This window comes from Nuphar pumila, chromosome 2 (assembly GCF_984573655.1).
Source record: "Nuphar pumila chromosome 2, dmNupPumi1.hap1.1, whole genome shotgun sequence".
Taxonomy (NCBI): domain Eukaryota; kingdom Viridiplantae; phylum Streptophyta; class Magnoliopsida; order Nymphaeales; family Nymphaeaceae; genus Nuphar; species Nuphar pumila.
In genome coordinates this window covers 44,435,580-44,507,668 of record NC_143250.1, presented here as the reverse complement: position 1 = coordinate 44,507,668, position 72,089 = coordinate 44,435,580, and the positions used below count along the sequence as shown (strand labels likewise).

Genomic DNA, 72,089 nt, shown 5'->3' with positions numbered 1-72,089 from the left:
CTCACGAATGGTGAAACACGAATGGCACGTGCACCATTTTCGTAAGATGTAATTGATCCTAAGTTGATGATCCACATCAATGGCCATAGTCAGGGTGTGGACAAAACTTAAGATTTTTATCTTTTACGAAATAACATTGGATCCACACCGGGTCTCTTTTCAAAATTCATCATATTTTCCTTAAATATTTTCTTCTTTTATCAGAATTTAACTTAAAATTAATTCAAAATATATACCAATGACCATAGTCAGGGTATATTGAGAGTTAATTTCATTTTAAATTCTATAAAAGCACCAAATGTGTTTCATTTTTCACCTGAATTTAAATATAGATTATTATATAATACATTCAATGACCATAGTCAAGGATGTATTATATCTTCAATCTTATTTTAATTCATTTAAAGAATGAAATAGCTTTTCAAAATCCAATTTCAAAAATTTAAATTCATTCATCATTTAAAATAGAATTGCATCATATTTTTAAAATTTCTTTTTCAAAAATCCAAGTAATTCTTTCCTTCATTTCTCAGATCAAATCCTATTCATAAATTCAAATTCAATTCTACTTCTCAAAAGGATTCAAGAATTCCATTTCAAAGTCCCATTTGACTTTGAAACTTCAGAATCATCTTGTATTTTAAATTCCAAATTCTATCTTAAATTTAAAATCCAATTTAAACTTTGAAATTCGTTTGTATATTCAAGATTCAATTTCTAAAATTCATTTTCCAAGTTCAAATTAAAACTTGGAAGTTCTTGATTCATCTTCTGAATTTAAACTCCAAATCCATTTTTAGGATCCATGATTCAACATTCATATTGGATTTCAGACTTCAGATCCAATTCCTTTTTAGGATCCAGATTCCAATTTCACTTTGGGTCTTAGGCTTCAGATCCAATTCCTCTTTAGGATTCAGAATTCAATCACATGTTGGATCTTAGACTTCAGATCCAAATCCATCTTAGGATCCAGAACCCAATTTTATCTCGGATCTCAAATCTCAGATCTTAAATCTATCTTTAGGTCCAACTCCATTCCCAAATTCTAGATTTGAAATCCAATTCCATTTTCAGATCTCATCTGAATTCCCTAAATCCATTTCTATTCTTAAATACCATTTGATTATCTCAGATCCATTCCAAACTTAAAAATCCAAAATTCAATTCCATCTCAAATATTCATTTCCTTTTCTAAATTCAAATCCAAATTCAAAGTTGATTTTGACTTTGAAACTTCATTTCCTTTCATTTCAAAGCTTCAAGTCATTCTTTCTCATTTATTCTTCCAAATCCTGATTTACTTCAAAAGCTTAGAACTTCTCTGATCTATCTCAAGCTCTAAGTTAAATTCAATCATTTCTTCATTCCTTTACCAAGTTCATCTCAGAATATTTGGAAATTTTCGAAACATCTTACAAAAAGAGCATGTATTCTTGCATTGCACAAGCATGATTCTTTGTGTATTTAGAGTTAGAATAAATTCTTAGATTATATTTAGGCAAAGCAAAAGGCATAGATTCGATCCTTGGTTCGATTACCCCTGGTAAAGGCGCCGGGAACGGTCGAACCTCGTACCGACGAGCGAATCCCGTCTCTCCATTTTCCCGCACATTTTCAAAAACGGAGGCGAGTAATCTTTTAAATCTTTTCAAATCAAGGTCAAGTGAGACCCCGCAAAAAAAATTCCTCTTCTCTTTTTTTCCTTTCTTTCTTTTCTCTTCTCTTTCTCTTTTTCTTTCTTTTATTCTTCTTCCTTCAAAAAGAAGGAAAATAGAGGTTGGAAAAGGAAAAGAGAAGGAAGAGAGAGAAACCACAAGAGAATAGGAAAAATTTTGCGATGATCACAATCATCAACTTAGGATTTAATTACCTCTTACGAAATGGTGCACGTGCCATTCGTGTTCCCATTTGTGAATTTTTGAAAATAAAGGAGAAAATATGTGAACAAGTAATTCATGATATTTATAATGCTCATTCATTCTATCTAAGACATGAAATGTAAATTCTATTTGAGATCTAACTATTACAATACATGAGATGGAATTTACAACTCCAAAAAGATGACCTTTTCCACATATTCCCTGCAAAATACTTGGGTTAATATGAGAAAGAAAAACTGCACATATTATATAGATGTCAATGGAAAAAATGCTCAATGTCAAAGATATTTGATGTCTAAATTATGAATAGAATGAAATGGATATGTACTTATATACATATATATGTATACATATACTCATATACATATATGGATGCATATACATATATATATATATATATATATATATATATATATATATATATATATATATATATATGGTGATAAAGGAGTTAATGAAGGGATACTGCAAGGGAGACGGATGTTGGGAATATATCAGGTGAGGTGGAAGGCGATGGACTGTTACAAGAGGCTTGGTGACATACTATGATGATGAAGATATATTTTTAAAAATGGATAATGCTGTGGAGGGTTCTATGGCAATGAACAATGCCATTTATAGATATACATATGGTGGGTGATATGAAGGTGTTGGAGCTAATGTAGGACCTGTACAACAGACAAATGATGGTAATGTGTTTCTTGATAAGAATGCTTGCCATTGAGGATAATGAAAAAGTAATGATGGAGCACAAGACTGAAATTATGCATATGAATTTTTAATGTCTCAGGATTCCTCTGGTGATGATACTTTGTCTGGCTATACATATGGTGGGTGATATGGAAAACACCAGAAAGAACAATAATACTATCGAACTACACATAATATAAATTGCCCAAAACCAATGATATTTCCAAATCATGAATTACAGAAACGAAAAAAAAAGAAGGGCAACAGTAAGATATGCGCCGAAATATAAAACAAAAGGAGTGGTACAGTAAACTGCAAAAGGGGAAATGTAAAATCTAGACGACAATGAATTAAGGTCTATATCCACCTAAACTGGAGAAGTTCGATGAAATGAATTATAAAAACTGTAAGCAATATGTCAGGATTTCTCATCTCGTTGATCTCGCATATTTGTAGAGAGGTTTTGCTAATGAGCAAACCGATGTTACAGGGATGCTTCAATGAAGATAAAAGAGAAGGAAGAAAACAGAGAAAACGTTGAAGACAAAAGTGAAGAAATATTTGCAGAAAAGAAAGAGACGATTGTTACTTACATGAATCTTGTGGGAATTCTGAAGAAGGAAGGAGGAAAACGATTGGAAGGCGAATGACAAATGTAGCTTTTTGATTTGCAGTCGACCTTCAGCCACTTAAAGGGGTGACCCCCGAGGGAATAAAAGAAGAAGAAGAAGAAGGGCTGAGAAGAGCCAGCGATGGATGGCAATGGAGAGGTAGAAAACGGATCAGATGTATGAAGAAGGGGATGCGGGGGTGGAGAAGCGGTCTTGCAGAGGTTCTTCAGCCGATCCCCACGAGAACCAAAGAGAGGGGGAAATAAAGGAAAAGGGGAAGGAGAAGGTCAGATGCGATGGGGAAGGGTGATAACAGATGAAGGCATGGGGCATCCTGCGTGCCTTTTTAAGGAGGAAAAGGGAAGGTTCAGGAAGAAGAGTGGTTAGCGATGCCGTTGGCGATCAAGGGTCGCGATGAAGCAGAAGGAGGATGGGTGGTTAATGGAGAAGGGGCATGCGATGGCCTGTGAATGGAAGTCGAGAAGGGGAGAGAGGGTTTGGAGAGAAAAGAGGTGATGAGAGTCGGCCACCCGACCCTTTGCGAAAGAAAACCTAAAAAAATACTCGTAACGGGGGCTCTTTTAAAAAAAAGAATTTTCATAAATGGGTTTTTCAAAATGAGGTTTTTAGCAAACATTGTTTTTTTTTTTAAACTCAAACTCATTTGTTTTTCTCATAATTTTTTTGGTTTTTGTGTTATTTTTTATTTTTTTTGTATTTTTGGGATAAAAATCTAAGATTTTACAAGAAAACAAAGATTAAACATTTATTTTTTGTATTTTTCTGAGAATTTCAGACCATTTCGGAGAAATTTTTTCAGAAGAATGGGTTTGGACCCGAGTTTTGAGAAAATGTTTGAGTTTTAAACCTCGGATATCGGATGGACTGTCTAAGCCTGTTTAAAAGGTAACTTTGGTAATTTTGAGAATTTGATTCAAAAAAATTGGACAACGAAGCTCAGGTTTGGGTCTTTTATCTAGATCCAGATCCGAAATTGAGTCAGATATACAAAATGAATTTAATTTCAGAAAACTTTGAGAAATAAAATGGGATTTATATTTAAAAGTGACTCAATTACCCAGAAAATGAAGATAAAAGGGCAAAAAGGGAATATTTACAAACTTTTGAAAATTTTGGGGTGTTCACTGATGCCCCTCTTTGCTACTAAGCCGGTTGAAAGCTGAGCTTAGTGGCAAAGATAACACTTCAAATTTTGAAAATGCCCCAGTCAGCAGATCTGAACTGGGTGTGAAAGAATTGATTTGAAAGACATAGCTTCTCAGGCTTAATACCTTATCCTGAATGGCTTTGGGAAAACGAAATCCTCGAAAGTGATATGATTGAGTAGAAAATGAGGAAATCGTGATGGGACTTTGGGTGAAGATCCCGAAATGATGAAAGAATTTCGATCAAGTCTCATAAATGAGGCGAGATCAACTTTTTGGAATGACTCGGGTTTAGCCCTTAACCTGGATGGGACGAAGATATCTCAAAATAACCTGAATGGGGAAATGAATATATGAGGACCTTGATGGGACATTTTTGCGAAAAATGTCTTGCGAGATGAAGCTCAAATAAGATCCTGTCTAGAATGGATATACAAAGCATGAATTCCTCGATGGGAAGAACCATGATGGGACTGGAGGAAAACACCTTGTCGAAACGAGACTCAGGTTTAACCCAAACCTTTAAAAGGAAGATACTTCGAGGCCCGAGGTTCAGGCTTAACCCTTAACCTGAAGGGGACAACCATACGGATTTCTCAAAACCGTGATGGGACAGGAGAGATACTTCAGCTGAATGAGGCAACTCTTCTGGGAATGTGAGAGATGAAAAATAAGGAGATGTGAGGCAATTCTTTCAATGAGATAAAAGTGAAAGATGAATAAGGCGAACCTCTTATCAAGGAGACAAATCTCTTGACAAGGCAAAAGATGGAAGAGGGCAAATCCTTTGAACAGGAGAAGGTGAAAGCGAAATATGAAGATGGCAATGAAGATGACAATCCTTTTAGCAAGGAGAATGTAAAATATGAAGATATGAAGATGGCAATCATTTTAGCAAGAAGAGGGCAAATCTTTCGATCAAAGCGAAAGACAGAGAAGGCGATCTTTTTAGCAAAGAGAAGGCGAGTCTCTCGACAAAGCGAAAGACGGAGAAGGCAATCCTTTTATCAAGGAGAAGGCGAGTCTCTCGACAAAGTGAAGGACGAGGAAGGCAATCCTTTTATCAAGGAGAAGGCGGATCTTTCGATCAAAGCGAAAGATGAAGAAGGCAATCCTTTAATCAAGGAGAAAGGCAAATCTTTTGACAACACAAAAGACGGAGAAGGCAATCCTTTTATCAAGGAGAAGGCGAATCTTTCAATTAAAGCGAAAGAAGAGGAAGGCAATCCTTTTATCAAGGAGAAGGCGAATCTTTCGATCAAAGCGAAAGATGGAGAAGTCGAATCTTTCGATTAAAGCGAAAGATGAGGAAGGCAATCCTTTTATCAAGGAGAAGGCGAATCTTTCGATCAAAGCGAAAGATGGAGAAGGCAATCCTTTTATCAAGGAGAAGGCGAATCTTTCGATCAAAGCGAAAGACAAGGAAGGCAATCCTTTTATCAAGGAGAAGGCGAATCTTTCGATCAAAGCGAAAGATGGAGAAAGCAATCCTTTAATCAAGGAGAAAGGCAAATCTTTTGACAACACAAAAGACGGAGAAGGCAATCATTTTATCAAGGAGAAGGCGAGTCTCTCGACAAAGCGAAAGACGAGGAAGGCAATCCTTTTCTCAAGAAGAAGGTGAATCTTTCGATCAAAGTGAAAGACGGAGAAGGCAATCCTTTTATCAAGGAGAAGGCGAGTCTCTCGACAAAGCGAAAGACGAGAAAGACAATCCTTTTATCGAGGAGAAAACGAATCTTTCGATCAAAGCGAAAGACGGAGAAGGCAATCCTTTTATCAAGGAGAAGGTGAGTCTCTCGACAAAGCGAAAGACGAAGAAGGCAATCCTTTTATCAAGGAGAAGGCGAGTCTCTCGACAAAGCGAAAGACGAAGAAGGCAACACCAAGATGTATCAAAACAGATGTCAAGTTCTTATTTCTTTATCAGGAAAGCTGAAAAATTTTGCCAAAAATGATAAAATTTATAGTTGATTCAAGGTAATTTTAAGGTAAGCACTTTCGGAAAATGTTCCCTCTTCCACCTAAAGTATTACCCCCAACTAGGTTAACTCTATAGAATCCAGAATCAAAGTCAAATTTTGTTGTTGGTTTTCTTCAAGGATGCTATCAATTTTCTTGATATGAAAGGAGAGGAAATATTCTTAGCTTCATAAAAGTAATTAAATGAGAAGATATTGATAGAAGAATTTCACATAGATAAAGAAGATTCTTTGCAGTTTGGGCAGTTTGATATCCTGGGTATTTTCCCATAATGATCTTTTTGCACTCTTTTGAGTCATGGGGCTTTCTTGGGCTTTTACATCATCCTTTATTTTGGAGATGTCCTGATTTTTCTCTCTTTTCAGGGAAGGGTACGTCACAAACTCCTTCATCTTGGAGATGCTCTGATCCTTCATTTTCTCAGGGATTATACGTGTTATTGGCTCAAAAGGTCTTTAGGTGATAACAGAAATCAAATATCTTTTAGGGTTTGTCGGTAGGCTCATCACACTCGCCTTCATCTCGACGATGATCTGAACTTTCCCTGGAAGGATCCTTCACAAACTCCGTCATCTTGGAGATGTTTCAAATCTTCTTTGGCCTCGGGAGTCTACTCGCTTAATTCGCCTTCATCTTGACGATAGTTGAGAGACCCCTTTTGCGGATATTAGATTTGCAGCTTAGCTGACTTGAGGAGACATGAATTGGGTAGGTTCTTTTCTGAGTGCCCAGGATATTTCCACTGTCTTACTAAAAAAAGAATAATCTTTAAGAATGTGCCATAGTTATGACCAATATCAACTCATTTATGGCTCTTCAGCATTATTGAATATTTCCTTTACCGGTCATGTCGAAGATTTTTCTTCATCCTCTTGATTGATCAACAGAAAATTTGAAGTTTGAGCCTTTCTTCACAGAAGCTTCACCCTTTTGGAAGGAATACTAAGGAGATTTGAGGAAATTCTTTATGTAATAAAAGTTTGAGATCAACAACTATTTTATGGCAATTTGGCAAGATATTCCTGAAATCCTTGATGACGAAACCTTTGCTTAACATCGAACTTTGATATATTAGTGGGATTCTGGTGAGGAATCCAACATGAGGCTGAATTTCGAAGGTAAATGTAACTTTCAAGTTCTGAAGGTAAGCTTGGCATAAAACAAGATTTTGAAGGTAAGCCCAACTCAGAAGTTGGTTTTGAAAAATCAACTGAATTAGGACTCAGGTTTTTACAAAGAAAACAGGAAAATTCGAGTCGAAACTCTAGTCTTCAAAGGGAAACTGGAAGATTCGAGTCGGGGCTCGAATCTCAAAGAAAAACTTGAAAATTCATTTATTGAAGGCAAGAAAACTCGAGATAAAACTCAAATCTTCGAAGGCAAGCAGGAAAGTTCGAGTCAGGGCTCAAATCAAAACTTTGAGGGTTCATTTACTGAAGGCAAAAAAACTTGAGATAAAACCTAAATTTTTGAAGGAAAAGTAAGAAAATTCGAGTCAAGGCTCGAATCTTGAAGGAAAACTTGGAAAGTTCTTTTATTGAAGAGAACTCGAGATAAAACTCAAATTTTCGAAGGAAAGCATAAAAATTCGAGTCATGGCTCAAATCTCGAAGGAACACTTGAAAGTTTAGATTTTGAAGGAAAGAAGACTCGAGTTAAAACCCAAATCTTTGAAGGAGAGTTGGAGAGTTCGAGTCAAGGCTCGAACCTTGAGGAAAAAGTTGGAAGTTCGAATTGAAACTCGAATCTCAAAAGAGAATTGATGAGAAGGGATAGAAATTGTTGGAAGATTGACAGAATTTGAGGAAAATTGAGGAAAGATTGTGACCTGAAAGCTTGAAATTGAGATTTGAATAACCCGAAGATCAAAATTGGATTTAGAGCTTTGATTTTTTGGTGAAGGGTCAGTGCAAAGACTGATCCTAAGAGGCTAACTGATCGGTCAGCCAGACACTAGCACGAGCACTAGGCTTACCTGTATGAGTACTGGATTTTTCAAAAATGCCCCAATATGAGTACTGGGTTTTTTGACGGAGATTTGAAGGAAAAAGGGACACCGACATTCTAAGATACTTGAGAATTGAGAAAGAATAATCATCGGTGCTTTCAGAATTTCTCCTTATCCTGAAGGGAAAATAGAATAGACATTTGATGAAAATCTAGAGAAGAATGGTTCAGGTTTATCCCTTAACCTAAAAGGGAAAAAAGAATAAAATTTATAAGAATGGAGAAGAAGAAAAGAAATTTATTGAAAATTTATTTTGGAAAAGAATTCTCACAGATAGCACTAGTGTTCTTATGAGGGGTCTCAGGATTTATCCCTTATCCTGAATGGGAACACCTCGGACAACGAGGGTCGGGTTTATCCCTTAACCTGAAAGGGTACACCTCGGACAACGAGGGTTCAGGTTTATCCCTTATCCTGAGCGGGAACACCTCGGACAACGAGGGTCAGGTTTATCCCTTAACCTGAGGGGGAAATAGAATAGACATTTGATGAGAATTTAGAAAAAAAATGATTCAGGTTTATCCCTTAACTTGAAAGGGAAAAAAAATAAAATTCATAAAAATAGAGAAGAATAAAAGAAATTTATTTGAAAATTTATTTTGAAAAAGAATTCTCACAGGTAGCACTGTTGCTCCTATTAGGGGTTTCAGGATTATCCCTTATCCTGAATGGAGGAAAAGAATAGAATTTAAAGAGATTTAATGAAGGGAAATTGATATAAATCTAGAAAATCAACAAAGATTGACAAAACTTGTATTTATAAGAGAATCCTCATAGGTAGCATTGTGGCTCCTACGAGGGGTTTCAGGATTATCCCTTATCCTGAATGGGAAAAAGAATAAAATTTAAGAAAATTTAATGAAAGGGAAATCGATATAAATCTAGAAAATTAATAAAGATTGATAAAACTTGTATTTACAAAAAAATCCTCATAGGTAGCGTTATTGTTCCTACGAGGGGTCTCAGGATTATCCCTTATCCTGAATGGGAAAAAGAATTTAAGGAATTTTAATGAAGAGAAAATTTAGAAAATCAATGAAGGTTGACAAAACTTGTATTTACAAAAGGAATCCTCATAGGTAGCGTTATTGCTAGAAATATGAAAGAAAATACCATTTTGAAAAGGATATCTCTTGACGGAAAGAGATTTTATGAAAATATAAACAAGAATATAAAATCAAAAGAAAATAAGAGAGAAAAAAATGAAATTTGAGAATAAATGGTAAAGATTTAAAATTTGAAGAACTTGCAGGCAGGATCAGAAGAATTTGAAGAAATCAAAAGAAGAAGAAGAAAATACATCTGGGTTTTAAAAACAAAGAGGAAATTTTGAAGAATATATACCTAGGGTTTCAGAAAATATAAGGGAAATATAAAATATCAGACAATCACAGATATACAAACAAGGATGTACATACAACACTCACTAGAGGCTGACTCTATATGCAATATTTGAAATGGCTTATAGGACCTTAATCCTAACTCTAAGATTTAGATCGTCTGATTCCAATCAAGGTATGCCGATATACTCAAGCCGAAGCTCGAAGTACGTGGCATATAAGATATTTCTTCGGTTCTAAGGTAATGGCTTCCCAACATCCTTGAGCACCTACCGATATACCTCGGACTATGGCCCTTAGGTACGTGGTAGGGGGGCGCGAACCCAAATAAGTGGTCCAGTTGTGAGGCTCTCTCCCGAACTATGGTTCAGTTAGACAACCCAACAACGTGAAGACCGGGACAATATAGGTAGGGATGTTTTCAAAATATGCTCAACATGCAATAAAAACCAGAAAGCTCTATAATGCAAGTCCTAAAAGAGATAGAATTTAAATGAAAAGAAGCATTCACTTGCATACATTGTTTGCATTCAATCCCTAAAATTGAGAAGAGTTGTATTTCAAACCTAAGTCTAATGTGAACATGGAATAATCTCCTCAATATGGTCCTACCAAACCATACTTAAATCCTATATGTAATGATGTCAGCTTAGGACAGAGTCTAGGCTCCTAAGTTTTGCATGGAAATGAAGCTGACATTTATAGAATAAAGACTTAGAAAATATCAAAGCAAAGCAAAGGCATAGATTCGACCGGACGAAGACGAGTCCCATCTTGGTCACCAAAACTGTGATCATCGCAAGATTTTTTCTCTTGTGGTTTCTCTCTCTTCCTTCTATTTTCCTTTTCTGACCTCTATTTTCCTCCTTTTTGAAGAGAGAAAAGTAATGGAAAGAAAACAAAGAGAGAAGAGAAAAGAAAGAAAGAAAGAGAGAAGAAGAACTCTTTTGCGGGGTTTCACTTGACCTTAATTTGAAAATATTTAGCAAATAACTTGCCTCCGTTTTGAAAATATTTGCGGGAAAATGGAGAGACAGGATTCGCTCGTCGGTACGAGGTTCGACCGTTCCTGGCACCTTTATCAGGGGTAATCGAACCAAGAATCGAATTTATGTCTTTTTGCTTTGCCTAAATATCATCTAAGAATTTATCCTAAAGATCTAAATGCACAAAGAATCAAACTTGTGCAATGCAAGGATGTATGCTCTCTTTGAAAGATGTTTTTGAAAATTTTCCAAGTATTCTGAGATGAACTTGATAAGGGAGTGAAGAAGTGATTGAATCTAACTTAGAACTTGAGATAGATCAGAGAAGTTCTAAGTCTTTGAGGTAAATCAGAGTTGGAAGAATAAATCTTGTTTTTTTGAGAAAGAATGATTTGAAGCTTTGAAATAGAAGGAAATTAAGTTTCAAAGTCAGAAATGGACTTTGAATTTGAACTTAAATTTAGGAAAGGAAATGAATACTTGAGATGGAATTGAATTTAGATTTTGAAGTTTGAAATTAGAATGGATCTGAGAAATCCAAATGGTATTTAAAAATAGAGATGAATTTAAGAAATTTAGATATGATCTATAGATGGAATTGGATTTGAAATCTAAAATTGGAAATGGAATTGAATTTTGGATCCTAAGAGGGATTTTGGATCTGAAGTCTGAGATCCAAAAGTGGAACTGGGTTCTGGATCCTAACATGTATTTGGATCTGAAGTCTGAGATCCAAAATAGAATTGGATTCTAGATCTTAAAATGGAATTGGATCTGGAGTCTGAGATCCAAAGTGGAATTGGATTCTGGATCCTAAAATGGAATTGAATCTGAAGTCTGAGATCCAAAGTGAAATCGGATTCTGGATCCTAAAAATGGAATTGGATCTGAAGTCTAAGATCCAATGTGAAGTTGGATTCTGGATCTAGAATCCTAAATGGGAATTGGATCCAAAATCTGGAATCCGAGATGTAATTTGGATCAAACTTTGGAGTTGGATTCCAGACTTGATTTGAGAATAAATGAATTTCAAAGTCAAATTGGACTTTGATTTTGATTTAAATTGGATTTTTTTTAATATAAAATGAACTTGAAATCTCAAAGTTTAAATTGGACTTTGAGATTGAAAATGGAATAGAATTGAAAATGAAAAGATGAATTGGATTTTATAAGAATTGAAGATTGATTTGAAAAAGATATTTACATCACTTGGAGTTTTGAAAAAGGAATTTGGAAAATATGATGCAGTTTATCCTGAGTGATGAATGAATTTAAAGAATTTTGAAATTGGATTTTGAAAATCATATTTCATTCTTTACATGAATTGAAATAAGATTGAAAATATAATACATCCTTGACTATGGTCATTGAATGTATTATATAATGATCTATATTTAAATTCAGGTGAAGAATAAAACATATTTTTGTGCTTTTATAGAGTTTAAAATGAAATTAACTCTCAATATACCCTGACTATGGCCATTGGTATATATTTTGAGCCAATTTTAAGTTGAACTCTAATAAAAGAAGGAAACATTTGAAAATATGATGATTTTTTATGAGGATCCAGTGTGGATCCAGTGTTATTTTATAAAAGATAAAAATCCTAAGTTTTGTTTATATCCTGACTATGACCATTGATGTAAATCATCAACTTAGGATTTAATTACCTCTTACGAAATGGTGCATGTGTCATTCGTGTTCCCATTTGTGAATTTTTGAAAATAAAGGAGAAAATATGTGAACAAGTAATTCATGATATTTATAATGCTCATTCATTCTATCTAAGACATGAAATGTAAATTCTATTTGAGATCTAACTATTACAATACATGAGATGGAATTTACAACTCCAAAAAGATGACCTTTTCCACATATTCCCTGCAAAATACTTGGGTTAATATGAGAAAGAAAAACTGCACATATTATATAGATGTCAATGGCAAAAATGCTCAATGTCAAAGATATTTGATGTCTAAATTGTGAATAGAATGAAATGGATATGTACTTATATACATATATATGTATACATATACTCATATACATATATGGATGCATATACATATATATATATATATATATATATATGGTGATAAAAGAGTTAATGAAGGGATACTGCAAGGGAGACGAATGTTGGGAATATATCAGGTGATGGACTGTTACAAGAGGCTTGGTGACATACTATGATGATGAAGATATATTTTTAAAAATGGATAATGCTGTGGAGGGTTCTATGGCAATGAACAGTGCCATTTATAGATATACATATGGTGGGTGATATGAAGGTGTTGGAGCTAATGTAGGACCTGTACAACAGACAAATGATGGTAATGTGTTTCTTGATAAGAATGCTTGCCATTGAGGATAATGAAAAAGTACTGATGGAGCACAGGACTGAAATTATGCATATAAATTTTTAATGTCTCAGGATTCCTCTGGTGATCATACTTTGTCTGGCTCTACACAGTGGGCTTCTGTGTACTTAACTAGTACACCACAACAAGCTGCAAATATGGGGCTCAGGCTACCTGGTGTCAATGAGGTAGAGGGGGGGTATACAAGGATGGCAGATGATGCATGCTGTGAGTGGGTAAGAGTGCTAGGTGAATGCACAACATATGATGTTATGCTGTGAAATGGATATGTTATGAATGTGAATGGTGGAAAGAGGGGCAGTAAGCTACTACAAGTAAAGGGCAAACAAGAACTTGCTGTAAACAGTGGCAGCGTCATTTAGTGAGGGTTGCCGAATGAAGGGAAGCAGAGTTTGTACAGAAGGTAAAGTACAGATTACAGTAAAGATACATGCTGTGAATTTTTAATGAAACTTCTTTTGTATATATACATGAGCAGGCTCTGACGTCTGATTTTAGCAGGTTGATTTGCTATCTTGGGATTCAACTTTATCTTGTTCACGACCTGCTGAATATATCGATGATGCTCCAGGGTTACTTATAGGACTATTTAATTAATATTTGGCAGAGAGGAGGCATCTGTGTGCATGTGCACAATTACCTGCTAAAGGTCATTAAAGCAAACTTATGGCACTCTTCAGCTGAATCATAGTTATATATAAATGAATCATGGTAGAAACATACATATAACAGGAAAGAAAAAAAAAGAATGTGCATTTAAACATACAACTACCCAATGATTGTATACAAGTAAACTAACCTGAATCGGGAAGGCATTAATGCTATAACCAACGAATCCTGAAAATGTAATGCCACTGATAGGACTATATTACCTGTATGCTAATGGCAGGAATGCATTGAACGACAAAGTTATAAAACACTATCATGAATCAGATGTAATAGATGAATGATTCGATGAATCAATATTGGTTACCTACAGTGCAATATGAAAAAAAAATAAAAAAATAAAGCAAAGGACCCACTATCACATATTTATTACCTGCTGGCGAAGAGACCCTACCTTCAGATTATCAATGGTGGATACTAGGCTTACCATGTTGCTTTGTTCAGGCCGATCCTCTGAAGGCCTGCTAATTAATTCAATATTACCTTCAATCATATTTAAACATGTTAGTTTTATTAAAATTATATGGTGATAGATCAGTGATGTCAAGACATTCCTGCTTTTCAAACCGTCTGTTGTAGCTAATGTTTGCCTGAGCCATTTCCATATTTTGGTAACTGTTTTGCAGATGTGGCAAATTGATAACAACTTGATTTCAATATGTTGGTTCCTGTGAAATGGTCAATACTGACAAAACAGGAAGCTCCCTCACTGGTGCGCCATCTTAGTGCTTGCAGTAAATAAACTTGGATTCACATTGATGCAGATTTTAGGCCCATAAGAACCAATATCATGAAGATGAAAAACTGTACATTATCTAACAAGAGATATCATACTATAGCAGGGTGAATGGTTCAATTTTACAACTCTCTAAACGATCAGCCCATCATATGGGCGACTTCTGAGATATCCAACATTTTGGAGCTTTAAAACCCAAATTCGCATCATGACTTGCTCTTAGCAGATTGAGGTAATGCCCATCGTTGTAGTTCAACAAAAATAGCTCAGAGGATTGGCCTGCCAATGAGTGATCAACGTCTGGAGATGGAAATTTTCAGAGCTCGATCATCATGGACTTAATGGGGGGATGCGTCATGCCTCCAACATCATCCCTCAGGATTTACCCTGGATTCAGCCTCACATGGTGTACTTAGGCCATTGGGTTTTCCCAAGACCCAGATGCGATAAAAGTTTGTATGAACTTGGCAGCAGGGTAGAGGTCTTGATTGATTCTTAAATGGACTATCTCTCGAGAGCTGAAACCAACACAACTTCATGACAAGGGTTGGGGATACAAGGATCCTCTATCATGAGCAATATATCAGACTCACTACTTACAGGGGCACATCCTCAAAAAAAAAAATGGAAAACACCAGAAAGAACAATAATACTATCGAACTACACAGAATATAAATTGCCCAAAACCAATGATATTTCCAAATCATGAATTACAGAAACGAAAAAAAAAAGAAGGGCAACAGTAAGATATGCGCCGGAATATAAAACAAAAGGAGTGGTACAGTAAACTGCAAAAGGGGAAATGTAAAATCTAGACGACAATGAATTAAGGTCTATATCCACCTAAACTGGAGAAGTTCGATGAAATGAATTATAAAAACTGTAAGCAATATGTCAGGATTTCTCATCCCATTGATCTCGCATATCTGTAGAGCGGTTTTGCTAATGAGCAAACCGATGTTACAGGGATGCTTCAATGAAGATAAAAGAGAAGGAAGAAAACAGAAAAAACGTTGAAGACAAAAGTGAAGAAATATTTGCAGAAAAGAAAGAGACGATTGTTACTTACCTGAATCTTGTGGAAATTCTAAAGAAGGAAGGAGGAAAACGATTGGAAGGCGAATGACAAACGTAGCTTTTTTATTTGCAGTCGACCTTCAGCCACTTAAAGGGGTGACCCCAGAGGGAATAAAAGAAGAAGAAGGACTGAGAAGAGCCAACGATGGATGGCAATGGAGAGGTAGGAAACAGATCAGATGTATGAAGAAGGGGATGCAGGGGTGGAGAAGCGGTCTTGCAGAGGTTCTTCAGCCGATCCCCACGAGAACCAAAGAGAGAGGGAAATAAAGGAAAAGGGGAAGGAGAAGGTTAGATGCGATGGGGAAGGGTGATAACAGATGAAGGCATGGGGCATCCTGCGTGCCTTTTTAAGGAGGAAAAGGGAAGGTTCAGGAAGAAGAGTGGTTAGCGATGCCGTTGGCGATCAAGGGTCGCGATGAAGCAGAAGGAGGATGGGTGGTTAATGGAGAAGGGGCGTGCGATGGCCTGTGAATGGAAGTCGAGAAGGGGAGAGAGGGTTTGGAGAGAAAAGAGGTGATGAGAGTCGGCCACCCGACCCTTTGCGAAAGAAAACCTAAAAAAATACTCGTAACGGGGGCTCTTTTAAAAAAAAGAATTTTCATAAAAGGGTTTTTCAAAATGAGGTTTTTAGCAAACATTGATTTTTTTTTAAAAAAAACTCAAACTCATTTGTTTTTCTCATAATTTTTCCCATTTTTTTGGTTTTTGTGTTATTTTTCATTTTTTTGTATTTTTGGGATAAAAATCTAAGATTTTAAGAGAAAATAAAGATTAAACATTTATTTTTTGTATTTTTCTGAGAATTTCAGACCATTTCGGGGAAATTTCTTCAGAAGAATGGGTTTGGACCCGAGTTTTGAGAAAATGTTTGAGTTTTAAACCTCGGATATCGGATGGACTGTCTGAGCCTATTTAAAAGGTAACTTTGGTAATTTTGAGAATTTGATTCAAAAAAATTGGACAACAAAGCTCAGGTTTGGGTATTTTATCTGGATCCGGATCCGAAATTGAGTCAGATATACAAAATGAATTTAATTTCAGAAAACTTTGAGAAATAAAATGAGATTTATATTTAAAAGTGACTCAATTACCCAAAAAATGAAGATAAAGGGCAAAAAGGGAATATTTACAAACTTTTGAAAAATTTGGGGTGTTCACATTAGCCAATGTGATTTTAATGCCTTTCTTTCTTTAATTATTTAGATTAATATATTTAAGTGCATATTTTCTAAGTTAGGACATATTGACTTAGGCGTGTAGAGTAGTGCTTGCATTCATTAATTAACATTGCATGTTATTTAGTCAAGTTTTATTGCATTTTATGATTTATTTAGACACTAAATAGGTCTCACCTAGAGGATGGTTCAAGTTAGATAAAAATTCGTTAATTGATGTGTGTAGGCTCATTAATCTTTAGTTAATTAGATTTCCCAATTGTAAGTTTTCTTTATTGTCATTGTTACTTAATTCTTATATAGGTCCCATATAAGGGACAATTAACTTTGATATGTGGATAGGATCAGCTACCATTAACATTAAGATAGATTTGTTCATATGCATTGTTTGCTTGATTGCTCATTTGTTAGATTAAGCTTTAGCTCTTTTATGTTAAGTTAGGTTTTATTTATAGTTTTAATTTTTAGCATCATTAAGCATTGTATATGTTAGTTTAGCAGAGTATAGGTCTGTTGTTGCATGTACTTAAAGCTAATAGTGCATTGATTGAATGCTTGCAAACAAATAGTGAATTGAATTTTGAACCGAATTTTGCAGCAACTTGCAGTCGTCATTTTATGTGAATTTCTTTTGAGTTTTTCTGAAAAAATGGTTCTATTCTCTTCATCAGTGTGTTGAATGTCTGCAGATCAAAAATCAACCCAATTAGAGCTGATTTGGTCGCAATTTTAAGTGTTTTTCAAAAATAGTTTTTTTGGGTTTTTAAATTTTGGGAGAAGTAATTTTCAAAATTTTATCAGGTTTGAAACACTTATATCCGGAGCTTCCGAATGAATTTTTCAGTTCTGTAAAATCTGACAGATTTTTTAATGTGTCAGAAATAGAACAAAATAAATTTCATCAACTTTGGACTTCGTTTGCTACTCTAAACTGTTTGTTTTTTAAAACCTATCAGAAAGTAGTTCATGTATTATTTCGAGGGCAAAACAAACATTTTGCTAATTAATTAGTTTTTGGTAAGTTTTCTTATTTTTCTGCTTAATAGTTAGTGTATTTACAGTAGTTAGCTTAGTTAGATTTTATATAATTAGTTAGTTTAATTAGATGTTATATTTTAGTTTATTTTTATTTTAATTGTAATTTAGATTTAGTAGTTAATTTTAGAATTAGTTTAAGTGTAATTTTTAAATTAATTGTCGTAATTTTGTTTACTGACTTGTTATTTTCTGTGATTTAGGTTGACAAGCAGCTACAGGTTAAAGGTTAAGTATGTCAAGAGCGAGAAAGTTATACTTGGTGAAATGACAAAAATGCCCCTGTAATCTGGAGAAGCTTGAGCAGCTTAGTTTAGGATTTGTTTTGATTAATTTTTATTCTATAACTTAATTGTAGTTATTTTAATTCAGTATAGACACGTGATATTAATAAATTAAAATGTTTAGATTTAATTAGAATATTATCTTGTTCCATGAGAATTCGACCCTTACTTGCCACAAAAGTGGAAAGTCAATTTTTATACTTTTGGTTGACGATTTTCCAAAGTTTTTATTGAAAAATATGTTTTAAAAACATCATTGCAAAAAGAACAACCAGACATTTTATTTATAAACTGGTTTTATCGAATACTGTTTTACCAAGCAGTGTTGTTTGTAATAAATAACTCATTTTGGTTTGCTTAAATAAAATACTTTTGTAATCAATCAGTACTTGGACACATAGTTGTGACTTGCCAGACATCATCTAAAATCGATGACTAACTATCGTCTATTTTCAATAATAAAAACCTTTTCTAAATTTCGCTACAAAGAAAAAAAATCCATGAATTTTTTACCAAGTTTTATTTTGAAAATTTGGGGCGTTACAAAATTAGTATTAAAGCCTAAGTCTGAGAAACCTGGTTCAAAATCCGTTATGTTCGCGATATCGTATTGCAAGTATTACTTTCAATTTTCTAACCTCAGAAAAATATTTTGTCAAATATAAATGACAACTTACGACTTGAGGGGTTAAAGGTTATGTGGCAATAAACAAGTCTATTTGAGGTAGTTTATATCAAAAAAGAAACATAGTTCTTAGAAATTGGTCGTGTTTTGAGTCAGTAGACTCACGTGTGAAGCTTTTGCTGCCTATGCCCCCCAGTGAGGTGTGATCCTTGTAATTATGGTGATATGTGTTGTTCGCTCGATAATGTATATACAAGTAAAATTTTCTTTTCTATATGTAATTGAAAAACTAATTACATTAATTATGTGTGAATAGACAAATGGATCCGAAGATGAGGAGAACCGTGCCAAGCGAGGAGTCTCATACTCAGGGGTTTTTGTTGAAAACCCTCAACAACCTAGTTACTGTCATCCGTGAAACAAGACAGAAACAAGTCATGCCTCATAACGAGAACACTGGAGGAATCACTTACGAGAAATTCCTCAAGCTAGACTTGTCGGTCTTCGCCGGTAAAGCCAACCCAGAACTCACAAAAAGCTGAATCGAGAAAATTGAATGTGTGTTTCTAGTGCTGGGAGTGCCAGATGAACGAAAAACTAATTTCAGCACATACCAATTAAAGGACAATGCATGTCCCACCACCAAAATTATTCAGTTTCAAAATATGAGGTCATCCCTTAGGATAATTTTTGAAGGCCTTCCTGGATAACTACTTTCTGATACACTCCAAGAATAAGAAGAAGATGAAGTTCTTGAAACTTGAACAGGGTGGTATGAGACTCATGAACTATACTACTAATTTCTAAAACCTCGAGCAGTACTACTCCAGGTTATTCGAGACTGATCAGGAAAGAGCTGCTAAATATGTCAATAAGATATGGGAAGGGTTGCGATCTCGTATCATAACCAGCATGCCACAGACATTCTAAGCTACTGTGTCGGCAGCTTCGATGATAAATATAGACTGAGAGCGATCTAAGGGGATAACAGGAAAGAAACCAACAACAAGTGATGGGAACAACAAGAGGATGTTTCCAGGTGGGCAGGAATCATAACCACATTTTCGTAAGAGGGAGTTCCAAGGAAAGAACTTTGCTCCACCTGTATCTTGTCAATTGAATTTATATGTGCTTACTCCCAAATTAGCAGTCATTGACCTTATGAGTGAGTAACTGTGTTTGTGCAATTATGACACTAGAAGTCACTTGATAAAATCTATAAATTGTTGAACAATTGTTCCCAAGAGAAGGATCCTGTGAGGTTTTACATATCCAAGATCAGATAATCTGGCCAAGCCGAGCCTTTGATGATGTATAGCTCTGCGTCCAAGTAGTCTTGAGAGACCATGTATGAGTGTACATGTCCAAAACCAGTAGCTTAGTTAGGATGATTCTGTGAGGGTATACTGTCCCAATATCAGGTGAGTCTGACAAGGACAAGCCCGCGAGGAGGTACATTTTTAAGACTAGGTAATCTGATGAGAGATGTGCTATAATATGGTAAATCATTGTAAGAATGATCAAGGTATATGAAATGGTTACACAGAATGACTATGATTGATAGCCAGTTATAAAACTATGGATTTGGCTTTTATCATTGTTGTAGCATGATTTGATATTTAACTCAGATATTAGAAGCATACCCTTATCAATTATAGATCGTGATACGAGGTAATGATTGAAACGAATGTGATAACGAACTAGGTGAATGACACACCTGTAATGCCCCAAATTTTCAAAACAATTGCTAAGTAAAAAATTCATGATTTTTTTTTCTTTGTAGTGGAACTTAGAAAATGTTTTAGTAGCGAAAATGGATGATAATGAGTCATTGGTTTTAGAAAATATCGGGTAAGTCACAAGTATGTGACCAAACACTCATTGACCACCAAGGTATTTCATTTATCAAAATAAGTTGTTTATTACAAACATCACTACTTGAAAAGGCAATAATTAGTTTTATAAAGGAAGCAGTGCAACACTGTTTGGAGAAACCGTGAAACTCAATGTCGCCTTACTTCACATATCGCATTGCAGGTTCAACACATGTATTTTTCATTAAAATGGGGTCACAACCATTGATGGTCTAGTAAGAAAGCATTCAATCAACTCAAGAAAATGCACAGACCACTCAGGGTCACAAATCGCAATAGCGACACTCAAGTCTCCACAACTTAGCGTATATCACAAAAGCCTCCTCAAGGCTATGATTGAAACATTTCACTCAAGTCTCCAAGGCTTGGCATATATCATGTGAGCCTCTTCTAGGCCTCGATTGGAACATCGAGCTCAAGTCTCTAAGACTTGACATATATCACGTGAGCCTCTTCAGGGCCTCGATTGAAACATCAAGTTCAACTCTCCAAGACTTGGCATATCTATATCTCATGAATCTAAGCGCGAGCTCTTCGAGCTTAGCTTAGTCTTGCGGATACAACATGGGTCTTTGCTCTATTGGTCCAGTAGTATACCAATCTTGACACCTTTCACAAGGTTATGCAGCACTTGACAAAACAACGCTCATCCATTCATATATTCATACATCATTGAATCTAGAACTAATGCATTGTTTCAATATTAACCATTCACCCGCTGGTACATGAGAGAAGCTTGAACTTCAGCATTAATGCGACGTTCTGGGGGTTTATTATTCTATGTATTTTAGATACCCCAAAGGCTTGTTGACCATATCCATGATAGGGTGGTAGAACTCATACCGGTATAACCCTACCAGGCCGGTTCAGATGCATCCTCTACTGCAGTAGTTGGGTTCAATCCTCAGATCTTAAGGATAACCTCGACCTCTGAACCTCATGAGTGACGGAAGGTCCCTTGAACTCTTTTGTTCATGATAAATACATGTCACTTACGGTTGTATTATCACCGTCTGCCATGGTGAGCAATTGTCCTGAAGGGGTCCGACAATCTAATCGTTACTTGTCGAATATTCGAATGCCACTTGGGCAAACTAGTGCATCCCGCACTAAGAAAATATGTACCCTGACCCCCATTCAGTATTCTGAAGCACGGTCCAACCATGTGGTCCCGAAGACCTTTAGGTTTTATTCATATGCATGACTCACTCTTCTCTCGATATCTATGGCCATCAAAAGCACTTCACCTCTTTCGGGTGAACATAAAACTTTGGCACTCTGGCCCTTACGAGTCTAGTTGTGCAACAATATTTTCATGAGCATACATATGACACAATCTCAACAGTTCGACTGCTCAACATATATAAACACAATGGCCTAGTCAAGACACAATCACTACTCTGGCGCACCGACCCTTACGAGTAAGGTGCCCTTACAGACGATGGTGGAATGAGCCATTCCGATAGAGTTCCGACAATAGGGCATCTTTGTGTCATTCATGCAAGCCTTCTGCCAAATATTTTGGCAGTACTTCCTCTACTTAACGAAGGAACGAGACAACCCTTTTTACTTTGTAGAAAATACTTGGCAGAATCTTGGCAGCACCTCCTCTGTATGACGGAGTAATATGCTACGCTCTCTCTGAGCTTTGTTGAGCTTTTTTAGAAATTTTGGTAGCACTTCCTCTCTTTGACGGAGAAAGCGTGTATTTTTTTTTAAGCTCGGTGAGCATCTTTTCAAAAACATTGGTAGCACCGCCTCTCTTTGATGGAGGAACGCTACGCTTTAACTCAGGGATGGATGTGCACCATTGTGCATATTTTGCATCTATCAAGATTTATTGGAACCTTGGGCCTTAGCTAGGCCATACATAAGTGACTTAGGTTTTTACAAAAAAATAGTTTTGTGCAAGAGAAAACCCTTTTCAATAGGGGCTTCTTTCGTCAGGCAAAATCTTGATCGAGGAGCGGCATATGAAATTGTATTGACAATTTGGAGTTGATCTTCATTTGAACGTCTATTTATGTGCAACTATATATAATATAAGCAGGAGCCTGTGCTTTATAGTGCAATAGCGTAAATGAAGACATTTAATCTTCGGCGGAGAAAATCAAACTAAATAACTTGTAGAAAGCAAATACATATATATTTGCAGAAAGTAAGAGCCTTGGCATCGTTCCACTCGACGACAATCTTAAAAGCATAATGTAATTTACAGAAAGTCTACCTTTACATCGTTCGATGCAACGATAATCTTAAAAGCATAATGTAAATTGCAAAAAGTAAGAGCCTTTGTGTAAGACCCACAATTTTCAGTAAAAGTTTTGAATAAATTCATAAGGTATTTTTATATAAAAATAACATATGAACCTGAAATGCAAATCGAATCGATTTCAATGAACTGGTTATACTTAGGATATTCATATCTTTGTGAATTTATGCTCAAACAGTCAAGGAGCCATAACTTCCTTCCTGAGTAAAATTAAAAGATTTGTACAAGCCAACTTTTTTAGTTTCGCCAATATGAAGATAATGATGTACTCAGAATTTTTCAAAAAAAAAATCGTCGAAAACCCAAAAATTTTGTGGGACCTACAAAAATGTTGGTGGAACCCTAAAAAATATTCTGTAGAAAATAGCTTGTGAGACCCACAGAGTATTTCATAGAACATTCTATGTGGGCTCCACACCAAAGGAACCTCCAAGTCTTTATCCAAAAAGTCAAGGGCAAAATAAGAAGGAGAAAACTTCACAAAGGGATTTCCTTTGCTATAAATATGCACCCTCTCTCTCTTCTCATAAAAATTGCCATCTCTCTCTCTTGCTCTTCTTCTCTCTATAAACCCTCCCCTACCTAGCCCACTTGGACTGAGTCTCCCTGACTTGGTCTGAGCCTGGTTTGAACCTACCTGACCTGGTCTAAACCCACTTGACTTGGCCTGAGCCTAGCTGAGTCTAGTCAAAAGTCAAGGTCTCTTTTAGTTCTAAACTCAGGTTTGATTCACTTGACCTAGACGTAGCCTACTTGGACTAAGTCTGAACTAGCCTGACCTAGTTGACTTGGACCGAACTCAGTTTTGTCCAAACTACTTTGGTTTAGTAGCTCAACTTGCTCTTCCTCTTTCTCAACTAAGTCGAACTCATCTAACCTAGTTTGACCTCTCGAAGAAAGGGTCGAACCCAGTTCAAAGCAGACATAGCGTTCTGGAGTCGTTCTTCACCAATTAGAGTGTAAGATTGATTCGTCGATCACTCTCTAACAAGTATTTGCAGATTTGTGTTGTGATATATATATCATATACATTTTGAAGTAGTATCTGACCTTAGTCCTTGGTTTATGCCCTCTAAGATATTTCGGTGTTCACGCGCATGCCTTGCGACTATCATCGGATATTTATGTTGAAAACAAAGTATATGCATTCTTAAAAATGGTATCTAGGCTTAGTCCTTGGTTTACGCCTTGTAGGACACTTCGGTGTTCACGTGTGTGCCTTGCGACTGTCGTTGGATATTGGTTCCCGAATATATATGTATTTATGATTGTCGTTGCATCGAATGATGCCAAGGCTCCTGCTTTCTGCAATTTACATTACGCATTTAAGATTTTCGTCGCATCGAACGATGCCAAGGCTCCTGCTTTCTGCAATTTACATTACGCATTTAAGATTTTCGTCGCATTGAACGATGCCAAAGCTCCTGCTTTCTGTAATTTACATTTTGTATTTAAGATTGTCATCGCATTGAATGAGGCAAAGACTCCTGCTTTCTGTAATTTAAATTATGCATTTAAGATTGTCATTGCGTCAAACGATACCAAGGCTCCTGCTTTCTGCAAATATATATGTATTTGCTTTCTACAAGTTATTTAGTTCGGCTTCCCCCGCTGAACATTAAATATGCACTCATTTACACTGCCGCATTATAAAGCACATGCTCTTGCTTATATTACATATAGTTGCGCATAAATGAGCATTCAAATAAAGATCAACTCTAAATCGCCTATGTGATTTCATTACTGCTCCTCGATAAAGATTTTGCTTGATGAAATAAGCCCCTATTGAAAAGGCTTTTTGCTTTTGTGCAAAACCGTTTTTTCGTAAAAATCTAAGTCACTTGCACATGACCTAGCTAAGGCCCAAGGTTTCAATGAACCTCGATGGATGTGAAGTACGCACAACGGTGCACATCCATCCTCGAGTTAAGCGTAGCGATTTCCCTAACAAAGAGGAGAAAGACTGCTAAAATTTCTAAAAAGATGCTCACTGAGCTTAAAAGAAACACACGCTTTCTCTGTCAAAGAGAAAAAGTGCTGCTGAAATTTCTGAAGAAACTCAAAAAAGCTCAGAAAAAACATAGCATGTTACTCCATCATACAGAGGAGGTGTTGCTGAAATTCTGTCAAGTACTTTTTATAAAGTAGAAAAGAGTCATCACACTTTTGTCATTAAGCAGGAGAAGTGTTGTCGAAATGGTTGGTAAAAGAATTGTCTGAACCAGTTGAATGACATGAGGATGTCTTATTGTCGGAACACTGCCAGAATGACTCATTCTCGTGTTTGCCTATAAGGGCACTTTACTCGTAAAGGCGAAAGAGCCAAAGTAGTTGTTATGCCTTGACTAGGCCAAGTGCTTGTTATGGTGATATACGCCGAGTAGTCGATCTATTGAGATCATGTCATATGCATGCTCATGAAAAATATTGTTGCACAACTAGACTCGTAAGGGCTAGAGAGCAAGAGTTCTATGTCCACCCGGAAGAGGTGAGGTGCTCATGATGGTCGTAGATACCGAGAGCAAAGTCAAGCATGCATATGAATACTTAAGGTCGCAAGACCATGCAATTTTGATCGTGCTGGGAAATACTGAATGGGGTCGGATACATATTTTCTCAGTGCGGGATGTACTGGCTTGCCCGAATGGCATGTGAATATCCGACAAATAATGGTTAGACTGGTGCACCCCTTCAGGACTATTGGTCATCGTGGTAGACGGCGATGGTATAGTCGTGAGTGACACATATTTGATTATGAACCAAAGAGTTCAAGGGACCTCTCGTCACAAAGGAAGTATGGAGGTTGTGGTTATCCTTAAATATCTAATGATTGAACCTAACTATTGCAGTAGATGATACATCCAACCTGGCCTGTTATGGTTATCTTGGTATGAGTTCTACTGCCCTATTATAGACAGGATCAACAAGCCTCTGAGGTATCTAAAATATATAGAATAATCAATCCCTAGAATATTGTGTTGATCCTCAAGTTCTAGCTTCTCTCGTGTACCAGGGGCTGAATGAGTTAATATTGAAACAATGCATTAGTTTTAGGTTCAGCGATGTATGAATGTATGAGTGAATGGACGTTGTTCTGTCAAGTCCTGCATAACCTTGAGAAAAGTGTCATGATCGGTATACTACTCGATCGATAGGGCAAAGACCTGTATTGTATCCGCACAACTAAGCTATGCCAAGGAGCTCACGTATGGATTCATAGGATACAGATGTGCCAAGTCATGAAGACTTGAGTTTGACATCTCAATTGAGGCCTTGAAGAGATCTATGCTAAGTCATGGAGACTTGAGCGAGATGTTCAATCATAGCCTTGAAGAGACTCTCACAATATATGCTAAGTCGTGGAGACTTGAACGCCGTCGTTGCGAACTGTGACCTGAGAGATTTGTGCATTTTCATGAGTTGATACTTGATTGAATGTGTAGATGAATGCTTGCTTACCTAGCCTGTTAGTGCAATGCGATATGTGGAGCAAGGCGACATCGAGTTACAGGGTTTCTCCAGACAGTATTATACTACTTTCTTTATAAAACTAAATACTATTTTTTTAAGAAGTGATATTTGTAATAAACAAGTTGTTTTGATAAATAAAATACCTTGGTAGTCAATGAGTGCTTGGTCGCATACTTGTGACTTGCCTAGAGTTTTCTAAAACCGATGACTCAATATCGTCTATTTCTGCTGCTAAAACCTTTTCTAAGTTTCGTTGCAAAGAAAAAAAAAGAAATTCATGAAATTTTTAACTTAACCTTGTTTTGGAAATCTGAGGCGTTAAACTTGACATCGTTCTACGCGACGGCAATATTAAAAGCATAAACAAATATATATATATATATATAAAGCATGAGCCTTAACATCGTTCGACGTGACGACAATCTCAAATACATATATACTGCATTAAGTAGGAGCTTTATCGTAAAATATTCAATGATAGTCATAAGGTATGCACGTGAACACCGAACTGTCCTACAGGGCATAAACCAAGGACTAAGGTCATATACTACTTTCAGAACGTATATGATATATATCATAACAAAAAAATTAACAAATACTTGAGAGAGAGTGATCGACGAATCAAACTTACGTTCTGATCGATGAAGAACAACTCTGATGTGCTTTGTCTGCTTCGAATTAGGTTCAAACCTTTTTTCGAGAAGTTAAATTAGGCCAGATGAGTTTGACCTAGTTGAAAAAAAGGAAGAGCAGGTCAAGCTGCTAAACTCAAATGGTTTGGACCAAAGTGGGTTCGATCGAAGTCAACTGGGTTAGGTAAGTTCAGACTTAGCCCAAGTAGGTTAGGTCTAGGTCAGGTGGATCAAACCTGGGTTAGGATAAAAAAGGGGTTTGACTTTGACTAGATCCAGCTGGACTCAAGTCAAGTCAAGTGGATTCATACTAGGTCAGGTAGGCTAAGCTAGGTAGGAAATGTTTTAGAGAGAGAAGAAGAAGAAAAGAAAGAGGAGGATCGATTTTTATGAAAGGAGAGAGAGAAAGCATTTATTTATAGGCCAAGTAAGCAAAAGCTTCCATGGCTTTCTAAAGGATAAGCCTTATCCTTTTAAAGGATAAGGCTTTTTCCTTTTACCAAATTGCCCTTGGCTTTAAAATAAATTTTAAGCGGTTCCTTTGGTGTGGGGCCCACATAAAAAATTCATGGGATATTTTGTGCATCCTACAAGATATTTTCTGAAGAATATTTTCGTAGGGCCTGCCAATATTTTCGTGTGTTCCACAAAAATTTTGAGATTTTGATGATTTTTTTTAAAAAAATCTGAGTACGCCATTCTCTTCGTATTGACAAAAGTAATAAAGTTAGCTCATACAAGTCTCCTAATTTTACTCAAGAAGAAAGTTATGACTTCCTGACTGTTTGAGCATATATTTGCGAGGATACGTATATCCTAAGTATAACTGGTTCATTGAAATCGATTTGTTTCATGTTTCAAATTCATGCTAATTTCACATGAAAATGTCTTGTGAATTTATTCAGAATTTTGCTGAAAAAATTATGAGTCTTACATCATTACCTCCTTAAAAGAATTTTATCCTCAAAATTTTGCTAAGAGTACTAATTGAATAGCTCAGGATACTTTTTTCGCATTTTAGATTCAGGTTCCCAAGTGTAATCGTCGATGCTGTGATGTTACCATCTCATTTTAACAAGTGAAATGACCTTGGTTCTTAGCACTTGTTCTCGACGGTTCACGATTTCAACTGGTCTTTCTTCCAGTGTCATATCTTCTCGAATGTCAATATCTTCATATTGGATGACGTGAGAGGGGTCGTGAACGTATTTTCTAAGCATTAATACATGAAATATATTGTGTATCTGTGCATATTGTGGTGGCAATGCTACTCTATACGTTGTCTCTCTGATCCGGTTCAAAACCTAAAAGAGACCAACAAAACTAGGGCTGAGCTTCCCCTTCTTTCCAAATCGAAACACACTTTTGGTTAGAAAAACTTTAACAAAAACCTTGTCTCCAACCAAAAAAGTAAGCTCCTTATGCCGTTGATCTGCGCAGCTCTTCTGTTGGCTCTAAGCAGTCAGTAGTTTCTTTTGAATCATATACACCTGCTCAGTATAGTGTTGTAATATAATGGGTGAGTCCAAGGTTCGCTCACCCACTTTGCCCCAATGAATTGGTGATCGGCAGGGTCTTCCGTACAGAGCTTCGTACGGTGCCATCTCAATGCTAGCGTGATGGTTATTGTTGTAAGCAAATTCTACCAATGCTACGTGTGAATCCCAATCATCTTTCCATTCTAAGGTACAAGCTCTTAGCATATCTTCAAGAGTCTGTATGGTTCGCTTAGATTGCCTATCAGTTTGGGTATGGAATGTCAAACTGAACTTGAGTTTCGTCCCCAAGGCTCTTTGCAGCTGCTCCCAGAAGTGGAAGGTGAATTTTGAGTCACAGTCAAAGATAATGGATATCAATACTCTATGAAGTTTGATAATTTCTTGAACATAAATCTTCGCAAATCTTTCTGTCGAATATCTAGTGTTGATTGGCAGGAAGTGAGCAGACTTTGTGAGTCTGCGCACAATCACCCATATTGAATCGTGATGTCTCTTAGATCGAGGTAATCCTATGATGAAATCCATCATAATGTCCTCCCATTTTTATTATAGAATTTCGATCCATTGCATCATATCGTCAAGTCGCTGATGTTCTATTTTGACTTGTTGGTAGGTCAAATACTTTTAAACAAAAGTAGTCGCATCTCTCTTCATACCCCTCCACCAGTACTTTCTTTGCAAATCTCAGAACATTTTGGTACCTTTAGGGTAGATAGTGTACTTGCTATTGTACGCTTCCTAGAGTATCTCTTCTCTTAGCTTAGGGTTATTTGGAAGTCATATTCTTTCTTGCATGCATATTCCTCTATCTTCTTTTAAGTGAAAGAAAGTTTCATCTTTTTCGGCCCTCACTTTCAATTTGAGGTATTGGTGATCTTTGAATTATTCAGCTATTATACGATCAAAGATCTCAGGCTACATTGTCAGACTTGACAGTTGAATCCTGCCTGAATCAGCTAGAAATGGCTTTCAATTGATAAAATCTTTCATAAACTTTCATTGTCCTACAAGGCTAGCAAGAGTGCCGACAGTCTTGCGACTAAGAGCATCAGCTACGATATTCGTCTTTCCAGGATGATAGAAAAACATGAATTTGTAGTCTTTTAAAGAATTTCAGCCATCGTTGTTTTCATATATTCAGCTCTTTTTAGGAGAAAATGTATTTTAGGTTCTTACGGTCTAACATGACCTCGAACTTCTCTCTATATAGGTAGTGTTGCCAAATTTTAAGTGTGAACACTACCTCAAGAAACTCCAGGTCATGGGTTGGATAGTTTTTCTCATAGATTCTCAACTGTCATATCGTATAAGCAATCACTTTTCCATGTTGCATCAATCCATGTTGCATCAACACACAACCCAAACTCGTTCTTAAGTCATCGGTATAAGCCACAAAGCCTCCTTGACTAGAAGGTAAGGTAAGAATAGGGGTCGTAGAAAGCCTCTGTTTCAGAATCTCAAAGCACTCCTTACACTGGTCGTTTTATTCGAACTTAACTCTCTTTTTCAACAGTTTTGTTATAGGTAAGGCGATTCGGGAGAAGTCTTGTATGAACTTTTGGTAATATTCGACAAGTCTCAAAAAGCTACGAACATCAGTGATATTCTCTGGTTGCTTCCAATCTATCACAACTTTCACTTTCGCAGGATCTACTGTGATTCCCTCATTTGAAATTACATGACCAAGGAACATCACTTTATCTAGCCAGAATTCATATTTTGAAAACTTGGCATAGAGTTGATTATCTCGAAGGGTCTTCAAAACAATTCTCAAGTACTCCTTGTGTTGTCCTTTGTTTTTTGAGTAAACGAGAATGTCATCGATAAAGACGATGACAAATGTGTCCATATAAAGCTTGAATACTCAGTTTATCAAGTCCATAAAGGCAACATGCACATTAGTGAGTCTGAAAGGCATTACTACGAACTCATAATGGTCATATCTCATTCTGAAGGTTGTCTTGGGTATATCATCCTCCTTAACTCTAAGTTGATGATACCCAGACCTGAGCTCGATCTTGAAGAATACTCTTGATGTTCTGAGTTGATCGAATAAGTCCTCAATCTGAGGCAACAAATATTTGTTCTTGATGGTTGTCTGGTTTAGCATCCTATAATCGATGCATAAACGTAAGGATCCATCATTCTTCTTTACAAATAGCACTGATGCTCCCTACAGTGACACACTCAGACGGATGAATCCCCTTTTCATCAGTTCTTTCAACTGACATTTTACCTCACTGAGCTCTGCTGGCGTCATACGATAAGGATATAATCTTGCATCATCACATCTTATCGATATTTGGATCGATTACACAAAATTCAGATTAAGATTTGGATCAATAAGGATCTTGCTCATATCTCATCAATTTGCAGTCCTACCATCCAATTATATTTCATTGAATTTTCTTGTTTTTTCCTTCTCACAATGTATGAACAATATACAACCTATTCACCATATTCTAATATCGTGGGCTCCCCTACTGTCGACACTTTATAAGATTTTAATGCCATATATTAAAATGTAAACTATATCTTTTTAATAAAATAATATTAAGAGTTAAAGTTATGAAACATTTGAATAGTCTCATTGGAGATGCTTGTACTCCAAATGTCAAACATATGAACATGTAAAATGCATATTAGGTCATCTTTTAACAAGTATGAAAGATCTGAATCATTACAAAGGTTTCATAGGGAATATGGATATAGGAAAAGAATATGGGTACTCTCTCTCTACGATCTCTCTGCTCGGGTGACTTTCTATCTTTTATTTCTTGAATTGTGGTTAATTGTCATTTTCTTGCTGTGAATGAACTCTTTAGAATTATGGTTTTTAAAATTCTCATAACAGATTTTTTATCTTCACAAAAAAAATTATTTGAGTTACATTTGTGTTGCGAGCTATATTTGAAGTGAATCTCGTTTTGGAATTTGGTGTTTGGTGGAAGTTGGGAGTTATATACTGAGTGTGTGTCGTGGGTGGTTATATATATCTATATATATTGTGAGCAAACTGCTCATATCCAAATTGATTGATTTGATAATAGGTGCATACGTAAGGATGAATATTAATAAGAGGATGATTGATAAATATTTTGATGCGTTGAGCATCACTTTAATCGAAGGATTATCGTGAACATTCAAGTTTGTTCTGATTCTTATGATCATGTACATATTTTTGATATTAAGACAACTCTATGTTACACCAAATTTTGTGAATCTGCATATCACATTTATGATTTACCAGTAGTAGTGCATGTAATATATAGATATTCTTATGACATGGTAATGCGACCAATAATTTGGATCTATCTGAGCATTCTTATCGTATAGATATTGACCCATGTCAATCATCGTAATCTATTTGTAGTTTTTTTTTGTTTGTTTTTTTAAATTCTTATCGTACAGATATTGCCAGAAAGTCCTAGTTGGTTAGACTCATGGTTAGACCCAAAAATTGATATAAGTGTAATTAAACATCTACCTATTGAAGAGTTGACAAAGCGTCTAGGGTCACAAAGGAAGTGTAATATAAGTGCTTTTGTGTTCTTTTTCCATCTTAAACATAAGTTAAAAAATGTATATGGCTTTTGTTTATATTTCATAATTGTGTGTTATCTTAACTCTATGATCTTGTTATTGTCATTCATTTGATTTAATGTTGTTCTTGTATGATAGTGAATATTCTTGTATGATTCAATTTTGTACAATGTAGTCTGAGCTAATATTGTTTGCATGAAATTAACAGATGTCAACATATCATTCACAACGACAAGGTGAGTGTTCTTCCTCCTCATGGATCAGTTTACCACGCACCAACCAAAGTAAACACCTAGATAGGATCAACTTCATATCACAGGTGGTTGATACTTTAAGAGAGGAAGATGTGACCCCCACACACCACAGGACACTGCAGCTCTAGAGCTGTCCATGACGACCTCAGGTAAATATTAATCCAGTATCTCTTTAGTACAATTAAAAATCTATTATTATCATTCTTATTAATATTAATTACTTATAACAAATTTAAAACTACATAATCTTTTCAGCGCAAATATGGAAAGGACATATGTGTAGCCCACTAGAAGCAAATCAAGCAACAAAAGGCTCCAGTAACTATCAAGTCCGTGGCACAAGGAGTCATGGGCGAGGGTACCTCCATATTCTCTAGGAGGCTTTCGTGTATTGTCAAGGAACATACTAACATTACTCACAAGTCATGGATAAAGGTTCCAAAGGATGAGAAGATGATGTTGCATGAGACAATTTATGTAAGTAAATTGCCTAACTATATTTTGATAAACATATTAATTCATAAAAAAAGTGTTATTAACTATATTTTGCTAATTTGGTGCAAGTCGAGTTTGATTTAGACAAGGATATAGTTGAACATCGTACTACCGTGGATAAGCAGCTTCAACTATCATAATCAAAGGTACAATAAGATTTTTACAAGTATTACAAGAGGTTTGAAAACCATGAAGAAGCAACAAAACATCCTTCCGAGGGAGTCGATTCTGAAGTGTGGAAAGGGATTTGCAACATTTTCACCAGAGACTATTGGATGATAAATATTGGATATATATTCATAAGTAAATAAATATTCAAATTTTTAGATTTTTATAAACTAATTGATCTTTCTTTGGTTAACAACAGGTGTTGGAGAAAAATTTCACAAATAAAGCAAAATAAACGGTCCAACATACTAATGGATTATCTTCGTACATCCAAAGGTTTTATACGAAGATAAGTTTCTTATTCTCTAAGTTTTTTTTTCATATAGTAGTATAATGCTAAATATATTTGATTTAATGGATTCTAAATTTGTTATTTGTAAACTGAAATGAAAAGATACAAACCGACAATGAGTGTGTTCTACAAAGAGATACACATCTATTCAGATTGCATGACATTCATCTGCAGCGAAGCAAAAGACACCTTTGTAAGTAACTCACACTTTGTAGCAACGAAGTAGAAGCCACATTCATTCATTATATTTTGTACATTATCATTAGTTACTGATAACCAAATACTAATATCGTATAGAACAAGTTCCACTCTATAGAGATTGAAAGTAATGAAACATGTTCTTCACAAGAAGGTCCGTCAATGTCACAGCAAGACATCTTTGCCGAGGTTCAAGAGGAGCGGACTGAACATGTGAGAGGGATGAGTGTATTTGCCATTCCATACAAAAGCAAAACCCATGTTTCATAGATATCTTCTTAGTTGGAGGTAATACAGTCAAAGCTCTAATAATTAAAAGAAGAACAAATAATGGACCGAGTTCAATAAGAGAGATAGAAAGAAGAATGAAGCAACTCCTTCAACAACTGGAGCGAAAGAGAAGATCATGAGCGATAGAGAAAAGAAACTAGGAAGCTCAAAGAGCAGATGCAGACCTTCATATATTCTCTCAAACTGAAACCTCATCCTAGATTTCTCTTTTAGATAAGACCCCTAGATGTCTATTTGTTGGATGAACATGTTATCGTTTTTTATATAATATAATATTCTAAGGATACATGTTTGTTTATATATTCTTTTTTTGTTTGGCATGTATTAATTTTTACCATAATGAGATGTTGCAGGTAGTATGAAACTAATTATATATATATATATAAATTGATATATATCTATATATATTTATATTTATATTTATTAAATTGAAGTTGATATCCTCTTGAGCGTGAAAAGATCTTTTGTTAATGTTATCTTTATGTTTTTCCAGATTCTCATGAAAGTACAAGAAAAGGTGAAAGCATTATCGAGCTTTCAATCGTAATGTGATTAAAATATTTGTAAGTTATCAGACTGAATTCTCATACTGCTATTATCATTATTAACATTGTCATAATTGTTTCTGTTTTTATATTTTTTAATTGTTAGATTGTACTCATTCTTGAAGTGTATTTGTTGCAGATTTGAAGACGATGCAGGGAAGGGGGGTGGAGAGGATGTATGTTTGTTTTTTAAAGTGTATGCTTGAAGTTGAATGTTTGAAGGGATTGGAGAGGATGAATATTTGAGAAGGTTGGAGAAGTATATGTTTATATATGAATGTATGTTTCATGATGTATAATCACTAGTGTATGTTTATATTTGAATTGATGCTTGAAGTACATGTTTATATTTGAATGGATGTATGTTTGGAAATCTTTGAAGTGTATATTTAAATTATATTTGTTGTTTTGTTTAATGTAATGTAAAAACAAAAATTTAACTAATATAAAAAATTTATTTTTGTAGGTTTAAGGCCTATAACGGCAACATTCTTTTGTCACCATTATTGACCTTAATCCTATATCGTTGTTATAACTTATAATGGTGACTTAATCATCGTTGTCATAACCTATAACAATGAGTTACTTCTTGTCATTATCGACTATAACATCAAGTTAATTATCTCTATTACAGGCTATAAAGGTGACACAAAAATGTTATCATTATAGGTACGTCGTCGTTATAGGGTGAGTCGTTGTTATTGGTGTTCTCAATCCGATGAGATTTTTTGTCGGTGTTGGATCACATATTAATGAGCAAATTATAAATGTCGACATTATTATTCAACTGAGGCAAAAAAATGGCAGCCATTTTTTGTTGTCGTTATAGATCTACATTGACAGTAAATAAGGCAATAATAGCGAGAAAAGTCACCCTTGTTGACCCCATCCCTGTGATACAAGGGATGATAAAAGAAGAAGAAATGAACTATTTTGGGCAAACTCAACCTCCTCACCCCTTTGATCATCAACATCTTGAAATAATTGATAGAAACTTAAATCAATAAACCCGACAAGCAAGAATCAAAAGAAGAAAGCAAAATGCAAACACATAAGAAACCAAGTCACAAGGTTCTTCATGTTATCATGAGAAACATAAAAATTAGTTCACATTTAAGTGATAAAAGGAAGAAGAAAAGAAACTAGATGGTCATGTATGAAGAAGAAAAACAAACAGATGGCTCCATAACGTTGATGCCATTAACATACGAACATTGGAGAATTGCTTCTTCAAACAACCTGACCGAGAAAATCTGTCGTTTTCACATGAATCTACGGCATACCAACTAATCGAACAAAAAAGAAACCCATCACGAGAATCATCCAAACAAAATCACTAAAAAGAAAGCAAAAACACGGATGGGGACAACCCACAACCCTCAAATCAATCCTAACTACATAAACCAAACTAAAACTAGCACCAAATAACCAGAAAATCATAAACACAGTAAGGAGAGAGAGAGATGAGGTTGTAGAGAGTGGAAAAAGAGCATACAAGATCGAGAGAGCAGAGAGATGGAAAAGGGCAGGCTAGGGGTGTAGGTGTCAGCCTCGAACGTAGAGTGCAATAGAGCATCTAGCAGGCCTTTGACAGAGAGGGAGGAGCTTCCAATAGTGTTCACCTGCGATGCAGGTTCTTCGGCAGTGTTTGGCTTTGTTAAAGGGTGCAAAGAGAGAGAGAGAGAGGGCTGTGCGAAAATGGGAAAAAGGCGTGGGGTTAGGTAAAAGAAGAAGCATTAAATAGTTCTTTTTGGCTGTCGTTGGAATCTTATTCAAATCCGATGGTCACAATTGTTAGGCACCGACTCATCACTATATATATATATATATATATATATATATATATATATATATATATAGAGAGAGAGAGAGAGAGAGAGAGAGAGAGAGAGAGATGTGTAGATGCACAACCCTTGGGTCTGCTCTGCAGCTACAAGTGGAACTTTGCACGCTCAACATCTTTTGAGTGCAAAAAACATTGTTCAGTGTCAAAATGGTACAAAAAGACTTTTAGCGGTTTTGGACTCCCGCTAAAGTTCTATTTTTTTTTGTTGGAACCTTTAGCAGTGGTCGATACCGCCACTAATGCATCTTTTTTAAAAAGATGTGATCATCCTTGTGGGCGTTCTCGATGGTTTTGACATATGATAAAAAGGTCCAGCGAAAAATGAATCTTTAGGGGCGCTCGAAAATCACCGTTGAATATTCTTTTTGCAATTTTTGATGCTGAACAATGTTTTTTGTGCGAAAAAGACATTGAGCATCCATCAGTAGTGTTCTGCTGCTAGCTGCGCACCTAAGTGTTGCTATCACTTTTTTTCTCTCTCTTTCTCTCTCACTCTCTCTCTCTATATATTTATATACACACCCACGTAATAGAAATCAAGTTGTAGCTTGTATCTTCTCAATCAGGCCTTATGGATGTACTCAATATAGTTTATATGATAGGAATCATGACTTGGATAATGTTTTTTTTTAACATAAAAATAGGATTGTCTAAGTCATAAAAACTTGATATATTGTAAGACATTGATTTTTAAAAAGGTCTTAAAAATCCTACATGTATGCTATAACCACATGATCTAAAACTTGTTTTTTAATAAAGAATGTTTATAAATCATGTCTATAGGCTCTTATCGACAAAAAAAAATCAAAAAATTTGAAAATCCAAAGCTTCTATGAGGTGGGAGTAGGTGCTCGGGGGCATACAAAGTAAGGGGTGTAACTGGTTCGGGTTCAGTTCAGTTTTTTCATTCCCGATTCTGAATCTGGTTTAAACGTAACTCGACGCAATTTAATTGGGTTTGGAACGGTATGGTAGAAAATTGTGGACTCATATATAACAAGTTCTGGTATGCATATAGGGTTTGGGTTTGATTAAAAAAATGTAGACTCATATCGGATATGTTTAGGTCAGGTCTTAATGGACTGAACGAATGGCATTTCCGTAAAACATTCTAACACTAAAGGCATTTTCGTATTTAAGTAAACTGGAGCACAAATGACTGAATTTCCAAAACGTCGCCGCTGAATTCAAAATAGGGGGAGAATCCGGATCGGGTGCAATCACATGGCACAAAGTTTGTGCATTATGCACCTGATCGCCCTCAGATGTTTAATGCACAAATATATGTGCAATCCTGATCTTTAACAAAGCAGGTAGAGAAAAAGAAAAAGAAAAGAAAAAGGGAAAAAAAGAACAAAAAATCGTAGCAGACACGCTTCCTCTCCCTCCCTTTTCTTCTCTTTCTTCCTTTCCTTTTTTACGTATTTTTACGTTTTTCTTGCTTCTCTTTCCCGGGAAAATCCGATTCCGGCCCAGATTTCGGAGTCGGAAACCCTAGATCTGAGAATCCCTCCTCTTCTTCTTCCCGATGGATTTGATGTCCGACCGCAGATTCTGATCGGTTTTCGCAGTTCGCCGGAACATATACGATCGGAAGGCGGTAATTGAGTGGTTCCCGCCATTATCAGACGAAGCAAAGATCGGTAACCGTTCTGGATCCAGATGCCGGTCGCTGCCTCCGCGATCTACTTCTTAAACCTTCGCGGCGATGTCCTCATCAATCGCCTCTATCGCGATGACGTCGGGTAAGGAATTCCGTTTATTCCTGCACTTTTAATTCCTTTGTCCTGAGTTGTCTTTCTCTCTATTTGTGTTCTTTTCGTTTTTTGTTTTCTTTCTTGATGGACGCATAGATTTGGGATGAGATTTAGATTTTGAGGTCTTCTGCATGGTTTGTTGATCTCTGATTGTCTTCTCTTTGAGACTGTTGTGGAATACTCGCTTCTGACTAGAAGCGATATAACGTAGATGTGCTCGTTTGTTAGTGTGGATTTGGTGTTTGCTTAATTTACCGATTGGACGCGTTGTGAAGCTAAGGTTTCGTAGTGATTAGTACATAATTTCTGTCAATTTTATTCTTTATCGACGAGCGCAAGTGGATCCCTTGTTTATGGAGGCAAAAATAATTTTGTATGTTGTTTAACTTGAGATTTTTCCAGAAAAACGGATCAAGGTTTATTATTCCACATCGACCAAGTTTTCTGGATTTCTTGCAATTTTATTTTGATTGTTGCCTGTTTGCATAGTTGTTTTACGAGTTGAATGTGTATGATTTCTGATGCCAGATCAAGCATTGTATACATTATGTTTCAATATACTGCAGTCTCTTTATGCTTTGAAAACAACTATTGAATTAACGGGGATCGGATGAGATAGCTGGTGGTTAGGTCGTACTATCATAACCATGGGGTCTTGGGTTATAATCTCACGGGGATTATGCTCCAGCTTGCGTTTCAGAAAAAAAAAGAATATATATGTTCTTATTTGGATACATAAAGTTAGGACGCTCTTGCCCGTTGCTGCTGCAGATTCTTATTATGGACCTTACTCCTACTATCATCTTTCAGACTGGGTTTGGCTATGTTTTGTTACACTTGATCAGTTGTCTCCTTTACCACTCGGAAATTGTTGCCTTTTAAACAGCTTGTACCAAGCAAAAGGACTTTCACAGTTATACTATAAAATTATAATGTCTCCTTTACCACTCGGAAATTGTTGCCTTTTAAACAGCTTGTACCAAGCAAAAGGACTTTCACAGTTTTCAAGTCAGATGAGAGGGTTCCATGTTATAGAATGTTTATACATTTGAGGGTGTGTTTAACTTGTTCCTTGTTGAGTAAAAAAATAAAATTCTTTGTTTTACTTTGTGTTGCTGTAATCCAAAGTCTTGTTAGTTGTGAACACACCTTCTCACACTCGTAACAAAGTTGGTTCTTAAAAGCAACAGATGGAGACTTGATAACAGCTGAGCATGTCTTTTCATTAACCAAATATAACTTAGGCATTTTCTTGATGATTCCTAGTACTTGGGCATGTTTTTTTTAAAGGAGAAAACTTAGGCATCTTGTTGAAAATATCTGTAGAAGTCTCCCTTATGTGAGAGATAGGCAGATGTACATGCAAGTGCAACTTAAGATAAGCTTCTAAAGCCAGAGGAAAGGGTAAAATGTTGTAAGGAAACGTCTTTGAATACATTAGGTTCAATAATGAACCAATAAACGTGCACATGAAGTGCGAATACACACACCCACTACTGGGTAAACAAAAGCAAACAAAAGCACGTAATGTGCCAACACATAAACCCACGAAGGGGCAAAGCCACAAAGGCTACAAAATCTACATCTTCATTATGTGGAGGGGGGTAAAAACCCTTCTCCTACAAGAGGGAGAGCCCTCAAATATATAGAGGGAGAACAAATGAGAGAGAGGGGCCATTGGAGCTCCCTTCTAGTCGTTGGGAGCCCCAACGTTCATATTAATGACCGTTGGGGCCCCAATGACTAGAAGGGTGGGCCCCCAATGGTCTTTCTATTTTGTAATAAAAAGAGAAAAAAAGAAAGAAATAAAAAGAAGAAAAATAAAATGTAAAAAATACAACCATATTTCAATTGAAATATGTGTAAAAGGAAAAAAGACAAAAATACCCTTATCGGGTTTTACAATGATATGTCAATATATATTTGTATATGTATAGAGATATATATGTACATATATACATAGTATATATGTACATATCTCTCTCTATATATATGAATATATGAATATATATATATATATATATATATATATATATATATATATATATATATATATATATGAAATGTTACATTTTAACACCCCCCCTCAATCTTTGCGTGGGGAAACGAAAAGATTGAAGAATACACGAGGAAAAATCTTCAAGGCTTCAAGAATCTTCAGTAAGGATGCCATGGAGATTTGCAAATATCTTCCTCTAATTGACTTTAATGGAGAGCATCTTCTATGATTTATCCAAGGTACTTCTTTTCATCTTATCTTCAAGATCCTGTGGAACAAACAAAAATAAAAAATAAAAAAATCCAAGTAAAAGATATATTTGCACTTTAATCAAGTGAAATATTCCAAATAAGATGAATTAACCAAAAACCATATCATATGATTCATCCAAAAGTAATGGTGCAAAAAAATATTCTATGCATAGTAAAAACACAATTATTTTATTTGAAGCACAGGATTTGACAGAACAAGATAATTACTTATGTATGCAAAATGATTTTAGAAAACCAATTTTCATAATCATATACCATGTTAAAGAGTGAGCGGAAACGAATTACAAGAATGCATAATGCATTCATAAGGTCCAACATTGGACAAACATAACCTCATAACGAGGAATAACACAATGGTCCACTAAGGGACACCACAAGAAGCCTACGAAGAGGCATAAGTTGCACATAATTTATTGAATGAGGGCCTAAAGGCCATAATGAGCATATGCATATAATATCATGAAATGAATCAACACTTAAAAGAGTCATTAATGAACATGCTCCAATCATACTTTAGTCAAGTAATATTACTTGAGCTTACAAGATAGAAAGACAAGTGTTATTGATTTTAGCAATTCTTTTGAAAGCGATTTCAAGAAGAAAATGCTCAAGAGCATAAAAGGAGTGTATAAAACACAAGAGTTCAAAAGGTTTTAAGTTCACTTAAGAGGCAAAATAATGAGTGTTATTTGAGTAGAGAACCTTACACATTTAGGAACATCTCATTCAAATGATTGCAATTACAAAAACTCATTTTGCATATCAAATACAAAGGTGGCCAAAACCATAAGCACTTAATATATAGATTAAATGTCAAAAAATCAATTTGATTTTAAAATATGCATATTAATGATATGATTCACTTGTATCATTAGAAGACAAAATATGAATGAAATTTCACAAATTTCAATAATAGTTCATCCACTACAAGCAACTACCTCATTAGTCTTAAAAAACTCACAAATCAAGTGTATAAGCTACTAGAACAAGAACATAATCATAATGCCATTAAAGGCCAAAAGACACACACAAAGGTGTGTATAAACACCTCTTGTCTTAATGTAATAGTACTTGAAATGAGTGTATCAACGACAAGAACAAGAGAATACACGCCAATATGGACCAAAAGCATCTCTTGTCTTCGTAAAAAGATACTCAAAATCAAGTATGTTAAGCTACTAGAATAAGAGTATCAAACCAACCATGGGCTAAAACACAATACATCTTTTGTCTACATAAAATGACACTTGAAATGAGTGAAAGAAGTCAGCCATGGGCATACATCTCAGCGACTAGAACAAAGACACAAATGCCAACATGGACTAAAATCACACACCATTGTGTGAATCAACGTGCCTTGTCTACATATAATAACACTCAAGACAAGTGTGTTCAGCTATTAGACTAAGAGAACAAAGCCAACAAAGGGCTACCAACACACAAAGGTGTAATAAAAATCTTGTCTACATATGATAACACTTAGATAAGAGTTATAAAAGGCGAAGACTTTTGAGGCAATTAGACTTGTAATGACAAACATATAACAAATAAATCATTGATTTTAATATACCTTAAAACATTTAAGGTTCTAACCATCATATATCCATCACAGGTTCACATAATTAAGAGCATCCATAAAAACAATGGCAAAAAAATAAATGAGTGATACACTCATAATTAGAGATCACATAACAAGTCATTTTAGGGTCAAACTACAAGTTGACAACCTAAAATGACGTAACATGAGGTGCCCATAACTCACCTCAACAAACATCTCTAAAAAAAAAATAATAAGGCCAAACAAATGATGCATCAAACAACCTGTGATGAATAAATATAAATGTCATAAAAAGGCAAAAAACACTTTAAGGAAACATTTTTCAAATAAAGATCCAACATAATCAATCACAACAATGTCTTATAACAATAATTTTGCATAAACATGAATTATGCTTAATCATGATCAAATCTTCAAAACGAAGTCATTTATATCAAAAGACTTATTTATGCCACAAATACAACATAAAATATTAAGCAACGTCATGTGCAAGAACCGATTTGGAATAATCCAAGAATCAAATCAAGCCTTTAACTATGATAGATATAAAGTGCAATTATATGCACATCAAATGATAATAGATGCATTTTTACGCAATACAAGATGTCGAATGACAATAATCTTAATATAAGCAAATAACAAATTTAGGACAACATAAGCATTCATAAAGATGGTAAGATTATGAAGTTTGAAAATCTCATGAAAACCACTATTGTAACTTTAAAAATGATATTCATAACCAATCTTCTCACAACAACCATGAAATCTTCACAAAGAGTATATACTCATAAAAAGATTACAAGGACCGAAAGGCCTCTCAAAGAGAGTTCAAACACATAATCCCCAAAGGAGGGTACACACGAAAAAAAGAAAAACTTCATTAAAGTGGGAGAAAATCCCAACAAAGAAGAATAATAAGATTGCACTATGGCATAAATCAAACATTTATTGATGAGGAGAAATTCATAATTTTATAAAAAACATATTACTTAATAGGTTATAACCAACTCCTAATGCAATAAGTATGCACCAAACATTAATGAAGACCATAAATTTTATAATGAAACACACTCTTGAAATTAATTTGAGGAATCTTTTAAGAGTAAAAAGATGCAAAGAGAATAACCATATTTTATAAGATCATTTTAAAAACTTAATTCAACCGGTATTATAAGATGCCTTCTTAGTCAAATATTGCTCATATGAAAATGACACATTAGGTAGGGGAATCAAAACTTAATTAGGAATTTTTCATAGATAATATATGTCAATTATTTTTCAAAGAGACACATGATATTACGAGAAGCCTCATATAGGACTTTTTAGTGGATAAACACATACATTCAATACGAACCAATCAACTATGATGAGAGTCTAGAAGAGTATGTGATCAATAGTTTTACACTACATATCTCATAAACATTTTAACATAACTTTCTTAAAGACTTACCTTTCATATAAAATGTATTCTTATAAACAAAATTAGGTATAAAATATAAGTTCAAAACTCCAATAGTCATAAATTTTTACCGACCCATTAAAGCATGTTTTGAGCAATCATATATTTAATTTTTTGAAAAAAATAAGTTCACCTGTTTTAAAAAATTTCAAAGAAAGACATACGAAAAGGTATAATATACGAAAAGAGTTCAATGGAATGTTAATAATCCAAACTCATAATGACAAAGAGAACACATATGCAAAACATATCTAATTCTTCATAATGCACGACACTTAAAGGAATGGAATGCATACCGAATAACTTTAAGAAAGAAAAGAGTGAGAGAAATGAAAACTTCACCATTTTTCTTTAAAATTTCTTAAATAGCATGTTTCCCGATGCAACAAAGAACAACTCGATCCCAACCGTGCTCTGATACCATGTAAGGAAACGACTTTGAATACATTAGGTTCAATAATGAATCAATAAATGTGAACATGAAGTGTGAATCCACACACCCACTACTGGGTAAACAAAAGCACGTAATGTGCCAACACATAAACCCACAAAGGAGCAAAGCCACAAAGCTACAAAATATACATCTTCATTATGTGAAAGGGGGTAAAAACCCTTCTCCTATAAGAGGGAGAGCCCTCAAATATATAGAGGGAGAACAAATGAGAGAGAGGGGCCATTGGGGCTCTCTTCTAGTCGTTGGGAGCCCCAACGACTAGAAGGGTGGGGCCCCCAATGGTCCTTCTATTTTGTAATAAAAAGAGAAAAAAAGAAAGAAATAAAAAGAAGAAAAATAAAATATAAAAAATACAACCATATTTCAATTGAAATATGTGTAAAAGGAAAAAAGACAAAAATACCCTTATCGGGTTTTACAATGATATGTCAATATATATATTTGTATATTCATATATGTATAGAGATATATATGTACATATATACATAGTATATATGTGCATATCTCTCTCTCTCTCTCTCTCTCTCTCTCTCTATATATATATATATATATATATATATATATATATATATATATATATATGAAAAGTTACATTTTAACAAATGTTTCCTTAACTTGCCAGTGAATAGAATAGGTTGATAACAATATCAACATCGATTCTATTGAGATTGGAGTAAGGATAGGATAGTGTTGACGGAATGTAACAGAGTTTCCATATTTAAAAGTACCTCCTAGACGCCCTTTTTATTTGGGAATATTTACAGAATTGCTGAGCTATACTTGTAAAATAAGTGATTTTTGGAAACCTTGCTGAGTATATTTTAACTTTTGTTGGTTAATCTCATATATTTTCCAGTTATGTAAACGGTTTCTTAGTATATTTTTTCTTTTATTGGTTAATCTCATATATTTTCCAGTTATGTAATCATTTTTTTAGTTACTTTTATATGTTAATCTCATATTTTTTAGAATAATCTCATATATTTTAACTTTTGTAGGTTAATCTCATATATTTTCCAGTTATTTCAGTTATGTAATAAGTTTCTTAGTATATTTTAACTTTTTTTGGTTAATCTCATATATTTTTCAATTATATAATCAGTTTTTAGTTACTTTTATATGTTAATCTCATATTTTTTAGTACTTATTTGAGATTTTCTATTTCTTATTGGTTGTTATTTCACAAATAAAGCATTTCTTTATTTATTTGTATTTTTAGATATTTTTTTATAATTTTTTAAAAGTTTTCAAAAAAATTTTTTGAGGCTTACGCTTTACGCCTCGCCTCGGTTTTTGGTGGAGCGCCTCGCTACGCCTCAACACTTTTCACAAAACTGGAGTCAACTTAGAGATATCCATGAGAGAGCCATCTACAATGCAAAAGGCACCACTACATGGCCTACAATTGGTTAGTATAGACTTATTAGAGGTCATATGACATGACGCTCCTAAATCTATCAACCAACCAGAACCAATCCTAGGGATACTTGTATAAGCACAACCAGAGGTACCAGAAGGAGTAGCTGAGCTATATGACGCTGATTGTGAAAGGAGATGTTGGACTTGCTGTGTCAACTGATTGAGCCTAGAAGACACAGAGGCCTGCACATCCATGGAGGAGGTGAAGACCATCACATATATGTTCTCATCATCTTTTCTTACACTCTTCTCCCCACAAGATGTATTGGACATAACATCACTTCCACCCATCTTCACATTCTTTCTCTTTAATGTTGGACACAACTTCTTCATGTGCCCCATCTCCTTGCAGTAGTGACATCGCACGCTGCTCATGTCATACTTGGGTGTTCCAATCTTGGGCCCATCATAACTACTTGACTGCATAGATGCAACCATAACTGAGTCACCAGCAGGATATGACTAAATAGACTTCATCTTAGTCCCTTCCATAATGAGCTCAGAAGGAGCTTGAGTACAAGGAGAGAGGAATGTCCTGTGAATTATGGCTCTTCTCACGTTGATGAATTCAGGACATAGTCCTATAAGAAACTCTATCACCCTCACAGTCTCCATAGCTTGGGTTTCAGCATCCATGCAGGCTTTACAATCCTTACATTTATCACTTCTTGCACTTTTCAATTAAGGCTAGTGAATCCCACAATAACTGCATCTCAGAGTCGAAATCCTGGACAAACTTGCTTCCTTGCCTCAGTGACCTCAAATTGTGCATTAACTGATACAACCGAGCCTAGTTTTCCTGCATGTATACTTGATTCAGATAGCCCCATGCATCATTGACTTCCTGAAATTTAGAGATATTCATTGCTATCCTTGGTTCTACCGAACCAGGAATCCATGACTTTACTTTGGCATTATTCATCTTCCATTCTTTCAACAAAGCCTCTTGATTTGGATCACTGGCATTAGGCTTCACACTAATCCCATCCAAATAGCCTCCCAATCCTTTTCCTTCAATCACCGCTACCATGAAATCCGACCAAATTCCATAGTTGGTCCCATCGAGTTTTACTGGAGTTAACTGTATAGGATCTCCCTTCATTCTTACTTCTACCCCTAACTACAAGATAGTTGCTGCACAAGAACCACCAAAAAATACTAGAAATATGTTCGATCAACACAGTCCCCACCAGCAACTTCCACGATGCTCACGTCAACAGTGAGGCACGTACCCTAAGGCAGGATGCAGTAGACCACCAGAATGAAAGCTCCAGACCTTCCTTCACTCACTAATGGCTTCCCCCAGATTTTATAATGGCTCTGATACCATTTACAAAATTAGGGTATACAAGCATATATGCATACCAAGAAGAGAGGAAGAGAGGGAGAAAACAAATGAACTTTCATTAGCTTCAAAAGAATGATAGGCTACGATATAAAAGGAACGTTCTCTTTAGTGTTCCACAAGAAGACAAAAGTATTTGACTATAATGCCTATGACTATGTTACAGAAATACCCCTAAACAATGAACATATATACAGCTTAAAGTGGGTAACATATACACATTGGTAAGATGCATACTACATTCCTTAACAGAAATCACTTTTAATCAACCATCTAAAAACTATATAACCACAATAATCAATGGAAATGCAATTAGAATCTTAGTAGATTAAGCTATTGATAGATGTGAATTTCTTGACCATAGCAAATGATAAAATTGAAACTGCAATAGAGGCAATCCTTTTCCTTTGGTAAATGAAAATTTCTTATCCTGCATCAAGAGTTGGTGATTAATCTTTGTGTAGTTTCGGTGGCTCTAGTGAATGAGAGAGGGCGCCCTTATAAGGGATAAGTTGTTTAGTGCCTGTAGTAGTAAGAAGGGTGTCATGTCTGAAAGACCTTGATGCACAAACAAGCTTAGCAAAGTTTCTGATAACTAGAGGATAACACAATGATTTTAATTTTCAGATAGCTATGGCCCTGTCCATCTGTTGATTGCTGTTGTTGGTATTAATTGACATCATAGAGTGCTTGCTGATGACAGAATTAGGGTTGACACAGTGGCAAGCCTGGAGTTTATACTGAGATGCAAGAAATGGTCCTTGTTAATGCAACAAAAAATGAATAAGTTAATCAATCTCATAATTTGTCGAACTTGCAAGATCGAGATGCACTCTAGAGAGGTTCAGTCAGTGGTAACAATCATCAACAGTGATTTGCATTATGAAAGGTCCATTTAGAGGGGTTTGACATGTCTTTGACAAATTTGCTTTCGAAGGAAAATCACGCATGGGTAATATTATAATTTTAGCGCTGCAATATTCTTTTTTCTCAGAAAATAAAACACTACTATATTGCTGGGACCAAATTAAGTGGCCAATGCATATGAATGCCCATTATGATACACAGATTGCTTTATGTAGAGCACACTTTAGTTTATTATAAAAAAACTGTGCTGTGTTGCCTTCCTTTGATGGTATATGTTCATCATAAACCTTTTTTTTCTCTTTTATTTATTTTATTTTGCATCTTTTGCTACTTTCTGCCTCATTGGTGACTAAAATTTTAATATCTAGTGCTTTATTTTTATTTTTTCTGTTCATACCTGCCACAACTGGTTAACTATGGACACCTTCTTCAGTGGAAATATGGTGGATGCATTCAGAATGCATATAATGCAAACAAAGGAACTTGGTACCTGTCCTGTTCGGCAGATTGGTGGTTGCTCTTTCTTATACATGAGAATTAGCAATGTGTACATTGTGATTGTTGTCAGCAGCAATGCCAATGTTGCTTGTGCATTCAAGTTTGTTGTTGAGGTACACATTATAACTTTGGTGGAGTGGTGATAGTTATAAGCTAAAGCTTTTAATAGTAGTAATGTTCGATATCTCAAGCCAGTATCATGTTAGAAATGCTTCTCTGTTATGCCACGGTAACATATAGTGTACTTCACATTATGGATTTAGTTATCCTTTCATCTCTTGTTTTCCTATTGGTGAATGTCTTATGTGGGAAACAATGTTGTAATTATCGTATTGGAACCCCTATCGCATGAGCCTGAGATACGTGTGTATCATACCATATCTTAAGATATGGAAAAACTTGAATTAAAAATCACAAAAAATCTGTAAGATTACAAAAAACAGAGAAAAATCTCCAAAAAATCAAAAAATTCAAAAAGAAAATCATAGAATGTAATAGAAAAAAAGAACATGAATATATGCATTATGAATAATTAAACATAAATATGCACTAGTAAAACATTCAAAACGAAACTGATAACAATCATAACACTACTAATAAACATTTAACAAAAGTCACAACTCACAAGCATGATGATATCAAAGTTATATATTACATAACAAAACGAAAGAAGAAGCACCCTAATATATCAATCATAATGAAAACCCTCCAGGGTTCGGATTTGAGGGTTAGATGGCAAACAAATGTCTATGTATGTTGTAAATGAGCGGATTTAGGGTAAATCACACCACTACGACTCAGTTTTGAGGGTCAGAACCCAAAAAATGAGTGTGAATGATGGGATTAAGGGGGCTTAAGGTATAATAGGGGCTTTAGGGTTTGATTTTGAGGGTTAAAAGCCGAAAAAAGGTTGGGTAGGACAAAAATGGTAAGATTTGAGGCAAATCACACTTTTAGAGGTCGAATCTAGCAAAAGCCTCAAGTTTTACAGTGAATTTGATCTCAAAATAAGGTGGGTGGGCTTAGAAAAGAGGTTTGGGAAGGGAGAACATGCAAAAACAGGGTTCAAAATGACCCTTGAGGGCTAAAAAATGGCCCTCATAAGTGGTCAGACGACACTTTTTTTGGTGCCAAAAAAGTTAAAAAAGGGGTTGGCTCGTACAATATGGGGGTGTATCGTACGATACACCCATGTATCATATATATAACTCATATTGTATCGGTACGATAATCGTATCGAATACGATATGCCCCTCATGTCATATTGGTTTCCTCACCGATACTACAATATAGCGTATTGTATCGTATGATACGATACAATAATGATAACACTGTTGGGAAGATCACTTGGCTATGATTCATCATCATGTTGAATGTTTCAGCCTTCACATTGAAGCCATTCTCTGGCTAGTAATCATCTTCTTGGTTTTAACCTCAGAACTTCATTCCTATTGTTCCGATTTTCATCGTTTGTTAAAATAGTTACTTTGTCTTTGTTGTTCTTAAGTACTCTTTGTTATTGGTATGCTTATCCTTTTGGTTGCTGTTTGTTGAAGTTGCGCTCAGTTTTTTGCACTTCTGCTCAGATTTGCCTAATAACCATGAGGATGATATTACTTGTTCATGTTGTTCATACATGACTCAGTTTTGTTGACAGGCTATAATAATCTGACCTAGTATCCTTGTGCAACAGGCGGTGGCTCTATTTAAATCTTATTTTGGTGATGCCTTTGATGAGGATGCAATCAGGAATAACTTTGTTCTAATATATGAGCTTTTGGATGGTATGCATTCTAATCTTATATTCAATTTGTAAAGAATATTTTTGTTCTATTAGGGATTTGGTGCTTTTATCAAATTTTTGTTATAATACAGATCTTCATTTCCAGTGTTCTTTGCAGCTGCATATTGTGTTGCTTCATTGTTGTGATTATCCAAGCTTAATAAAGTTGCCTCTTTTATAAGTCTAATTATCATTCAGACTTGTGTTTAATTTTTGTTTTCATGTTCATTCTGGTTTTATTTGTTTTCTCTGTTTTTATTAGTCAGCTGTTTGCTGGAAGGGTATTGTTACATTCTCTGTCACATGGATATGGCTGCGGATACGGGGATACAATTGTTCTTATGAAGTTTTCAATATGACTAGTATTATAGTATACAAGGGGACATGATATGCGAGCCAAAATTGGGTGTCTGTGTGACATGGTTACATTATTCCATGCTTGTATTTTGGTGAGGATAAATTAGTGGCTTGCTGAACTGTGGAGGCTAACTAGTGGGTTGCAGTGCCTCTCACATTGAAGAAACAAATTTTAAGACAACATCAAGGCTCTTATAGCCTTGTTGTAATAATGTCAAGTATTCGCAGAAGAAGCTGCAAGAAGATAGGATGCATGTGACTGAGATGTTATGTGGGTGCCTAACTGAGTTGGATCCACTGGGTTTTGTTAGACCCATTTTTGAAACGTGTCTAAAATCAGACCAATCCAAATTGATTCAGGTTTGGGTTCTGGATATGACTGAAATTATCGACTCAAATGGCTTAATTGGTTTGGGCATAAATTGGGTCAGATATAAATGGGTTGGGTTTTAAGCAAGACCCCTTTCTTAATTGGGTCTAAAAATTGGTCTCAAGCCTGGGCCAATTTGATTTGGGTTCAGGTATGGGTAGTATGATTGTCATTATAAAGTTATAAACTTTTATGGGATAATGGCTTCAGGTTTTATACAGACCATTTTTTTATTGGCTCAGATATTATCATTGATCAGGATTATGTATGAATAAACTCTACTATAAACACTTGTTTTCTAATAAACTCTACTATAAACACTTGTAATTTGAAAAGCTTATAAGAATCACTATCCTTTTCCCCATTAGGATATCATAAAGAAAACTGATTGGATTAATGCTAATGAATCAATAAATGTTTATATACAAGGATTTGAAGCAATCCGGTCTTAGTGTATTTGATTAAAATTGGGTTGGGTATAACCTCTTTAGAGTTTAACATGAATTTATTTGGTTTTAAAATGGTTTTTGGGTACAAGTAGAGTTTAGATGATGGGTCTGGTCCCACATGGTTCAGGTTCAAGTCAGGTAAGAAATGTGTTCTTGAGTACAAACTTGGTTCGGTTCAAATCAGCTCGGGTACATATTTCACGTAACAATTTGAGTCGGTCATAAGATGGGTCAGGTACAAACAAGTTTGGATCTATGTTTTTCTTACCCAAAGACCACCCTTTTTTTGAGACGGGCCTAATTTTTTAGAACCGACTTGAATGCATGGATCTATCGTGATCAGGTTGGGTATCCTTGACCAGTTACATAACTAATATTATGCTATGATGAATGTTTGGGGTAATGAAAAAGATAGCACCATGAAAATGAAAGTTAAGAAGCACTTTCAGAAAACTTGGGTGCGGGGAGTATATATATATATATATAGTCTTATTTTACACATTATTTTACACTAATAAAATAAACAATTATCATCACCCGAACTGTGCGAGCTTGGGTTCACTGGAACCCAGAGAGAGAGAGAGAGAGAGAGAGAGAGAGAGAGAGAGAGAGACTTCGCAGGATACTGCATGCCGGAGAGAGCTTGTGCTGAGGAGGAGGAGCATCAAAAGAGCCCATGCTGAGGAAGATAGCATTGAAGGAGGATCAAGGAGGAGGAGGGGGGAGTTGTGTCCTAACCCTCTTTTTTGTGTCTGTGTTTCTTGTCGTTTTAACTTTTTTAATACTAGAAAAAGGACAAAAATGAACCCAGTCAACATTGACCGAGTCCATTTTTGGACACATATAGTCTCAGGTATGGGTTGACCACACCCAAGATGTGTTAACCGCACATGGTGAGGTGAGATCCGTGTCTTGCTGCACCGGGTGCCTTACCCGCACCTGCATCCACAGTGTGCATTAGGTTATATGAAGAGTCCATGTGACATAGTTAAGAAGTATCCTTTCAGGTGATGTGGGAATCTACTGCAAAAAATTGAAGATCACCTGTATGAAAGTTTCATGTGATAGAGGTTCAAATAACTAATGAAAAGGGAAGAAGACTAGGAAGGTTTTGCAGGAGGGAAGTGAGAGGTGATATGAAAAAGTGGACCATCATGCAAAACCTACAATCTTCTTACATCCCTCTGCATAGAAGGGGCGGGGATTTGTGGCCACGGTTATTATTGTTTTGAAGCATCAGAACAGCAGATCCTAAGGTAGTTGTTTAGGTGGAGACTTTCTCGTTTGTAGCATGATGTATTATAGTTACAAACAAGGAAAAAAAGAATAAAATGGATGACCCTTCTGACTGATTTTAATATGTAATCATGTGTGAATTATTATATTTTCTGCATGGTGCCTTTTGTTCTTTAGTATGATTAGAGATGGATTTGTATAACAATTCTTAAAGTGTGACGATATTCTTCACAATAGAACTTGTGTGTATGGTTTGAGTTTATGTTAATTGCTGGTAGGGTTTCTGGCACTTTTTTGGTGCAACCATGTTTGCGTGTTTTCTAGTTTTGTGTCAAGCATGACCCATATTGGGCAATTATAAAATCAAGTATGATCATGTTTTTTCTTGTGGCCCTTTGGAAGTTAGAGTTATTTGTGGAATAGGCTTGTGGCATTGACGTGAAAGGGTAGGGATGACTATATTGCTGGGGGCAAACTCCGTGCTAATATAAAGCGCATGGATACAAGCTATGCCTTGGGATAAAAGACAATTCTGAATCAGCTTTGTCTATGAAGAAGGAAGATATAAGTACTGCAACTATGAATTTATAATTTTTTTCTCATCTAATCATTCAATAACTCCTAATGGGATCTTATAAATAAACTGATAATGACGTTGGAACTAGATATAGAGCTTCAGTTTTAAATAAGTCTATTTTGTGGCACCAGAGACCGGGGCATATTTCCTGCTCTAGGTTGCAAAGTTTAGTGTTCTTGGGAAGTTTTGGAAAATCCAAGTTGGTTGTGTCAAATCATGTCAAAGACCGTGTGAGTTGTAGATTGGTCAAGTGTCATGCCCTGCCATTTAAGTCTAGTGATAGGGAATCGGATAGTCCTTTTGATTTGGTACATTAAGATGTATGGAGTCTTTCTCCTGTTGTGTCAAAGGAAGGATCATCCTATTTTGTGACTTTCATAGAAAATTTACATCGATATTTTTTATGAAAAATATAAGTGACCTTTTTTAAATCTTTAAGCGCTTTTGTGTTATAGTTGAAAATCAATTTGCAACTAAGATTAACACTCTGAACTGACTTTGGTGGTCAATATATTAGCTTTGTGTTTGAAAGGTTCCTGCAAGAGAAATGTGTGGTTCATCAAAGATCCTATCCCTACACTCCTGAGCAAAATAGTGTAGCTGAGAGGAAAAACCGATATATCTTGGAGACAACAAGAGCTCTTCTGTTTGAAGGAGTATAACGTAAATCATATGCCTTCTGGAGTACTTAAAGGTATATCCCCTTTTCAAAAATTGTACGAAAAAACTCCAAATTATGATATGCTGAAGGTGTTTGGTTGTGTATGTTTTGTCTTGCTAGCAGGCAGATACAAAGATAAGCTATCTCCTAAGGTTGCCAAGTGTTGTTTTTTTGGTTTCTTTGATGGTAAAAAAGTGCTATGATCTTGTTGGAAGGAAAGTGTGAATATCTCAGCATGTTTTTTTCATGAGTGTTATATTTTAGTCTGCATGGAGAAAAGACAAAAAATGTGACTTATCTTTTTTTATTCCCTTTGAAGAAAAGGAAGGAGAGAGAGAGGATGGAGAGTCAAGGGGAGAAAGGAGACAAGTTTTGGCTACAAAAAATAGGTTTGGTGAAACCTACTCAAGGCGACATAAAGATGTGACTGAAATTCCATTTTCAGATCAAATGGAAGAGCAGATAAGTGAAGAGGCCAATCTTGATTCTATTCTTGCAACAACTGATATAGGATAACAACAAAACTTAGAGTTGTCATCTTCTTCTTTCGCGTCTTCTTAGGTACGTAAAAGTTCTAGACCTCTCGTTTTGTATCCTATTAGTCTTTTGCTCCCCATCATCGTGTATTCTTAGACTCAATCCATTCATATGTTGAGCTTGAGTCCTATGCAGAGGTAGCAGGAGTGACAAAGAGTTATGGTTGATGAAATGAGTGCACTTGGAATGCAAATATGAGCACTAGTAAAACCTCCTCCAAAGAAAAATATTATTGGTAGCAAATGGGTGTACAAGGTAAAGACAAAGGCATATGAGTCGGTGAAGAGATATAAAGCCAGGTTGGTAGCTAAGGAATACAGTCAACGTTTTGGAATTGATTTTGCTGAAACTTTTACTCTTGTGGCTCATATGACCATAATTCGTATACTACTAGAAGTAGCTGCCATACAGTAGTGGGATCTCTGACAGTTAGATGTCAAAAATGCATTCTTGAATGGGGATTTGCAAGAGGAAGTGTATATGGAACTACCACAAGGATATTCAGATCTAAAAGGTAGAGTTTGCAGACTTCGCAGAGCTCTATATGGACTCAAACAAGCACCTCAAGCTTGGTTTGAGAAGTTCAGTTCAGCTGTGAGATTACTTGGTTTTGTGCAGAGTTAGCATGATCTTGCTTTGTTTGTGTCTTCCTCTGCACTTGGTAAATGTATATTGCTTATTTATATAAATGATATGAATGTCACTGGAGATGACATAAATAAGATTGAAGAGACCAAAAAGAAATTGTCCAACATGTTCGAGATGAAAGATTTGGGGCGGTTAAAATATTTTCTCGGGCTTGAGATAGCTTACTCTCCAAGGGGATTGTACTTGTCTCAACATAAGTTTGCTATATATCTAGTTGTGAAAGCAAGATTAGCTTATGACTCAAAAGTATTAAATTCTCCCATGGAGTCAAATTTGAAGATGAGGGCTGTTGATAGTGTTGAGCTAAAGGATCTTGTAGTATACAGGCAATTAGTTGAGAGCCTTATATATTTAACTATATTTTGAGCATATATAACTCATGCAGTTCATGTAGTCAGTGAATTTATGAGTGATCTCATATCAGTTCACTTGACAATTGTACTCAGAATCATCAGGTATGTCAGAGATTCTATGCACTATGATATTTTTTCTCATCTTCATTAGACAGAGTTGAGAGATTTTTGTAATGCTGATTTTGAAGGTTCCACTAGAGATAGACTTTCCATCACAGGGTTGTTTTTTTAGAATCTCCTTGATTTCGTGGAAGAGCAAGAAGCAGCAAAGAGTTGCTTTGTCTACTGCAAAAGCATAATACAGAGCTATGGCTCACATTGTGGCTGAGATTATTTGGATACAATGTTTACTAAATGAATTAGAAATTTCATGTGAAAAGAAAACTCAGTTATATTGTGTGGCAATATAAGTTCTATTCATATGGCTAAGAATCCAAAGTTTCATGAGCGCACAAAGGACATTGAAATAGACTGCCATTATACAAGAAGGGCTTGTTAAGATGGGATTATAGCTTTGGAGCATGCTTGTTCAAAGAATCAAATTTTAGATGTGTTTACAAAAAGTCTTTCTCCTTTGCATTTCAGTTCTTTTCTTTTCTTTCCAAACTTGGAATGATTCCTTTACATCCTTTCAAGTTTAAGGGGGGTATTGAAAGTCTATGTAATATAATGTATTACAGTTATGTGTAATGTCACTACTTAGGTCTTATCGTACATACGCTACTAAAAGGGGTATATTAGACTTTTTGCTCTTTCTTTTTGTTGTACACTAAAGGGGTCAACCCTTTTTATGTTAGTGAGCCCCCTCCCCCCCCCCCCCCCCCCCCCCCCTTCACATGACATTGCGTATTGAATGAAACTTAGTTTTCTTCTCTACTTTTGAACCCTTTGTAAACCCTAACTTCTTTCCCTCTTTCTTTTCTCATAAAGTCCAACAATGACCAGTACACCACAGAAGGCCCGAGATATTTTGAGAGTTGACAAGTGAGAACAACCTTGTCTGCTAGTTCTATTCCAAAGGGAAACAAATTGGTGAGCCGATGGATGGAGATCTATGTCACATTAGGTGCGGGTGCGGAGGTTATGGCACATCAATTTCAAAAAACATGGGTGCAGGTATATATATATATATATAGATAACTGAACTTGGTTAGGGTTAATCGAATCCACTTTTAGACAGAAATGGACCTTAGTGCAGTTGATTTCACCTGACACAGAGGAAGCTGTGTCCAAATATCGCACCCGCATCGGTGCGGGTGCGTTGACCTGTTAGAAAAGTCCATGTTACAGAGATGGAGATATGCGTTGTTGCCAATCCATCCCATTTTGAGGGTAAGTTCCTGGATGTTCCCCTAACCCAACCTAGGAATGGACTGTAGGGAACCGCAGCATGGGGAATGTCTGCTGCTCAACATTTTTATCTTATTGTTGGTGATGGTGGTTGTCTAACATCATGTGCTTGTAGGGGGTATAAAACTGTGGAGCATGACTTGAATGATTGCTTCATAGGCATTTTGATTTGTTTCTATATTATTCACAGTGAATGGCATTATTTGATCATCATTGCCATTCAGTTAGGGGAATAAAAGGGCTGTTAGTGTTGGATGAATTGCATTTTCTGCTCTCTACCAGTCTACCTACTACTATTTGTTTCTTTATTTGTCTGTGCTTGATGAAGTTCTCATTTCATCAAATTATTGTAATTACTATTACTATGTTGATGCTGATGATGTTGATGGCTGTTATTATTGTCATTCTTGTTGTTTGTGTTTATCACCAACTTACTGCTGCTGTTGACTTTTATATAGAAATCATGGATTTTGGTTACCCTCAAAATCTCTCTCCTGAAATTTTGAAGTTGTACATCACACAAGAAGGAATTCGATCTCCATTTTCATCCAAGGTTAGGCCTCAACCTGTGTATGTTTAACACCACTAAGTTTCTAGCATTAAGTTGACTTTTTTTTTTCTCTTCGTTCTGCAATAGCCAGCAGATAAGCCAGTACCAAATGCAACTCTGCAAGTTACAGGTGCTGTTGGCTGGAGACGAGAAGGTCTTGTTTACAAGAAGAATGAGGTATCTTTATTTTCTTTTGTTTGCGAGGAATCTGTGGCATGGTAACCATATGCTTGCAACACATAATTCTCAAGCTCTATATATGACAGGTTTTCCTTGATATTGTGGAAAGTGTGAATCTGTTGATGTCTTCAAAAGGTACATGTTGGTTTGTTGCAAAGTGCTAATCTTTCCTTTTGCAGCTTTCTGTTTACACTGTCTTAAATGCAGGTAGTGTTTTGCATTGCGATGTGACTGGGAAGATTCTCATGAAGTGTTTTCTCTCTGGTATGCCTGACTTGAAGTTGGGATTGAATGACAAAATTGGTCTTGAAAAGGAATCCCAGCTCAAATCACGGCCTGCGAAGAGGTAATGAAGAAAGGGAAGCATTACATTATTCCAAAAGTTGAAAGCCAGATAATTTATCATATGTGTGCAACCTGTGCTATTGTGAGTAAATGTGCAGTTTATCTTTAGCAAACTTGGCCCATCTATTTGATAAAGAAGCACTGTTTCATTTGACAGTAAAATCTTTCTTGTTGATTCAATTAAAAAGTGCAAAAAAAGGGGAAAGAAATTTGTAATAAGAACAGACCTAAACTCATGAAGGAAAAAAAGAAATATTCACATAATAAAGTCCTTGAACAAGGAATAGATGCACAAACACACATATGAGGTAGGAGAACAGCAGCAAAGAGTAGGTTGAAAAAAGCTACGGCATCGTTTGGATAACGAGGGGCAAAACTTGGGTTTTAAAAACCCAGGTTTTGCTTTAAAACTAGGTTTCAGCAAACTTAGTTTGCCGAAAACCTGATTTATATTTTGTTTGGATGACCAAAAACATAACAAGCTAGGTTTTTTAACATTAAAAAAAATTTTATATATATATATATATATATATATATATATATATGTTTGGCTATTTTCCAGCCATCTACCAGCCAGAGAATGGCCGGGCTGATACCACCCATGCTAGACCGTACCAACTTGACCAATTGTCTGGCCAGTGGGTGGCTGGAAAACGACCAAATTCAAAAGAAAAAAAATTGATAAAAAGAAAAAGAGAACTGCCATTTCCGACTAACCAGTGGCTTGAAAATTTCTGAGAATGGTGTCATCCCTCTTGCATGGCACCTTCCAGCATTTACTAGCTGTTGGCCGCTCAAAAATGGCCGGAAAATGAAATAGAAAAACACGTAAAGAAAAGGAAAATGGCCATTTTCCAGCCATCTAACAGCCAAAATAGTTATGAAAGGGGCCATCCGTGGATGACAACACCTTCCCTGGAAAATGATTGGAGAATCTCTAAAATTAAGAAAAAAAGGGTAAAATGCCTTACCGTTTTCTGGCGATGGGTCACCGGAAAGCGGTCAGGATGGTGCCGCCCGGTAAGGAGGGCACCATCTGACCCACTTCCGACCACCGTCCAGCCATATGCTGGCCGGACAGTGGTTAGTTTGTTTCTTTGAGAAATGAGGCAGAGAAAAAAAGAGGGAGGGTGGTGGGTGGCATGATGTGCAGGAATGAGGGGCCCGATAAACCTGGTTTGGGGGTGAAAAAAACGCCCCCACCCAGGTTTTGAAGTGCGTTAGCTCCAAAACCTGGTTTTGAAAATGTTACACAAACACTAGGTAACCTGGTTTGTTGCTGAAAACAGGTTTATGCCCAAAACCTGGTTTTTAACCAAGTTTTGGGTGTCATCCAACTGTGGGCTACATTAATTTGGTTTCATACTATAAAAACAACTATCACTATTTTCAGGTTGCATGAAGATTGATCCTTTTTTTCTTTTTCTTTATTTTTTTTTACAGTGATGGTTACAAATCTTTATTTTGCTCCAACTGTGGGCTACATTAATTTGGTTTCATACTATAAAAACAACTAACACTATTTTCAGGTTGCATGAAGATTGATCCTTTTTTTCTTTTTCTTTATTTTTTTTTTGACAGTGATGGTTACAAATCTTTATTTTTCTTTTTTAACCCCCTTATTGGGTTGTTCTTTTGTAAGTGCTGTCATTTGGTACATGTTGCACAATACTTGCATGAACTTATTTCTTTCTTTCCCTATCATATTGAGCCAATGGTATCCGCTTTTTATCTATGGCAGCTGTTTGATTTTATGTAGTGAACTTGGACGCTATATGTAAATGTTTCTACTTGTAACCCAAATTCTCTTCCTTTTTCAGTGGAAAGACAATTGAGCTTGATGATGTCACTTTCCACCAGTGTGTGAACTTGACGAGGTTCAATTCTGAAAAGACAGTCAGTTTTGTTCCGCCTGATGGGGAGTTTGAATTGATGAAGTAAGCTTACATGTCTTCAAGTTACTTTTTCGGTTGTTCTACTTTCAGTTTTGATAAGTTTGGAAACTTATTTATTGGCTGAATATTGACCTAAATCATGATTTGTGGAACTTATTGTTATTTTCCTGAACTGTAATTCATGCTCAACAGCTAAAGCTGTTATCTGCTTGGAGATTAATAAACATTGATTTCACCAAGGCTTCAGAACAAATTTCTCTATACTCTGCTTCTGGAAGAAAATAGAAAAGGAAAAAGACAAAAGATGGGGAGCAATGATGCTAAAAACTGTGTCAATTATCTTTGAATATCTTGCTACACGGTGCCCTTTTCTTTGTGTCCAAGTTTACCATCATTTTAAGTTCATGTGCGAGTGAGCTATATGAGGACCTTGAAGTGGGCGTCTTGCCTTGTTTGTTAAGCTTATTGTGCAGCTTGCAGGCAGGCATTTATGTTATAGGGTTGATTAAGAAGCCATGAATAAGAGACAAAAAGTTTGGAGAGATTAGCTGTGAACCCTAATGACATCGAGTGTGAGGGGCAGCATACATTACAACTTTGAATGTTGTGGTGTATGGTGCAGTGGAGAAAGTGTACTATTGCATGAGCTTGCACTTGGGCATGCTTGTCTTCATTTAGAAATGGGTATCAGTTTGCAGTTCTGGATCGTATTTGGTTGTTCAATCAGTTTTTTCACTCCTCTCTTGTTGACGTGTGTGCTTGTGTGTATCTCTGTGTATGTATGTGTGTCATCCCTTTGTCTAGAGTATTAGGTTCTAAATGACGTACTGTTAACCCTTGATATTCTGGGATGGTTTGGCCAGCAAATCTGGCAGGTCACCATCCAGCAAAGGCCGCAACCTCCATAGGCATGCCAGAGAAAACCATTCACCAAATCTATAGCTCTAGATTTGAGGGACCGTTTCATGTCTGGGTCAAGTTTCAGCTTTGAAGTATTGGTTATTCCTCCCTAGTCTGTGTCAGGCTTTCAGCATTTGACCAAGTCTTGTTGTTGCAAAGTTGAGTTGCTGACTCTGAATATCATATTGCCAGAATAGAGATCTTGGTGAAAAGGTACTGATGTAGATAAACCCTTTTAATGAACTTTGAAATCTTGACTCTTATCTTACTGTATTTGGTTGCTGTTATTGTATTCCTTTTGTTGCAGTGATTCTACCATTTGATTGAGTATCAAAAATATGGTTTTGTTGGTGAACTCTGTTAACAAGTCCATTTTTCATAGGTATCGCATTACTGAAGGCATCAATCTTCCATTCCGGGTGTTGCCAACAATCAAGGAACTAGGAAGGACACGTATGGAAGTGAATGTGAAGGTTAGTAAATTTTTGTGATTGCAGCACTTTGATCTGATTATGGATGCTCAGTACATAAAAGGTTCTATCTATAGGTGAAGAGCGTGTTTGGTGCAAAAATGTTTGCCCTTGGAGTTGTGGTGAAGGTACCTGTGCCAAAGCAGACAGCGAAGACAAGTTTCCAAGTAACTTCAGGCCGGGCCAAGTATAATGCTTCCATTGGCTGCTTAGTTTGGAAGTAAGTACCCATTTCTTATTTGTGTTAGTTTAGTTGATAAGATATAGAATTTGTAATGAGGCACTAAAAAAATAGAAACAAAATTATTAAGGTCAAATCACTGTCATCATCATCTTTCTTGTATACATACACAAATGGGATAATATTGGCTACACTCGTGGGTTCTGAATCATGAATGAAAAGCTCTATTTATTTTCTATTTTTTATTTTTTCACACATCTGACCCTCCATATATGATATACATGGTTGGCTTAGTAGAAACAGGCCCTTGGATCATGTTTTTCCAAGGTGTAAATCGGATTTTTTGGGGTGTTCAGAAATTAACTACCTACAATGTGTGTCATTTTCAACCCTCAAAAAATTGTACTTTAATGTGTAAAGAATACAATACAAGAGTTGATTCCTACTAATTTGACCATGCTGAACACATCCATGGGGTCAGATTTGGTCAACATGACCTGTGCCTATGAGTTTCAGCTAGGGGGGTCGGAACCCACTAGTGTAGCCAATCTTATCCCCACTTAAATTTTATCAATTGGACCTGTCTGTTGGAACAAAAAATTCATTTTTATCTATGAAAAGTTGGTAACAGATCTCTAATTTAACACAAAATACATAAATGTTTGATGGTGTTTTGCATGTGTCCATTCTATGCATGCCATCTTACGGAATTTCCTCTTCAATATATTTGAGTACCTCTTTTTGTCCCCCGAAATTCAAAATAGCACTTCTCTAAGAGCAGTAAGGGATATATCTTGTTTTAACTGAAAGATGCATTGGTTTGATATTTGGTTCCATTTGAAAAAATTCGACTTTGACAACTTTCTGAAGTTTTTTGTTCATAATTGTTCATATTTGACCATGAGATCAACTTGAGTCCAGTAAGTCAGATTCACCAATGCTGTGAAGCCCATATTTATGCCTTAAGCATATGAACTTTTTCAGGATAAGAAAATTTCCTGGACAAACAGAGGCAACCATGAGTGCAGAAGTTGAACTGATCTCTACAATGGGAGAGAAGAAATCTTGGACAAGGCCACCAATTCAAATGGAATTTCAGGTACCTAAATATTTATGTGAATGGAAATTTGAAAATTTTATCATAAGTTCAAGAGCATGTAGTCTCTAGGGTCATGCAATCAAACACCTGATATACTCATTGATGTCATGCTTACAGATCCTGTGTTTATCAAATTTCTTACTGTCAAAAGGAGTTCTCTAGTAAATGATATTTTGTCTGAAAAAAAGAAGATAATTTGTTAATGTCTGTGGCAATGTCACCATTCTATCGCAAATAGTGAACATTGAACATTAGAACGTGCTTATTTAGAAGTTCATCATCTTCTGTGCAAAGATGATCCCGCTGGATTTTGGAAGTCACAATGTGGAATTTGTTTTTCACATACATCTTCTTGCTTCTGGTGCCTGTGCTGACTTGAGATGGTTATTCGTTTGAGGAGCGTGCGTATGCTGAATTTCTTCTGACCTTTGGCAATTTATAAAAACCAAGGAATTCCACTTCGGGTGCAGGAACCATTTCCAATAATGGCGCCCACCATGACAAATCCGAACAAGTGTGGGACAGATTCCTCTTTTTTGACAACGAAGAATGCGTCTGCTGGCTCATAGGAAACCCCTCGGGAAATTTTATTTCTTCACCTTGGGAAAATTTCCACTCTTTCCCAGGTTTTATGTTGTTGATGTGTAGTTCTATGGCCACTGTTATTATGTTGGATTTTACAAGTTTTTTCTTTCAACAGGTCCCTATGTTTACAGCATCAGGTTTAAGAGTGCGGTTTCTCAAGGTGAACTCTCTCTCTCTCTCTCTCTCTCTCTCTCTCTCTGGAAAGTGATGAGGCCTTAATGTCAAATCATTATTGGTAGGTGTGGGAGAAGAGCGGATATAACACTGTTGAATGGGTTCGTTACATCACTAAAGCTGGATCTTATGAAATCAGATGCTAGCTACACTTAATTGCTTATCGTCGTAGTTGGTATCTGATGAGTAGATGCTGAGATCGAGTAAAGCAGAGGAGGGGGATTTGCTATTATCCAGACATAGTGAGGTGTATCCTTCTGCAGTCAGTAAAGAGTTTGCGGTTCTTGTACCATCACCATTTTCATCTTTTAAACATAAAAATTTCCGCATTTTATTCTTTCGGGGTGGAATTTTGCAGTTTGCTCTCGCTGTTGTAAAGTTTTTCTTCGGAGCCCCGTGGGTATGTAAAAAGTATTCTTTTAAAACCCTCATCTGATTTTAAATTTTATGATTTTTTTTATCAAAAGGCACAAGGGATTTATTTCTATTGTTAGATCTATGGATTAATTCATTAAACATATGAGCATATTTACTATTCAGAACAATGCCACTGATCTACGTTTCTTCCAGAGACAATTTTCTTCTTGCATCTTTGAGTGTACCATCACCTGAATTACTGCAAACATAATAACTAATGGAGCTTGACAAGGCGACTTTTGAGCTGCATTTGTTCAAAAAGAAATTGTGTCCAAATTTGGCATTTAGTACATGATAAAGCTAGGATTTGTCTTCTGCTCGAGCTCTCTAGCCTGACAAATTTTCTTCAAAGTTCCCTAATTGTAAAGAATAATGATTCCACCTCTACTGCCAGCGAGGTTTTTCCTTCCCTACGCTGCTCGTGGCCTTTTTCTAAATTCAAGAACTCGATAGTGGAGATTGTATTTGGTGTAAATGTTGATTTTACCCAACTTTTTGGTTCAAAGTCATGTTTGCAAGCTTTATCTGATCAACTTAACCTCATAAACTCGTCCAGCATAGTTCGTTTATTTTTCGATGAGAAGCATAGGTCGTTTTTTACAGAACGCCCATCAGATCAAAAATTTTTTGGGTTGTAAAGTATGATTTTTTAATACTAGAAATTTGGTGCATTGCATGTGATTGTTTTTTGAAGCTCTTACAAATCCTTTTTTCATGTCACAATTACATGATTTGAAACATGTTTTTGATTAAATAAATCTTATATCGTAGTAACGAGTTTTGATCCACGAAAAACCAAGAAAATATTGAAAAGTAGTTTTGCTAGAGCATGGTACAATTGAGGGTAGCGAATATTAACTCTATTGGGTGGTAAATGTTGGGAGTAAATCGTTGTGAAAGTACAGGATTTATCATTGTTTTTTAAAGGTAATCTTGAAAGTTCTTGGTAAACCATCTTGGATATTTCCTTGTCAAATTAAGGAGCTTGGATATAAATAGGCCGATTTGGGTCGGATGAAGGTATTATTATCAAGGATTTGGCCCAATTGGATTAGGAATTGGATAGAAGAAGCCAAACAAACCCAAATCCAATTAGCTACTAGCGCTGTGGAGATGTACTGTTGCAGAAATGAGCATGATAATTTAGATGATTTAGAATAAAAAAATAGATAGAACCTGATTAGCGAATCAGAACTAAAACGTTTAACCGGATGTTTAAATGAGTTCAGGTGATTCGGCTGCATCTAGATAATTCAAAAGTTCAACACGGGCATCCCTTTTTTGTAGTTGAATTTCATTTCATGTAAAGACCAACTCCAGCTTGAAACCTCCAAAAAAAAACTCCAGCTGAAACCAATAACAAATCCGAACCACTATCTACTCAAAAAAATTTTTTTTTTTGAACCACATTTTCCAGGTTTAGATCATCCACAGAAATTCTCTTATAATCAGTTTCCTCCTCAGCTCATAACGTAGATGGCCCAAAGGGCTACAAAACGATAATGGCCAAAAGAAAAACCAATTGATGCAGATATCAAAGCACACCAACTTTATCTCTCAAGAACAGTGATACAATGAGAATCAACAGATAAAATTACAAAAAAAAGACCCTGAACAGGAAACGCTTCTGCACCCTTATAGGAAGCAACGGTTAAACAGAGTGGACTGTATGAAAATTAAAAAACAACAGTTTGGACAATGGAATAATTCCTCTCCCTACACATCTCAGGCCCTACAGAAACTAGCCTGTTAGTCACCTGAATCAATCTCTAATGCAATCAGAGCCTTTGGAGTTTGAAAAACTTGTCAGTATCGTATCCCATCACATTTTACCTTCATGCCTGTGATCACTCACCGACTGAGATCCTGGCCAGCCGGTAGATGAATATGAAGGCATCGTTGGAAGTGGGTGGGTGGTATCGTTGCCGGTGCTGACGCTTTGGTTAAGTGGGCTGCCAGGGCCCCCAGATGATTCACTCATCGTTCCCCTTGATGGCGGGCTTGCTGCCGTAGCTGCACCTACACCTAAGTTGGACATTTGTGGTGTTGCAGATGAAGGCTCATGGTTGAGCGGAGGTGGTCTTGGACGGGGCTTCTTTCCTTCAGCAATAAAACTTCCCACAACCACCTGATGAATTTTTCAAATCTCAGAACTAAAAATTGCATTTCTTTTTTTTGCCAAGAATAAAAGAAGTATAACTTAACAGATAAAAGGAAAATAAGCCAAGTTTCCAGCATGTCTAAGATCATCAATCCAAGTAGGGACCCAGACAAACTCCACTTGGACTTAGAACAAACCAGAAACCAATTGTGATATCAAACACATCTTCAGCTATAGTAAAATGTTACTTGGATAGGCGTAGCTGCCACTAACATGCCGGCCACCCCACCACCCAGAACACGACCATCCGGTCCTGCTAATGACACACTCAGTCCACCAGTTCTGCTACGAGTACCCCCACTATCGGTAAGCAAGAACGAGCCTGATAGAGAGATGATCTCAAAACGACCCTGCAAAAATGTGGAGATTTGTGTTTTACATACATTATCTCATAATTTAGGGACAAGAAGGAAAATATACATCAACTCACAAACATCACATTATAAAGAATATAAATTTTGTATACATAAAAACTCTGTAGATAAACAGACGAGGACGTATTGGAGCATGATTCCTACCAACATAGGAGGGACTAGCCAATCTCATCCAGGTAAGCTGATTTTAAAAGCGAGCGAGGGATTTAAGTTTTATGTCTTTCCTTGCCTAAAAGTAGGTAAAAAAGCTACCTAAAAGTTAGAGACATCCTACCATCTCTATAAGACAACTTTCAAGCCTACCTAAAGGCAAAAAAACATAACCAATTTGAAGATTCACAGTGTCGAGGTTAGTGGAATGAGTCCACAATCATCTGATGTTAGAGAGCACCCTCAATCCAGAAATCTATAAAATATACATGTTGCCACCCCCAACAAGAGAAAGAACTTCACTTCGTTGTTACTGGTGAACCCTCCACTAAATTATATATACCAACTATACACTTGCCCAGGGTGATCGAACTTCATGGAACATTGTCAAAGACATGTCCAATGGATGATCACCTAGACAGGCATCCTTGTATGATCAGACTGTGCTGCTTAGGCTGTTTCAAAACTAAATCAAATGGCTCAATTTATCTTAAGGTAGCTGTTTCAAAGCTAAACAAATGGCTCAATTTATCTCAAAAAATACTAACTTGGTAACGTATCTTATTATCATCAACATAAAGGTGGGAATGAAGTGGGTCCTGGTTGAATATCTGGTTGATGTGAAACCAGTAACCTTCACTGGATGACCCTGGAAGAAAAAACCAGGAAGATTCACCAGGGCTCACTAATTGGCCTGTGGCCTACAGCAAAATATGTGATACTCTATCTACCTAAAGCTGGTATAATATGAGACATTGGAAGGCTTGCAGAACTATCAACATGGGGCTCACTGCTAGCATAATTTATCCACACAAACAAGTGCTGTAGCCAGCCCAAAGAAGGTAAGAAGCATGAGGATTAATTCAATGCCAAAGAGCATCAACCAAGCCAGAATGGAAAAAGATCAAACCACAAGAGCCATCAGTTATCACTTATCAACTAATGTATAATATTAGCATAGGAAGGGGCATCCATAAGAAAAACAATTAGCCAAGTTAAGCATTTATCTGGGGGTCGAATTAGATAGCCGGATGGTTATGGCATCATAACCAAGGGGTCTGTTGTTCGTACAGGGGTTATCCTCCAGCTTGCTTATAAAAAGAAAAATGTAAAGCATTTATCTGGAACTACACTGTGCATAAGAGTCAGCTGAAAGCTCCATGCTCACTATTCTAAAACATTCATAGGTTCAGGACCAGCCTGCCGATGGTTTGCACGAGAATTCAGTGGGAAGCAGTCCTTGGAAATCTCAAAAACAAAGACTAATAAAATTAAAAAGATAGCTCAAATCATGTATATATATATATCATATAAAATGACTAAACATATCATTAAATCCATCCAAACCTCATATGTCACTGTTCCCCCAGATGTGGCTGGTTGACGAAGAGTAACATTAGAGATGGCACCATTTGCCGACATGATACAGACTGCACGGGGACCTTGCTGAGAGAAGGACATAATTTTTGAAGCCATATCCTAAAAAGTAGAAACAGAAAAACATGTGATTTAAATATTTTACGAACATTGCAGTGGTAATAAACCAAAACTCATAGCTGCACAGGAATTGAGTAGTCAATATCCAAAAACATCAAATTATTTATTTAAGAGACAGTTGCAGCAATAAGGGAAGATATATACTAGCAGTGGAAAAGGGGATAGAGGGTTTTGCATGCAATGCAGGGGGTTCTAACTAAATCATTTTGATGTATCCACTACTTGGAAATTTTGCTTGTGGCTTGGTGAGTGGTTGTACTTCAGATTTACAGCCTTGATACATACATCATCAATATTGTAACCCTTTTAAGAGAACCAGCTAGATTGTTACAGTATCACAATACAGAATACATCTTTTAGGAGCACAAGCAAAACTACAGGTTAAAAATTTCTGACAGATAAAGCTTTATTCTTCTGGGGGGACCTGCTGGTTCAAGTGAAAACTCGGGTTATGTCGATGCCAAAGGTTGACATAAGCTTCACATACATCAGTTACAGGTATTTCAAGTGCATGCAGCCAAAAAAGTGAAACAGGACACAAGATGAAAAGAACAATCAACTTATAAAGATTATGAATCTTGCAAATCATGTCTTGGGAAACCCAAGAACAGCTTACATTTTAAACAGGGAAAAAAAGCTCCTCTTGATAGAAATAATAGGATAGCTTATTTATCCTTCTATTCAAAGAATAAAACAACTAAAAGAATGTTGATCTGATGTCTTTTATAACTTAAATAACAAGTTAATTAGATATCTCTGGCTAAATAAATCTCCTATTTGATAATTCTCAAGCAATCAAGTCATGTACAGGAAAATTCATGTCTGTAAAAAATGCAGATCACACCCAAAACTATTACAACCCCATTGGTCCGGCATCCATTTGTTAAATCTCAACAAAATTCTAGCTTTTAATTCAAGTCTGCCAACATAACAGGTAAAGAGATGGACATAAAGGACAATTTCCACTTGTAACAAATTGCCCATGAGTTCATTGGTTGACTTGACGTTTTATGTTCCAAATCTCAATCTTTTTAACATAGGTGTGCAATTTATGAAAAAGTTTAAACTTTTGAATTCTGAACTAGTGCAATGTGATATTGATATCAACATAAAAAGGGTAACTTACATATAGGCAGCTAACACATGGCAAATTTAGGTTTAGCTGACTCAGGTTTAAAATATTTAAGATAGATGCCTAACCTTTTAAGAAATTGCAGTCAGATATCCCCATTTTTCCTCAATTCCTAATATTAGAGTTTTTATGCCCTTTAATTTGTGCATTGGTTAAAGAGAGCTCCAGCTCAATATCTTCATACCTCGATAGTTTCCACATTATAATTTTGAGCAATTTAATTTGTGTTGGGATGAATGCATGCACATGGTGTAAGTAAATACAAGTGTGCAATAAAGCATCAGACTGTCAAAAGTTCCAAGACAAAGAAGTACACTACAAAATAGAATGTGCATCTTTTAAAAGAGGAAAGACAAAACAGCCTAGAACATGATCTGCTCTTGTCTGACATTCTTGAATTTGGTAGGATGGAAGCAACTTACATGATATCAGCAATCAAAGTTCATTAACAACATAAAAGGGAGTAATAAATTGTTCCAAGTATTACCTCCCCAGCTTTGACAGTGATCACATGAGGAGTGAACCCAATTCCGGCACAACCTGTTATCCAGCAATCAGTAAGAACAGAGTTTGAAGGTGGACCATGGTAAATCTCAAAAACAAATTACTAAAACAGTTTCCTACCTAATGCATCAAGTTGCTGCCTTTTCCCTGAACCTCGTGGCCGCCCTCTATTCCGCTTAAAAGATGGTGTAGAGTAACTTGGAACTGATGACAGTGGAGATAAAGCCAGTGCCATGGTACCATCAGGAGCATATTTCCTAGGCCTACCTCTCTTTTTCTTAATTGGCTCGCTCAGGTTCATACCATGCGGCATGATGGCAGTTGCAGAATCCCCATGATAAGGAGAAGCAGACTCAGAAGGTTTAGATACAGAAGTAACTACCGAACTAAATGGAATATGTGTGTGTTGTACCACCCCACCTTGAGGTGGTGTAACCATGGAACTGTTCTGAAGGCTCGAATTGTAAGCATCTGAGCTGATCATCATGCCCGGGGAACCAGAAGACGCTAACCGTGTCGGTTCCCTAGCTTCCATGCATAAATCAAACCACAGCTTGATCTTATACTTCAAACAATCGTCACGGTAAACACAATTCTAACTCCTATTCACCTGTCTCAACTAAGCAAAGATAAGAGGCCTACCAAAGTAAAAGCTCCCTCCAACTACAATACCCACAAACCAAACTAAGCCTCCAAGAGCCAACTAAACCAGAGTATGAAATCTTCACTTCAAAAACTTTGAGGATCACTTAATTGTTTTCCTTTTTTATTCCATTTTCTTTCCTGGCGTTGTTTCCTTTTGAAAGACATAAAAAGATCCAAATATGTGCACTAAATCAAAGAAAACCTGTAATGCATGAATATCAGCGCTGTGTTGATGCTGTGAAAGATCTGAGAATCTTCTCTACTTGGAACCCATCAACCACACCATCTCTAAGCACATAACTTCAATTTCACACCATCTTCTGAACAAAAACCCAAGTGAAAAATGCCCACAAACCGTGCAAAATCAGCAGCTTCCATCACCTATGAAAATCCAAACACAGAAGAAGACATCACAAGACATGCAAAGATCACGCACACATACAAAAGGGGAGCTAAAACTTTAAATGAACTTCGACAAACAAGCCAAAAAATAAAGAAGAAAAATTCCTCAATTTTTTTTAAACAAAACCTTTTTATTAATTTAATACCAAAATACAAGAAGCAAAATATCAAAAAAGACGACAACCGCCTTGGATGAACTTCAACAGAAACTTAAAGGAAAAAACAGAAACGGCAAAACATAAATGTGAAAGAGTGACATTAAAAAAAAACACTACACCCATCAACTTGGAAACACCATAAGAATCCTAGAAAACTTTTTCATCACCAAGAGAACCCACTAATTGTTTCCATGAATCAGACCTTAGAAACTAATGACCACCACGAAATTTTTTTCTCCCTTACAGTATTATTTGGGATTCACTATGGAGTATAAAAAAAAATGTAATCAATTCGACTTAAACCCATTAAAAATCCCATTTCTCAGCTTTAGTAAAGAGGATCACACAAATGAAAACCTCAATGAAACAAAGCTAAGGGAAAAAAAAAAAGGAAACCATTTTTTCTTGTCCATCACTAAACCAAATTTTCCAAACAAAAATTGTAAAAAAAAAGGTATTTCATGACAAAACTAGCGTTTACTAGTGAGTGAAAACAAAAGTAAAAATGAAAAACAGAAACAAAGTTACCAAGAGGAAAATAATTCTGAAAAAAACCATATTTTTTCTAGAAAAAAAGGAGAAGTGGGGATGTAAGAAGCGAGCATCATACCATGGTAAGGAAAAATTCAGAGGGAATAGCCGAGATTTAGGGTTTAACGCTCGTATATTTAGGGTTTTAGAGGGGTTTTCTGCTTTTTTTATTTCTGCTTATTTGAAGATATTTTTTATTACAGAGGGAAATTACGGTTCTACCAATATGTAAAATCAGATCAAAGAAATATTTAAATTCCGGGATAAAGGTTAAAGACCCGAGTCCGGATCGAGTGCAATACGGTTGCACAAAAATTTGTGCATTAAGCACCCGATCGCCGTCCATCAGATCTTGGGTCCCACACCTGACAGGCCTGTCCCCAAGATGAAGGGTGATAAGGTGCTTAATAGACAAATGTTTGTGCAATCACATTGCACCTGATCCCTTCGCTAACGACCCTCATGCCTTTGGTCTTATTAGTAATAGTAATATTAACTTACTTTTCAAGGGATGTGAACTTTTATTATTGTTAGAATATTATTAATTATTACTTTTTTTTCCCCTCTCTTTGCTAGCTTTCACATTTCCCATTAACTTTTTCATGAATCATGTTCCTCCTTTTGCTTTTATTTATTTTGTTCCCTTTTTGGTTTTTCCCATCTGGGTATTCCATTTCCATTTTTTCTTTAATAAGTGTGTGTATTTTTTTAATGTCTCTGCCTTGTCCTTTCCCTCCCAGTTTTGAATGTTTACCCTTTTTCTACCTTATTCCACTTTTTCCTTTGGTTAGGTACAGTTCTCTCTCTTCCCACCCTTTTTCTGGTTAGGTATACAACTCTCTCTCTCTCTCTCTCTCTCGGTTTAGAAGAGTTCAAACTTCAAAGTTTGGGGTGACTTTGAAGACCCAACTCAACAGACCTGGGACTAAGGTTGAGGACTCAACTTGGCTCGACTCCTATGACACACTAGTCTCATTCTCCTATTGACTCTTCTTCTCATGGTAGGCACAAGAATCAAACTTGTTGCTTGGTTTGGTAACCCACATTACTGGGCCTAAGACTCGGCTGCTAGACCCAAATTGGCCTGAAAAGAAGTTACATATTCAAGAATCAAATTCTAGAGCTAAAGCCAATTCACTGGACCAAGAACTCAGCTATTACACCCAATTTGTCTTCATAGTCCTTAATTTGAAAGATAGACTTGGCAAACTCAATTTCCTCTACCCACTTTTCTTTCATGATATGTTCAAGAAAGGTTAAGCTTGAAAATCTTGTTTCTTGTGCTACCGACCCTATAGAGTAAAAAAGAAGTAAAGACCAAGTTCAGAAGCCAACCCTGTACAGTGGTCCTAGTCTCCAGCCCTAAATTCACCCCACCCGATGGTGGTAAACCCAAGAGAGTGGACCAGCCCTGCAGTGCTACTCCATACCTGTTGTGGCTCTGATTTTGGGGAGAATCGAACTCATGACATCTGGAGGCTCGCCCTAACTGAGTGACCCTGCAAGACTAGTCCTAGTTCTAGTTCTAGTTCTAGTTCTAGTTTTAGTTCTAGTTCTAGTTGGCATGGTCTGCCTTGGTGATGAATGCAGTCAACAGGGGGCAAATAAGTGGACTTAAAGTGTTTAGTGGAGCCCAAACTATTAAATTAGTTCAGGACACCCACATAATAAAATCTATATGCCCTTTTTTTTTCATTTTTCCCATTGGTTGATTCCTATGTTGTTGGATCACAGTTCACTGGTTTTGACTTGGATCTTTTTTATTTT

The 72,089-nt window shown here is 36.0% G+C and overlaps 2 protein-coding genes across 2 annotated transcripts; one reads left to right on the top strand and one right to left on the bottom strand.

The window, feature by feature from the left end:
- Positions 1-37,442: 37,442 nt before the first annotated feature.
- Positions 37,443-62,888, top strand: LOC149845368 (AP-2 complex subunit mu-like). Its single transcript, XM_089997592.1, has 13 exons — positions 37,443-37,768; positions 47,587-47,764; positions 49,345-49,435; positions 56,431-56,525; positions 56,610-56,699; positions 56,789-56,837; positions 56,910-57,048; positions 58,868-58,984; positions 60,225-60,315; positions 60,390-60,532; positions 61,478-61,592; positions 62,293-62,337; positions 62,417-62,888. The coding sequence occupies exons 1-13, from the start codon at positions 37,686-37,688 to the stop codon at positions 62,495-62,497; spliced, it is 1,317 nt and encodes a 438-aa protein (XP_089853718.1). The 5' UTR covers positions 37,443-37,685; the 3' UTR covers positions 62,498-62,888.
- A 1,406-nt stretch (positions 62,889-64,294) lies between these two features.
- LOC149845367 (AT-hook motif nuclear-localized protein 10-like) lies at positions 64,295-69,614 on the bottom strand. Its single transcript, XM_089997594.1, has 5 exons — positions 68,707-69,614; positions 68,570-68,622; positions 66,801-66,932; positions 65,118-65,279; positions 64,295-64,896 (listed from the first exon to the last, which is right to left on the bottom strand). The coding sequence occupies exons 1-5, from the start codon at positions 69,119-69,121 to the stop codon at positions 64,591-64,593; spliced, it is 1,068 nt and encodes a 355-aa protein (XP_089853720.1). The 5' UTR covers positions 69,122-69,614; the 3' UTR covers positions 64,295-64,590.
- Between the last annotated feature and the right edge of the window lie 2,475 nt (positions 69,615-72,089).

Bases quoted from the DNA above. Each gene is read 5' to 3' on its own strand.
- LOC149845368 (XM_089997592.1), top strand. From the start codon at position 37,686: ATGCCGGTCGCTGCCTCCGCGATCTACTTCTTAAACCTTCGCGGCGAT. The intron at 47,765-49,344 runs GTACACATTATA...CTTGTGCAACAG, and splicing joins CATTCAAGTTTGTTGTTGAG to GCGGTGGCTCTATTTAAATC. The intron at 57,049-58,867 runs GTAATGAAGAAA...TTCCTTTTTCAG, and splicing joins AAATCACGGCCTGCGAAGAG to TGGAAAGACAATTGAGCTTG.
- LOC149845367 (XM_089997594.1), bottom strand. From the start codon at position 69,121: ATGGAAGCTAGGGAACCGACACGGTTAGCGTCTTCTGGTTCCCCGGGC. The intron at 66,933-68,569 runs GTAATACTTGGA...TCTACTTTTTAG, and splicing joins TCACTGTCAAAGCTGGGGAG to GATATGGCTTCAAAAATTAT. The intron at 64,897-65,117 runs GTAACATTTTAC...AAAATTCATCAG, and splicing joins TGGCAGCTACGCCTATCCAA to GTGGTTGTGGGAAGTTTTAT.